Source organism: Rutidosis leptorrhynchoides, chromosome 9, assembly GCF_046630445.1.
Source record: "Rutidosis leptorrhynchoides isolate AG116_Rl617_1_P2 chromosome 9, CSIRO_AGI_Rlap_v1, whole genome shotgun sequence".
NCBI lineage: Eukaryota > Viridiplantae > Streptophyta > Magnoliopsida > Asterales > Asteraceae > Rutidosis > Rutidosis leptorrhynchoides.
This window is the reverse complement of record NC_092341.1, coordinates 118832331-118904419: the sequence shown is the minus strand read 5'-3', so window position 1 is coordinate 118904419 and position 72089 is coordinate 118832331. Positions and strand designations below refer to the sequence as shown.

The 72089-nt window shown below is 34.7% G+C and overlaps 2 protein-coding genes across 2 annotated transcripts; one reads left to right on the top strand and one right to left on the bottom strand.

Moving 5' to 3' along the window:
• Window positions 1-23978: 23978 nt before the first annotated feature.
• Window positions 23979-63692, top strand: LOC139869412 (beta-galactosidase 16). The gene is made up of 18 exons (XM_071857731.1): window positions 23979-24244; window positions 29701-29796; window positions 37054-37166; window positions 37256-37322; window positions 37572-37664; window positions 37785-37922; window positions 38007-38101; window positions 38411-38519; window positions 38596-38799; window positions 38885-39046; window positions 60765-60946; window positions 61029-61120; window positions 61338-61447; window positions 61533-61625; window positions 61704-61805; window positions 62363-62508; window positions 62745-63069; window positions 63431-63692. The coding sequence occupies exons 1-18, from the start codon at window positions 24068-24070 to the stop codon at window positions 63539-63541; spliced, it is 2415 nt and encodes an 804-aa protein (XP_071713832.1). The 5' UTR covers window positions 23979-24067; the 3' UTR covers window positions 63542-63692.
• A 691-nt stretch (window positions 63693-64383) lies between these two features.
• LOC139866800 (IAA-amino acid hydrolase ILR1-like 6) lies at window positions 64384-69355 on the bottom strand. Its single transcript, XM_071855088.1, has 4 exons — window positions 68874-69355; window positions 68327-68452; window positions 65193-65609; window positions 64384-64851 (listed from the first exon to the last, which is right to left on the bottom strand). Exons 1-4 carry the CDS (start codon window positions 69294-69296, stop codon window positions 64486-64488), a joined length of 1332 nt encoding a protein of 443 aa, XP_071711189.1. The 5' UTR covers window positions 69297-69355; the 3' UTR covers window positions 64384-64485.
• Between the last annotated feature and the right edge of the window lie 2734 nt (window positions 69356-72089).

The following is a 72089-nucleotide window of genomic DNA, read 5'->3' as shown; positions in this document are numbered from 1 at the left end:
GATACACGGAACTAAACCATTATTTATACTACTACACGATTGCCCGTTAGTGTGTAACAATCTTTAATCAGTATTTTTCCATACTATTTCATACAACAATTCATATACTACGTTTTGCACATCAGTGGTCATACAATGTTAAGCAAAGAAAACTTGTCCTCAAGTATTCTATTGAATGACAAAATTGCCAAAACACGCTCGACGTGAAGAAGTGGACAAAAGGTCACTATTTCAAGTTGCACGGTCGAACCACATCAGACCGCAGGATCAATAGCAGAAATTCTCCACGGCCTACCCTACGGGCGATCGCAGTTCGACCGTACGGGTACTGGCGGGATTTTTATCCTTGTTCTAGCCTCATTCCCTATTTTATTAAAAATCTTTTTTATTTCCCTATCCTCCACGGCTCAAGATCTCCAACCGCACACCGACAAATTTGCTCCTTCTCATCCTTAATCTTCTATCTCGGTAAGATTAATCTATTATTTTTGCTCATTCAATTGTGTGTGTATGATGAATTTTTCAAACATTGTTTGAAGAAACTCTAATTCGAAAATCCTACTCAAAATTGATGCCAATAATCAATTGTGTTCTTGAAAAACTTCTAAAAGCCTTTGAAATCATGATTAACAATGCATCAATTTAAGATTGAGAATTCTAGGGTTCATCATACAACTAGATTAGATTTTCATAAGTTCATTGTTCACATGATCCAAACACATTTCACTAATGAAGAGTAATAATGTAGAAATTGGTAACATCAAAACACTTGTGTTGATGAAAATCAAATTTACAAAACACAAATCCATGTGAACATTATGAAAACCACTAATAATCTAAAGTGAAAACGTATTGCCACCAAAAGAGGGTGAGAATGTGAAGAACGTCAACATCAAAACACTAGGTATTGATGATAACCAAGTTTGAAAATCATTATCGTATATGAATATTCTGAAAACATGTGTTCATATATTTGCGAATGCATTCTTACCAAAATAATGTGAAGAAAGTTAACGCTTGAACACACTTGTGCTTATGTTAGCTAAGTTTGCAAAAGCTTTGATTACACAATTGAGTTATTTGTACGTTCACTTTGATTAACATAAAGTGTTACTGCATAGGAAATGGCAAGGACCAAAGATGCGAAATCAAGAGGAAAGAAAGCGTATGATCCTCCAAAAATGCTAAATGCCAAGATCAAATACAGCGTACAATTCCTTAGCGATGGGAAGATTGCTGAAGGAAGAAAAGTTGCTTATGCTCAACTAACTGATCTTATGACGACTTTCTCCGCACTTATGTGGGAGTCTTTTCTTACTCTTGATGGAACAATCTATCCTACCCTCATCCGGGAATTCTACGCCAATTTTACCTTCGAGAATGGGATAATCCCCTTCTAACTCCTCAACAAAAATTACTGCTTCTCCCTCAAGGACTTCGGTGAAATAATGGCAGTTCCATCAGTGGGTGAAGAATTCTACAGCCCGGTATCACGACATAAGCAATCTTCCAAACTTTCTCTCAACTGCAGAGGAAGTAATTGATCTGTTGTGTAAAGAAGAAGTCCCACGAGAGGAAATTTTCCTAAAGGGTGTGTTAGGAAGACATCTAAAATCTAAGTACGATACATGGAGTAGTGTTATTAGTTTAAACGTGTATTGCAAAGGTGGAAATCATTCCAACATTCATGCCACTCAGCTTGCTTTGCTATGGTGTCTAGAAAAGAAGAAACCTGTCAACATTGCATTTCTCATGGCCTCAAGAATGAGCAATCTCCTCACCAAAACAACTCGAGGACTCCCCTATGGAATGCGTCTCAATAAAATGTTCGAGCACCTTAAAATCACTCACCCTAATTCTCATCGACCCACTCTTGATCCCATTAAGAGGTTGAGAATGTCAAAAACACCATCTACGAAAAAGAGGAAAAATGATGATGAAGCAGGTCTGAGTGAGTCACGCAAGCGGGCAATTGAAATCTCGGACAGTGATGAAGAAGCAATGGCTGATCCCATAAGAAACTTGGATTTTGATGGAAAGCTTGATCACATTTATAAAAATCAAATCAAGAGAACGAAGAAGCAATCCAAGATGAATAAGCTATTGAAGGGGATGTTAAGGTCACTCACATGCGGACCAAGTGTAAATGTTGATGATGAAAGTGATTGAGAAATTTGATTTGTGTTAAAAACACGTGTTAAATTGTGTTTGTATTTCGTACTACTTATTTGAACATTATTTTGAATGTGTGCTATTTCGTCTTTAAAATCTGCCCACAGACCCTACACGGTCGAATCACGGTCGACCGTGATATGAGCTGCAGGGTCTCTGACTTTTTCTTTGATGTTTTTCATTAAATATGGAACAACTTCCAATGACTGATATCTCTTTTCTTACATGAATAAATACAATCATAATTAATTGTAGTTGGAAATCCTTGGATGAATCAATCACCCAAGATGATGAAAATTCATTCATATCTCCATTCCTTTTAAAGGAAGATCACCAAAGAATTTCATGCACCCAAAGCAATGAGTTCCTCTAAACCATTCCTATTCTCCAACTTTAAGCATCACTAAAATCTCTTCAATAAAATCTCTAATGACATGAAGAAAACACCTTGTAATGACTCAAGACTCATCCAAGAAGAATGTGAAGTATTCTTCTATGACTATTCTACTACTCAAAAGGAGTTTATTAAAGTAGGATGTGAGTCATTTCTCATGCTTGAGACTCATGTCTTTCCCTCACTTGTCAAAGAATTCTACTCAAACTTTGAATTCACCTTTAATCACATAGTGAAATTCAAGATGTTTGATCAAAAATATCTCTTGACACTCAAACAAATCGGGAATATCCTCAAAGTGCCATCTAGAGGAGTTGAATTCTATACCACCCAAAATTGTATACAACTCCTACCTCGCTTCATTCCACGAAGGGCACTCACTTCACTCTTTCTCAATTCAAATCTCAAACTAAGTACACTTTTTCAAGAGGGCCTTCTTGATAGTGACATTCGGATTGAATATGAGACATGGAAGGAAATCATTCGCCACAACATCTTCTTTCTCAAAGATGATGATAATCACATATCTATGACTGAATTAGGAATTATGTGGTGTCTAAAGCAGTCAATACCGATCAACATTGCCTTTCTAATGGCTTCCTGAATGAATGATCTGAAGCAAGATCCATCTCAACCACTTCCCTATGGGGCACATATCACACATATCTTCAAGTATCTTGATCTACTTGTCAACTACTCCTCTTCGTGTGGTACTAGTAATCCACACAAGGCGATGTCCTCGACAACCTGAAATCATGCAAATGAAGCACGTGGCATGTGTCATAGTCATGATTTCTTTCTATCTCTTATCGGATTCCTTGCATGTTTTTTTCTTATGTTATCTTGAATAAGAGCATTTGCTCTATGTGTGCTTCTTTGTTTGTTCCCGCCATGTTTGGTACTTGTGTGTGCACTTTTATTTAGGAATGAATAAAATTTATGTGTTGTGTGTTTTGATATAGTGTGGTTGTAATTTTCCACTGTGTACGGTTCAAGGGGGAGCATTTGTTTTGGCGAGCTTATTTCCAGTGGGAGCTAACCTTTTTGCTTCGACAAAAGGGGGAGAAAGTTGGATAAGTGATGTTAACACTTGCGTGCATTTATAGATAAATGTCCATCATCACTTATGTGTTTGTCATCATCAAAAAGGGGGAGAATGTGGGATTATGTTTAATGACTATACTAATCTTAACCCATAACAATAAGTGTTTTGATGACTAACGAACTTCCGCTTAAATGGTATCAATTCCCCCAAGCCCGTGATTAGTTGCCAAGCAACCCGGGTTTAATTTCAAGGGGGGAGGTTTTCTCTCCTAATTCCTGCGATTAGTTGCCGAGCAACCCGGGGTCCGCGATTAGTTGCTGAGCAACCCGGACTGTGGAGTTTCCTCCTAGTGTGTGTGGGTGCAAATGATGAGTGTCGTTGAAATAAATGATACGCTGATGCAAAATCGCCGTTCAAAAAAAACAATAAGTGTTTTAATGATGACATATGCACATAACTAAAGGTGATGGTAGACATCTTGACATAAATATACAACTTCACTAATCCACACTTACTCTAGCAAAAGACCAAAACCAAATAAAGGTTAAAATAAAAACTGAGCTACACGGTTAGGACCACGGTCGACCACAGGTCAGATCGTGGAATCTTGCACCCAGATTTATGAAATCAGGGTTGCACAGTCGACTCCACGGCCGACCGTGGATCGATCGTAAAAGCTTCTGTCCCAAATTTCGTCGATTTTAGTTCGACTACTTCAGGGCATCTATAATTCATGAAACCTGTTCAAACATGCTTAGAAAGTTGCCTCCTTCATACCCAAAGGAGTTTTGGTCACTAGAACACTAATCTTGATTAATCACGCCTAATGACACCTTAATGACGATTAAGCCTTGATTAAGGATAACACATAAGTGTTTTAGGAAAACATGTACATCTAAAATGTATCTAAACATTCTTAGCATGGTCACCAAGTCCCAACCAAGAATTGCTCATTCCTTGTACATGTAGTGACCCGAACTTTTCCATGTTTATATATATTAATTGAGATTGATATTTACATGATTAAATGTTTCCAACATGTTAAGCAATCAAACTTGTTAAGACTTGATTAATTGAAATATGTTTCATATAGACAATTGACCACCCAAGTTGACCGGTGATTCACGAACGTTAAAACTTGTAAAAACTATATGATGACATATATATGGATATATATATAGTTAACATGATACTATGATAAGTAAACATATCATTAAGTATATTAACAATGAACTACATATGTAAAAACAAGACTACTAACTTAATGATTTTTAAACGAGACATATATGTAACGATTATCGTTGTAAAGACATTTAATGTATATATATCATATTAAGAGATATTCATACATGATAATATCATGATAATATAATAATTTAAAATCTCATTTGATATTATAAACATTGGGTTAACAACATTTAACAAGATCGTTAACCTAAAGGTTTCAAAACAACACTTACATGTAACGACTAACGATGACTTAACGACTCAGTTAAAATGTATATACATGTAGTGTTTTAATATGTATTTATACACTTTTGAAAGACTTCAATACACTTATCAAAATACTTGTACTTAACAAAAATGCTTACAATTACATCCTCGTTCAGTTTCATCAACAATTCTACTCGTATGCACCCGTATTCGTACTCGTACAATACACAGCTTTTAGATGTATGTACTATTGGTATATACACTCCAATGATCAGCTCTTAGCAGCCCATGTGAGTCACCTAACACATGTGGGAACCATCATTTGGCAACTAGCATGAAATATCTCATAAAATTACAAAAATATGAGTAATCATTCATGACTTATTTACATGAAAACAAAATTACATATCCTTTATATCTAATCCATACACCAACGACCAAAAACACCTACAAACACTTTCATTCTTCAATTTTCTTCATCTAATTAATCTCTCTCAAGTTCTATTTTCAAGTTCTAAGTGTTCTTCATAAATTCTACAAGTTCTAGTTACATAAAATCAAGAATACTTTCAAGTTTGCTAGCTCACTTTCAATCTTGTAAGGTGATCATCCAACCTCAAGAAATCTTTGTTTTTTACAGTAGGTTATCATTCTAATACAAGGTAATAATCATATTCAAACTTTGGTTCAATTTCTATAACTATAACAATCTTATTTCAAGTGATGATCTTACTTGAACTTGTTTTCGTGTCATGATTCTGCTTCAAGAACTTCGAGCCATCCAAGGATCCGTTGAAGCTAGATCTATTTTTCTCTTTTCCAGTAGGTTTATCCAAGGAACTTAAGGTAGTAATGATATTCATAACATCATTCGATTCATACATATAAAGCTATCTTATTCGAAGGTTTAAACTTGTAATCACTAGAACATAGTTTAGTTAATTCTAAACTTGTTCGCAAACAAAAGTTAATCCTTCTAACTTGACTTTTAAAATTAACTAAACACATGTTCTATATCTATATGATATGCTAACTTAATGATTTAAAACCTGGAAACACGAAAAACACCGTAAAACCGGATTTACACCGTCGTAGTAACACCGCGGGCTGTTTTGGGTTAGTTAATTAAAAACTATGATAAACTTTGATTTAAAATTTGTTATTCTGAGAAAATGATTTTTATTATGAACATGAAACTATATCCAAAAATTATGGTTAAACTCAAAGTGGAAGTATGTTTTCTAAAATGGTCATCTAGACGTCGTTCTTTCGACTGAAATGACTACCTTTACAAAAACGACTTGTAACTTATTTTTCCGACTATAAACCTATACTTTTTCTGTTTAGATTCATAAAATAGAGTTCAATATGAAACCATAGCAATTTGATTCACTCAAAACGGATTTAAAATGAAGAAGTTATGGGTAAAACAAGATTGGATAATTTTTCTCATTTTAGCTACGTGAAAATTGGTAACAAATCTATTCCAACCATAACTTAATCAACTCGTATTGTATATTATGTAATCTTGAGATACCATAGACACGTATACAATGTTTCGACCTATCATGTCGACACATCTATATATATTTCGGAACAACCATAGACACTCTATATGTGAATGTTGGAGTTAGCTATACAGGGTTGAGGTTGATTCCAAAATATATATAGTTTGAGTTGTGATCAATACTGAGATACGTATACACTGGGTCGTGGATTGATTCAAGATAATATTTATCGATTTATTTCTGTACATCTAACTGTGGACAACTAGTTGTAGGTTATTAACGAGGACAGCTGACTTAATAAACTTAAAACATCAAAATATATTAAAAGTGTTGTAAATATATTTTGAACCAACTTTGATATATATGTATATATTGTTATAGGTTCGTGAATCAACCAGTGGCCAAGTCTTACTTCCCGACGAAGTAAAAATCTGTGAAAGTGAGTTATAGTCCCACTTTTAAAATCTAATATTTTTGGGATGAGAATACATGCAGGTTTTATAAATGATTTACAAAATAGACACAAGTACGTGAAACTACATTCTATGGTTGAATTATCGAAATCGAATATGCCCCTTTTTATTAAGTCTGGTAATCTAAGAATTAGGGAACAGACACCCTAATTGACGCGAATCCTAAAGATAGATCTATTGGGCCTAACAAACCCCATCCAAAGTACCGGATGCTTTAGTACTTCGGAATTTATATCATATCCGAAGGGTGTCCCGGAATGATGGGGATATTCTTATATATGCATCTTGTTAATGTCGGTTACCAGGTGTTCACCATATGAATGATTTTTATCTCTATGTATGGGATGTGTATTGAAATATGAAATCTTGTGGTCTATTATTATGATTTGATATATATAGGTTAAACCTATAACTCACCAACATTTTTGTTGACGTTTTAAGCATGTTTATTCTCAGGTGATTATTAAGAGCTTCCGCTGTCCCATACTTAAATAAGGACGAGATTTGGAGTCCATGCTTGTATGATATTGTGTAAAAACTGCATTCAAGAAACTTATTTTGTTGTAACATATTTGTATTGTAAACCATTATGTAATGGTCGTGTGTAAACAGGATATTTTAGATTATCATTATTTGATAATCTACGTAAAGCTTTTTAAACCTTTATTGATGAAATAAAGGTTATGGTTTGTTTTAAAATGAATGCAGTCTTTGAAAAATGTCTCATATAGAGGTCAAAACCTCGCAACGAAATCAATTAATATGGAACGTTTTTAATCAATAAGAACGGGACATTTCAGTTGGTATCCGAGCGTTGGTCTTAGAGAACCAGAATTTTGCATTAGTGTGTCTTATCGAGTTTGTTAGGATGCATTAGTGAGTCTGGACTTCGACCGTGTTTACTTGAAAAATGATTGCTTAACAAATTTTGTTGGAAACTATATATTTTTAACATGTGAATATTATGTGATATATTAATCTCTTAACGCGTTTGATATTATGTGATAGATGTCTACCTCTAGAACAAGTCCCATTGACTCACCTAATAATAATGAAGAGTCAAATGTAAATTGGAATGATTCGTGGACTGATTCACAAGTTCCCGAAGAGGAACCGGAAGAAGAGTCGGAACCAGAAGAAGAATCGGAACCGGAAGAAGAATCAGAACCGGATGAAGAAATAGAACCGGTGGGGGAAATAATAAAATGGTTAAGTAAAAGAAAATCCTCAACCAACCGACCAAGGTTAATTATGGTCAATGGTGTTTCCGCTAAGGAAGCAAAATATTGGGAAGATTACCAATTCTCCGATGAATCGGATTCTGACGAGAATTCCGATGATGTTATAGAAATTACCCCAACTGAATTTAAAAAGGCAAAAGAAAATAATAAGGGAAAGGGCATAAAAATAGAGAAATCTAATTCCAACCCCGATGAACTTTATATGTATCGTCAACCCCCGAAGTCCTTAAGTTGTAACAATGACCCGGGAACCTCTAAACCACCAGGTTTTTCTAAACCAATGTGGAAAATAACGGCTCGTATTAGGGGAACATCATATATCCCTAGAAACTTGGCAAAACGAACCAAAACCGAAGAAGAAGAAACAAGCGAGTCGGAATAAGATAGTTGTATTCGTGTGGTGTAATATATGTAATATAGTGTGCTTATGCTTTATGATATATGTAAAAATTGCTTGTATTAATAAGTATTTTTTTTTATGAATCTAACTCTTGTCTATTTTACAGTATAAAAACACAAAATGGATAGACAACCCAATATTTTAAGAGACCTACCCGGAGACATGATTGATGAAATCTTGTCTAAAGTCGGTCAGAATTCTTCAGCACAACTATTTAAGGCGAGATCAGTTTGTAAGACATTCGAAGAACGTTCCAAGAATGCCTTGGTTTATAAAAGGCTTTCGTTCGAAAGATGGGGGATATCACATTGGGAAATCCATAAGTTACGATGTGTTTACTTTGACGCATATATTGCGGGGAACCCAAATGCTATTTTACGCAATGGGTTAAGAAATTATTTTGACTCAATATATCCGAATATTGGACTTCGTGATTTAGAAAAAGCGGCTAACATGCAACATAAAGAAGCATGTTATGCTTACGGATTAGTAATGTTCGCCTCTCACCAAAGTGAGAACAAGAACATCGGCCTACAACTATTAAACAAAACGTTCCCACAAGTGACGGAGTCGGTAATTGGGGTAAGAAATGAGGTTTTTAGATTGTTACGGGACTGTTGGACATTACGTAACCCTCGTCCCTTTGACGACGTTACAACACGCTGTCTTATCAACGGCCATAACGGTTATGTTCCACAAGACCAAGGATGGGAAGTAGTCCTAGTAAAACCAGAATGCATGACTTGTTTTTGGACGTATGAATTACGTGTCTTTATTGCCTTTGCTGAATGACTTGTGTACTAGCTAGAATTATCTTCACAACTATCTTGTATCAAAGTTATTGTGTGCTATATTTCATGCTTTATGTAAAATAAGCGGTATTGTAAGTTTGTAAAATATTGTATAAAAGTTTGAACGCGAAATATTATTATAATCAGTTTTTCATATAGAATTGTAGTAGTTGAATTGTATATTAGCTACTAAGTATGAACTTAACGGGTAGGTACTACCCGAATTTAAACTTATAAAACGCTAATATGAAGAAAAAGCTTTTATAAATGAGTTCATATTATGCTACGAAATACTATTAACTACTCTTAATATTCTGTATGATTAACTTGTTCCATTTGACTATTTTGAAGGAAATGGCACCGACTACTCGACACACCGTGAATATGAATGAAGAGGAATTCCGTACTTTTCTAGCTTCAAACATAGCCGCAGTACAGGCTGCGCTACATACCAACAATAACCTTGGATCTAGCAGTACAGGAAATCGTGTAGGATGCACCTACAAAGAATTCACTGCCTGCAAACCTTTGGAATTTAATGGAACCGAAGGACCGATCGGATTGAAACGGTGGACCGAGAAGGTCGAATCGGTGTTTGCCATAAGTAAGTGTACTGAAGAGGACAAAGTAAAGTACGCTACGCATACCTTCACAGGTTCTGCGTTAACATAGTGGAATACCTATCTAGAGCAAGTGGGACAAGACGATGCGTACGCACTACCGTGGTCAGCATTCAAGCACTTGATGAACGAGAAGTACCGTCCCAGAACCGAGGTAAATAAGCTCAAGACAGAACTTAGAGGGTTACGAACCCAAGGATTTGATATTACCACGTACGAAAGACGATTCACAGAATTGTGCCTATTGTGTCCGGGAGCATTCGAAGATGAGGAAGAGAAGATCGACGCGTTTGTGAAAGGATTACCGGAAAGAATCCTAGAAGATATAAGTTCACACGAGCCCGCCTCCATACAACAGGCATGTAGAATGGCTCACAAACTAGTGAACCAGATTGAAGAAAGAATTAAAGAACAGACTGCTGAAGAGGCCAATGTGAAGCAAGTCAAAAGAAAGTGGGAGGAAAACGGTGATAAGAATCACCAATACAACAACAACAGCAATTACAACAATAATCGCAACAATTATCCCAACAATCGCAACATCAATCGCAACTACAACAAACGGCCCAACAACAACAACAACAACAACAACAGCAACTACAACAATCATCCCAACAACAATAATAACCGCAACAACAACAACAATCAGAAGCAGCTATGCCAAAGGTGTGAAAAGTATCACTCGGGGTTCTGCACCAAATTTTGCAACAAGTGTAAAAGAAATGGTCATAGCGCGGCGAAGTGCGAGGTCTACGGACCAGGGGTTAATAGAACGAAAGGAACAAATGGTGTCGGAACGAGTAATGGCGGAGCAAGTAGTGTCGGAGCAAGTTATGCCAATGTAGTTTGTTATAAATGTGGAAAACCGGGCCACATTATTAGAAATTGCCCGAACCAGGAGAACACGAATGGACAAGGCCGCGGAGGAGTTTTCAATATTAATGCGGCAGAGGCACAGGAAGACCCGGAGCTTGTTACGGGTACGTTTCTTATTGACAATAAATCTGCTTACGTTTTATTTGATTCGGGTGCGGATAGAAGCTATATGAGTAGAGATTTTTGTGCTAAATTAAGTTTTCCATTGACGCCTTTGGATAGTAAATTTTTACTCGAATTAGCAAATGGTAAATTAATTTCAGCAGATAATATATGTCAGAATCGAGAAATTAAACTGGTTAGTGAAACATTTAAGATTGACTTGATACCAGTAGAGTTAGGGAGTTTTGATGTGATAATCGGTATGGACTGGTTGAAAGAAGTGAAAGCAGAGATCGTTTGTTACAAAAATGCAATTCGCATTATACGAGAAAAAGGAAAACCCTTAATGGTGTACGGAGAAAAGGGCAACACGAAGCTACATCTTATTAGTAATTTGAAGGCACAAAAACTAATAAGAAAAGGTTGCTATGCTGTTCTAGCACACGTCGAGAAAGTACAAACTGAAGAAAAGAGCATCAATAATGTTCCTGTCGCAAAAGAATTTCCCGATGTATTTCCGAAAGAATTACCGGGATTACCCCCACATCGATCCGTTGAATTTCAAATAGATCTTGTACCAGGAGCTGCACCAATAGCTCGTGCTCCTTACAGACTCGCACCCAGCGAGATGAAAGAACTGCAAAGCCAATTACAAGAACTTTTAGAGCGTGGTTTCATTCGACCAAGCACATCACCGTGGGGAGCTCCTGTTTTGTTTGTCAAGAAGAAAGATGGTACATTCAGGTTGTGTATCGACTACCGAGAGTTGAACAAACTTACCATCAAGAACCGCTACCCACTACCGAGAATCGACGACTTATTTGATCAACTACAAGGCTCGACTGTTTATTCAAATATTGACTTACGTTCCGGGTATCATCAAATGCGGGTGAAAGAAGATGATATTCCAAAGACTGCTTTCAGAACACGTTACGGTCATTACGAGTTTATGGTCATGCCATTTGGTTTAACTAATGCACCAGCTGTGTTCATGGACCTTATGAACCGAGTGTGTGGACCATACCTTGACAAGTTTGTCATTGTTTTCATTGATGACATACTTATTTACTCAAAGAATGACCAAGAACACGGTGAACATTTGAGAAAGGTGTTAGAAGTATTGAGGAAGGAAGAATTGTACGCTAAATTTTCACAGTGTGCATTTTGGTTAGAAGAAGTTCAATTCCTCGGTCACATAGTGAACAAAGAAGGTATTAAGGTGGATCCGGCAAAGATAGAAACTGTTGAAAAGTGGGAAACCCCGAAAACTCCGAAACACATACGCCAATTTTTAGGACTAGCTGGTTACTATAGAAGGTTCATCCAAGACTTTTCCAGAATAGCAAAACCCTTGACTGCATTAACGCATAAAGGGAAGAAATTTGAATGGAATGATGAACAAGAGAAAGCGTTTCAGTTATTGAAGAAAAAGCTAACTACGGCACCTATATTGTCATTGCCTGAAGGGAATGATGATTTTGTGATTTATTGTGACGCATCAAAGCAAGGTCTCGGTTGTGTATTAATGCAACGAACGAAGGTGATTGCTTATGCATCTAGACAATTGAAGATTCACGAGCAAAATTATACGACGCATGATTTGGAATTAGGCGCGGTTGTTTTTGCATTAAAGACTTGGAGGCACTACTTATATGGGGTCAAAAGTATTATATATACCGACCACAAAAGTCTTCAACACATATTTAATCAGAAACAACTGAATATGAGGCAGCGTAGGTGGATTGAATTATTGAATGATTACGACTTTGAGATTCGTTACCACCCGGGGAAGGCAAATGTGGTAGCCGATGCCTTGAGCAGGAAGGACAGAGAACCCATTCGAGTAAAATCTATGAATATAATGATTCATAATAACCTTACTACTCAAATAAGGGAGGCGCAACAAGGAGTTTTAAAAGAGGGAAATTTAAAGGATGAAATACCCAAAGGATCGGAGAAGCATCTTAATATTCGGGAAGACGGAACCCGGTATAGGGCTGAAAGGATTTGGGTACCAAAATTTGAAGATATGAGAGAAATGGTACTTAGAGAAGCTCATAAAACCAGATACTCAATACATCCTGGAACGGGGAAGATGTACAAGGATCTCAAGAAACATTTTTGGTGGCCGGGTATGAAAGCCGATGTTGCTAAATACGTAGGAGAATGTTTGACATGTTCTAAGGTCAAAGCTGAGCATCAGAAACCATCAGGTCTACTTCAACAACCCGAAATCCCAGAATGGAAATGGGAAAACATTACCATGGATTTCATCACTAAATTGCCAAGGACTGCAAGTGGTTTTGATACTATTTGGGTAATAGTGGATCGTCTCACCAAATCAGCACACTTCCTGCCAATAAGAGAAGATGACAAGATGGAGAAGTTAGCACGACTGTATTTGAAGGAAGTCGTCTCCAGACATGGAATACCAATCTCTATTATCTCTGATAGGGATGGCAGATTTATTTCAAGATTCTGGCAGACATTACAGCAAGCATTAGGAACTCGTCTAGACATGAGTACTGCCTATCATCCACAAACTGATGGGCAGAGCAAAAGGACGATACAAACGCTTGAAGACATGCTACGAGCATGTGTTATTGATTTCGGAAACAGTTGGGATCGACATCTACCGTTAGCAGAATTTTCCTACAACAACAGCTACCATTCAAGCATTGAGATGGCGCTGTTTGAAGCACTTTATGGTAGAAAGTGCAGGTCTTCGATTTGTTGGAGTGAAGTGGGGGATAGACAGATTACGGGTCCGGAGATTATACAAGAAACTACCGAGAAGATCATCCAAATTCAACAACGGTTGAAAACCGCCCAAAGTCGACAAAAGAGCTACGCTGACATTAAAAGAAAAGATATAGAATTTGAAATTGGAGAGATGGTCATGCTTAAAGTTGCACCTTGGAAAGGCGTTGTTCGATTTGGTAAATGAGGGAAATTAAATCCAAGGTATATTGGACCATTCAAGATTATTGATCGTGTCGGACCAGTAGCTTACCGACTTGAGTTACCTCAACAACTCGTGGCTGTACATAACACTTTCCACGTCTCGAATTTGAAGAAATGTTTTGCTAAAAAGATCTCACTATTCCGTTAGATGAAATCCAAATCAACAAAAAACTTCAATTCATCGAAGAACCCGTCGAAATAATGGATCGTGAGGTTAAAAGACTTAAGCAAAACAAGATACCAATTGTTAAGGTTCGATGGAATGCTTGTAGAGGACCCGAGTTCACCTGGGAGTGTGAAGATCAGATGAAGAAGAAATACCCGCATCTATTTCCAGAAGATTCGTCAACACCTTCAACAGCTTAAAATTTCGGGACGAAATTTATTTAACGGGTAGGTAGTGTAGTGACCCGAACTTTTCCATGTTTATATATATTAATTGAGATTGATATTTACATGATTAAATGTTTCCAACATGTTAAGCAATCAAACTTGTTAAGACTTGATTAATTGAAATATGTTTCATATAGACAATTGACCACCCAAGTTGACCGGTGATTCACGAACGTTAAAACTTGTAAAAACTATATGATGACATATATATGGATATATATATAGTTAACATGATACTATGATAAGTAAACATATCATTAAGTATATTAACAATGAACTACATATGTAAAAACAAGACTACTAACTTAATGATTTTTAAACGAGACATATATGTAACGATTATCGTTGTAAAGACATTTAATATATATATATCATATTAAGAGATATTCATACATGATAATATCATGATAATATAATAATTTAAAATCTCATTTGATATTATAAACATTGGGTTAACAACATTTAACAAGATCGTTAACCTAAAGGTTTCAAAACAACACTTACATGTAACGACTAACGATGACTTAACGACTCAGTTAAAATGTATATACATGTAGTGTTTTAATATGTATTTATACACTTTTGAAAGACTTCAATACACTTATCAAAATACTTGTACTTAACAAAAATGCTTACAATTACATCCTCGTTCAGTTTCATCAACAATTCTACTCGTATGCACCCGTATTCGTACTCGTACAATACACAGCTTTTAGATGTATGTACTATTGGTATATACACTCCAATGATCAGCTCTTAGCAGCCCATGTGAGTCACCTAACACATGTGGGAACCATCATTTGGCAACTAGCATGAAATATCTCATAAAATTACAAAAATATGAGTAATCATTCATGACTTATTTACATGAAAACAAAATTACATATCCTTTATATCTAATCCATACACCAACGACCAAAAATACCTACAAACACTTTCATTCTTCAATTTTATTCATCTAATTAATCTCTCTCAAGTTCTATCTTCAAGTTCTAAGTGTTCTTCATAAATTCTACAAGTTCTAGTTACATAAAATCAAGAATACTTTCAAGTTTGCTAGCTCACTTTCAATCTTGTAAGGTGATCATCCAACCTCAAGAAATCTTTGTTTCTTACAGTAGGTTATCATTCTAATACAAGGTAATAATCATATTCAAACTTTGGTTCAGTTTCTATAACTATAACAATCTTATTTCAAGTGATGATCTTACTTGAACTTGTTTTCGTGTCATGATTCTGCTTCAAGAACTTCGAGCCATCCAAGGATCCGTTGAAGCTAGATCCATTTTTCTCTTTTCCAGTAGGTTTATCCAAGGAACTTAAGGTAGTAATGATATTCATAACATCATTCGATTCATACATATAAAGCTATCTTATTCGAAGGTTTAAACTTGTAATCACTAGAACATAGTTTAGTTAATTCTAAACTTGTTCGCAAACAAAAGTTAATCCTTCTAACTTGACTTTTAAAATTAACTAAACACATGTTCTATATCTATATGATATGCTAACTTAATGATTTAAAACCTGAAAACACGAAAAACACCGTAAAACCGGATTTACACCGTCGTAGTAACACCGCGGGCTGTTTTGGGTTAGTTAATTAAAAACTATGATAAACTTTGATTTAAAAGTTGTTATTCTGAGAAAATGATTTTTATTATGAACATGAAACTATATCCAAAAATTATGGTTAAACTCAAAGTGGAAGTATGTTTTCTAAAATGGTCATCTAGACGTCGTTCTTTCGACTGAAATGACTACCTTTACAAAAACGACTTGTAACTTATTTTTCCGACTATAAACCTATACTTTTTCTATTTAGATTCATAAAATAGAGTTCAATATGAAACCATAGCAATTTGATTCACTCAAAACGGATTTAAAATGAAGAAGTTATGGGTAAAACAAGATTGGATAATTTTTCTCATTTTAGCTACGTGAAAATTGGTAACAAATCTATTCCAACCATAACTTAATCAACTCGTATTGTATATTATGTAATCTTGAGATACCATAGACACGTATACAATGTTTCGACCTATCATGTCGACACATCTATATATATTTCGGAACAACCATAGACACTCTATATGTGAATGTTGGAGTTAGCTATACAGGGTTGAGGTTGATTCCAAAATATATGTAGTTTGAGTTGTGATCAATACTGAGATACGTATACACTGGGTCGTGGATTGATTCAAGATAATATTTATCGATTTATTTCTGTACATCTAACTGTGGACAACTAGTTGTAGGTTACTAACGAGGACAGCTGACTTAATAAACTTAAAACATCAAAATATATTAAAAGTGTTGTAAATATATTTTGAACATACTTTGATATATATGTATATATTGTTATAGGTTCGTGAATCAACCAGTGGCCAAGTCTTACTTCCCGACGAAGTAAAAATCTGTGAAAGTGAGTTATAGTCCCACTTTTAAAATCTAATATTTTTGGGATGAGAATACATGCAGGTTTTATAAATAATTTACAAAATAGACACAAGTACGTGAAACTACATTCTATGGTTGAATTATCGAAATCGAATATGCCCCTTTTTATTAAGTCTGGTAATCTAAGAATTAGGGAACAGACACCCTAATTGACGCGAATCCTAAAGATAGATCTATTGGGCCTAACAAACCCCATCCAAAGTACCGGATGCTTTAGTACTTCGGAATTTATATCATATCCGAAGGGTGTCCCGGAATGATGGGGATATTCTTATATATGCATCTTGTTAATGTCGGTTACCAGGTGTTCACCATATGAATGATTTTTATCTCTATGTATGGGATGTGTATTGAAATATGAAATCTTGTGGTCTATTATTATGATTTGATATATATAGGTTAAACCTATAACTCACCAACATTTTTGTTGACGTTTTAAGCATGTTTATTCTCAGGTGATTATTAAGAGCTTCCGCTGTCGCATACTTAAATAAGGACGAGATTTGGAGTCCATGCTTGTATGATATTGTGTAAAAACTGCATTCAAGAAACTTATTTTGTTGTAACATATTTGTATTGTAAACCATTATGTAATGGTCGTGTGTAAACAGGATATTTTAGATTATCATTATTTGATAATCTACGTAAAGCTTTTTAAACCTTTATTGATGAAATAAAGGTTATGGTTTGTTTTAAAATGAATGCAGTCTTTGAAAAACGTCTCATATAGAGGTCAAAACCTCGCAACGAAATCAATTAATATGGAACGTTTTAAATCAATAAGAACGGGACATTTCAGTACATGTGTTGGATATTAATGTATACTTATACATTAATCTTGCAAATGCCACTTTGCAAGTAAAACTTACATAGCCTTAGCTTAATGCTATGTTATCACTATATGTTTAATTTTAAATTATTTAGTGATCTCTTGCTAGTCATTACATGAATATTATTTGACTATTTACTGCTAATACATGTGTATTATTTGACTATGTGCTAAGTGCTAAATGCTAAGTAGTTATTTAATATGTGTATGTATGAATCATGTCTTGCTATGTGTTACAAGTTAGATTTCACCAACTAGTATTTGAACTACTTCATTATATGCTTGTGCTACTTGGATAATGCTTAAAATGTCATAATCTAGTGATCTTAAGAGACAATGAATAATTAACACACATATGTTTGCTTAAGTCTAAAATTAAGTTTATAACTTGATTTAACTTGATGTCTTGCAACATGCTTAATTGTTATTACTTGCTTAAATTGTCAAGACATCATTAACATACTTAATTAATTACAAACAAGTTCAAATTTGAATACTAGCATGCTTTGTGATTAAAGTGGGTTTGTGTCATCAATGACATGTTGACCAACCAATAGAGATTTATCAAATGTGTTAATTACAAATAAAAGATTATGACAAAACTGAGATTGCCTCAAAGGATTATTATGACTTGTATCCAAGAATGTTAGAATTTCCACTTTGAGCATGACAAGTCACTATCAAGGTAATACATCCAAGGTAAAGGGACATTTAATGCATATAGTACTTGTATAGGATGTTGAGTATCTTTTGCAGGTGTTAAATGAAGTAAAGTGTCTAAAGAGTGATGTCCAAAACTGATTCAAACGGCTATACAACGGATACATATTTTAGACTGCACCGCGTGCGGTCGACCCACGGTCGTCCGTGGTCCAAGCCGCAGGGACGGCTGACTTGTTTATCTCTCTATATAAATAGCAAGGCTTGGAGAACTTTGAAGACTTGGATCTCTTGCATGGTACAACTCAAAATCATCAGAGAATCACAAGAACATAACACTTCTACATATGTTTGTGATTAGCAAGAGAAGTTTTATAATCTCATAGATTTTAAAAGGGGTTTTTGTAAACTTGATTTCAAATTCTTATCTTTGTGAGTTTACATAGTGTTGTAATAATCCTAGAATTGTCTTAGGATTTTCATCACTAGAAAAGGGTGAGTCTTTGTACTTTTAATTAGAAGCATATGCTAGCTTAGCTATCTTCTTCCTTAAAGGGGATTAGGGAGTTGATTAATCTCATTGAAGATTAATACTTGTCCAAGGTGAAGACAAGTTAATCTAAGTTGGAGGTAATCTTTCAAAGGGATAGAAGGATTAGGTTTTTATGTCTAAGGAGAAGTACAAGGCTTGTAAATCGGATCTCCAGCGGATTTGGAGAAAGGTGCTTAGTGAAGCAAAATCCCGATTAGTGAATCGGGGAGTGGATTAAGGTGGATTAGTTAACATCCACCCGAACCACTATAAATCCTTGTGTTTATGTTCTTTATTTTACATTCCGCACTATTACAAACATAAACACACCACACAATGGTTTGAGTTGATTAATGTGATCAAAAATTGTTCAAATCTTATTAATCATCGAAAAAGTTTTAAAATTGTATTAAGTAATTATTCACCCCCTCTAGTTACTTACACAAACCTTCACTAGCCAAAATGAAAAGAAAAGGAGATAATGGGTCACCCAGTCGTACTCCCTTTTCAAGATTAAACTCCTTAGTCGGTGACCCGTTGACGAGTAGAGAAATTGAGGCCGTTTTGAGACATGAATGAATCCATGTAACCCATTTTGATCCAAAGCCCATTAACAGCATTATACCAAATAATAAGCGCATTTTAATGAATCAAAAGCCTTTGAAAAATCTTCTTTGAAAATGAAAGACTTTGATTCCCGCCTCATTAAATCACAAACTGCTTCATTTAAAATTAAAACCCCATCCAAGATTGACTTGGTTTTCATAAAAGCTGTTTGATTATACCCAACAAGCTCCGGTACAACTTCACGAAGATGGTTAGAAACTAATTTTGATATGATTTTATAATAACTCCCGATTAAGCTTATTGGTCTATAATCCCCTAGTCCTGTAGAGTCCGGTTTCTTTGGGATTAACGATATAAAAGAAGCATTACACCCGAACGAAATTTCTCCCCTGTCCTAAAAAAATTGAACTGCTTTCGACAAATCCTCTATGATAATACTCCAAAAAAATTTAAAGAATTTGTACGGAAAACCGTTCGGTCCCGGAGCTTTAGAGTTATCGCAATCCACAATAGCGTCCCAAATTTCTTTTTCACTAAAATGTTTTTCGAGATTGCTCGCTTGCTCGGGTAAAAGTCGGTACTGAACAGAGAAGTTATATTGAAAACCGACTTAGGAGTATTATTCGAAAAAAGACCTTTAAAAAAACCATGTGCCTTTGATTTGATGGCTTCTTGATCCTCTTCCCAAATTCCGTTGATGTAGAGCCCGTGAATATTATTTTTACAATTAGGTCTCATGAAAAACAAGTGAAAAATTTTGGTGTTTTCCTCCCCCTCCGAGGCCCATTAAAACCTCGACTTCTGCTTCATCATGTTTAATTTTTGAGCTTCTTTTTTAAACCATAGACCACGAATATCCATCCACCGAGTTCTCTCAGCCTCCGACAAGTCACTCGTTTCAGCATTTAGTTCCAAATTCGCTGCCATTTTCTTACATTCTTCGATCTTTGAGTTAAGTTTCCCAAACAAATTTTTAATCCAATTCTTAAGTGACAGTCTGACGGCTTTTAATTTCTTACAGAAGATTAAATCAGCTCTATTATACTCGATTGGAATGTTCCATGCTTCGCGAATGATGCTTCCCGCTTCCGGATGATCTAACCACTCATCGAAAATTTTATGGGTTTTGGGCCAAAATCAACCCACTTATTTTTCATTACCAGAGGACAATGATCAGTATCTTTTCGGTCTAGAGCTGTAACGAAAACATCTCCCCATCTGTTCAAGAAGTGCTCGGTGACTAAGAAGCGATCCAGTTTACTAAATTTCATACCCATATCGCAAATTCTTGTGAATTTTTTGCCAACTAATGGAACCTTGATAAGTTTTAATTATCAATGAACTCATTGAATATAGCCGCCCTTATTGAATCAAAAACACAGTTCTGCCTTTCGAATTCATCCCTGGCATCATTAAAGTCACCACAAAACACCCAATCTTCGTTATCAAACTCTCCAGACTTTTCCAGAAAGGGTTAAAGTCATAAATAGGCCATATACTTTCATTTTTGTCCCAATGTAGGCTATATACTCCGAAAAATACCAATGTAGGCTATATACTTTCATAAAGTGTACTAATATGAACGAACAAAACTTATTAACCGGATAAAAAACTAAACGATGACGTGGCATCCTATGTGGAGAATGACTTTGGTGATACATCGGAACAAAACAAAAAGTATATAGCCTACATCGGAACAAAATTGAAAGTATATAGCCTATATTGGAACAAAACTGAAAGTATATGACCTATTTGTAGCCATATAAAATGCAAAAAAAATGTTAAATAATTAACTTTACCGGTTCAGCAGGTAACTTGTAAAATTTGTGTGCATCGATACAACTTTTAAGAGTATATAACCTACATTGGTATTTTTTGGGGTATATTGCCTACATTGGGACAATAATGAAAGTATATGACCTATTTATGGCTTTAACCCTTCCCAGAAAACCTTTTTCTTGGCATCTTTATGCGGCACATACATGTTTACTATGATTGTGTCATCTCTCCATCGACCTCTTATTGCCAGAAAAAAATTCACCTTCCACCTCTTCACTTACAGGTTCCCAAATCATTAACAAACCACTCGATCAACCCTCAACCGGTTTATGAATAAACCTAAAGTTTGAGTAACCCCAAATCTGTTCGACCCAGTTTTCATTAGCCTCTAAGCTTTTCGATTCGTGAATAGCTACAATTTCAGGGTTTTCATTAACTCTAATCCTTCGAAACCAATCACCTTTTCCATTCTGCTTGAAGCCTCGAACATTAATTGACATTATCTTCATCTAGAACAATAAGAAAACCAAATAGAAACACGAGAGGGGCTTTGAAGTTGCCGTATCCGCAACTGCTCGTATCCCAATCTTACTTCCTAAAATCGGATTCATCGAGTGATATTGGAATTGATCAAAAACTTTAAATTTTAAGCAATGTGAATTAATTTCAAGTCAAATCAAATATCAAATCAAATAAATTTATAAAATAGAATTGGTATTTCAATTTCGTCAGCTTCTATGAAACTATCTAACCAAATTCATTATTGCCTTTCTTAAAATAGGATTTAAACATCACATGCACTTACTAATAATACACTCGCCAGTTAAAATTGAACTATTAACGAATGCTTACGCCTCACCATTTCCATTTTAAACGCTTTGATGATCAAATAAATGAAAATGGTACTTTTAAGCAGGTAAAATAACTTTCCAAATTACTAAGATTTGTCTAATAAGAGTATCAAAGTACTACCAATTGACTTTTTAACAAATAATATGAGTGTCCTAAAAGTCATTCAAATTTGGATTTACTTTATCCGTCCCATATTAATCATTCTATCTATGTTAATTTTAGAAGTCTTTTTTTTTAACTTTAATTTGACTTTAATTGCTGTGTGTTATATAACACAAATGAAGAAGGTTATACGGATAAAAATATATATTGAAAATCATTTGATATAAATTTTATCTAATAATATTTAATATAAAAAAATATAATTAAAGTAGAAATCGAAAGAAAAATTTCTAAAGTTAAAACATGATTATTAATAGGGGAGAAACGAGTATTATGTCAAGACATACCTTGAATGTCACACCAACCTCTTATTATGAAAATAAAAGTTAGATAACCGAATTTCAATATACTAAAATCCTTAAATTCACACGAAACAAAATAAACTTATTCAATGCGACAAAAGATCGTTCTAAAGAGACATACAAGTCACGTGCACACATTGTTCTCGGCCTCACGTGAACCTATTATATCACATATGTTGCAAGAAAAATAAATTTACTTAATTTTTAACTCATTATTGAAAATGTGGTTATAAAAACACAAAGATTGTTTGACAATAAATTTCAAACTAAGGTGGTTACCTACTTTATTTATTTAGTTATATTCAATCAATTTTATTATAGCTAACAATTATAACTATAATTAATTTACTTTATTTGAACATCACAAGTCTATAGTTTCTATTATATTGCTAAAATGATAATGTCATTATTAGGCTAATTCATTTGTTAAGAAAAAATCAAAAAAAAAGAAAAAAATCTAAACATAGTGGGTGATGTCATTAATCTAAATAATTTTAAATTAAAATTAAATCTTATTAATTAATTATTATTATTAAATCTTATTAATAATTATTTTAATTATTAAAATTAAATAATTTTAAATAATTTTAATTAATTATTTTGAATTGAGTACGAGAAGATATAAAAGTTAAGCAGAAGGAAACTAATTCTACATTTATATTTTGATTTACATTTTTAAAATAAAATGACAACCAATATTATCTCTTATGATTAGATGTTGATTGTTAAATATGAATTTTAGGTGTTTGATGAAATGTTTAGCTGACGAGTTTCTTAGTCGGACTATGTGGTTCCACGGGTCATAAAACTAAATAACTTTAGCATTTACGTTCACTTAATACCTATTATTAACCTGTTTCGTTTAAATAAACCCGTGGTTCCACGGGTCATTTCACTAGTTTATCAAGTACGGAGTAAATAACGTCTTGATATTTTACAAGAACTCTTATATTCAAACCTTACTGGCTTTTATGCACTTTAAGTTGTCCTTAGAAACTTACAAATGTAAAAATATCAGCCCTGTACAATAGATACTTAGTAAACTTTTGTTCCTTTATCTATTTTTTTTTTTTATAGATTTTTTATTTAAAAGCAGACTTTCTATAGAAGTGGAAGGCAAAAGCCTAATACAATTATACAAATAAGATAGGAACTTTTAATCCCAACTGCACCTCTACAAGGTATTTATAGATAATATTTTTACAAATTATAAATTATAAATTATTGAAGATATACGGAGTATAAAATAGTGGTCACACATAAAATATGGTCAACATCCACCAACCTATAAAAACCAAGTTTGCCGTGCAATGCAACAAATATGTTGTTTCTTTTCTTTAACAACTCCGCCGTGTCTTTCTATTTCACAAAATAAATGTCATAATAATTCTAACTTAACTTCATTCTAATTCTAATGTAAAAAAGGTCATTCACTAATTTCTCACCAATATACACACTCCACTTTCTCCTATCTATCTCACCAAAATTATTTGTGAGACTTAAAGAAATAAATGGTGTGGTTTGTATGTTGGATTATACTACTAGCGGCGGTTGGTGGTGGCCGGAATAATGCGGTGGTGGTGGTGGGGGGAGTAAACGTCACTTATGATGGGCGTTCACTTATGATTGATGGACAACGTCGAATTTTGATTTCTGGTTCAATTCATTATCCTCGAAGCACCCCAGATGTACGTAACTATTATCTTCAAATCTCGTTTAGTACCTTCATTCATAGCTTGCTTGTGTTCTTCATTCATTCACTTGCCATGACTATATCACTCTGTGCATATCAACATTATTATTTTGGATTTTTTCATATGATTATCCACTTTATGTTATAAGGCCTCTGCTACATTTTAATAGTTCACCATAAAAAATACACAGTTTATAAAATCTCATAATTATATTTTACTTTTTTTTTTTACTTTACAATTTAACCTTTACTTTTTATTATGTATATGCAAAAGTCATGACAGGAATATTACCCTATTACAAAAATGAACCATTAACTTGAGACAAATCAAAAGAAATAGTAAAATAAATATTATGAGACAAAGAAGAGAGTAACCATTAATCAATAATCTAAAGAGCTTTATATATTATTATATTAAATCTCTTAATTATTGATAAAAAAAAATGTGTGTAGCGTAGAATTCCAAAACTTAATTTTCAGCAGTTATAATTTACATTTTGACTTACCGAAGAAGTAACTTTTATTCGCCAATACACTCTCAAATTTGGCCCGAATCATGGTATTTAATTTAGTGACATACAACTGACATTAAACACGCGAATGTTTACATGACACTGAGTTGTCAATGATGTATGATCAAACCAAAATTGTTCGGTTTGAATTCAAGTAAATTAAAAGGAGAATTTAACCTTTGAAAGGGGTTCATTCGGTTAAATAGGATATGGATGTGGTGGTGTTGTTTTTTGCCGAGCCTCCAAGGTAAGCTACAAAAGAAATTAGTATGTGCGAGTTGATCAGTAGATTGATTAGCCTTCGAATGAGGCCTGGGGGTGCTATTTATAGATTGATAATTGAAGGTTATGCATGATAACCATTATAATAGCACCCACGATCTGTAACTGCCACTAGAACCTTCTACTCATGCCTACAACCTACTTCACGTTCTCCACGTTCCTGAAATGTAGGGATATAGTCCAGTTCAGCAATACCAAGTCAACCCTGTGAGGACGTCACGCTACCAATCGTGTGAGGTTGACTTGAAAGCACGCGTTTAACCGTTTAGCTGGGCATCACGTTGTTTCACGTGATACATCATTAGGTTCCCGGCAAGCTCGTGTGCTATTCTCAATGCGTTGCACGTGACGCGACATGGCGTGGCGTGACGTACGTCATTAATGTACACATTTTTTATTTTTATAAAAAATATTATACAATTCACATTTCAACATGACGTTTTTCAAACGTATAAAAAATGTCATAGTGAAATCTAATTTAAGACGTAACGTTACCTTAAATTTGAACATATTTGTGCTTCTCTATCTTTACATTGCAAAGTGATGAAACTTTTTTTCTTCCACTTTTATATATAAAAAAAGCAAGAATATATCCTATGTATAACTTAAAAACTATATTATCTATGTATAACTCGACTACTTACATGATTAGTAATTTGTACATTCGCTTAAATCCTTCTAAGTTCTAACATTCATATTTCTTTGCCTTTTGCAAATAAAATACCCCCAGTTAGTACCATCATTATTTCTACAATTCTTTTTTTTTTTTTTTAATCCATCAAACTCTTATCTTATTACAAAGTTACAAACGTAACGTCTGTTATTGGCATATGCTTTATTGTGTTTCTATTACTATTATTAATAAATTACTAATAAATAAATGTTTAATTATATTAGGAAACGATATTATGTATATTGTATTTACGGTTAATATTGATAGAATAACATAGCTTAAAAGAGAGCTTATGAGTTAAAGTCACCATCGACACTGAAAATGTTTGATAAACTCAACATAATAAAAAGTATTGCTTGTATATTCTAACTTCATAGATATCAATTAGGTATACCATTGTCGCCCGATAACATATTATGTGTGCCACAATAATTCACAATTCAGTGTCATCAATTATTATCGTGATACCATTAAGAATCTCGTAATTAATTAATTAACTAATTTTAATATTTACAAAAGACAAACATATATGATTTGGAAATAAGAGTATAAGTTGAGATCACATGATTCTTATTCAATACGGAGTATATCATAATTAACATTAACATATCTAAACGTATTTGATCAAAAACACTCTCGGGAAATATAAATACTCACGTTTATCGGGCAACATGAAGGGAATTCGAATTTGCTGGCATAGCCCAACGGTTTCCTCCATTTACTTTGTGTCATGGGATAAGGAGAGGTCATGGGTTCAATCCTTAGAGATAACATGATTTTCTTTAAAATAGTTAAACACCAATAATGGTGGTATATATTGACCATATAGGGAGACTTTACCAGATTTGTTCACGGACTTCTTCCCAGGAACACTGCTCGAATGGATGTGTTCCCGGGTACCGTCGATCGGGTTCGGGTTTTCGCCTGAACGTGTGTGATACGTGCAAATGATGTTGGTGATTTTAGTGTCATCCAACATACATTTTAGTGAATTGGAATTTACTTGAATGCAAGGGTTATGTAGCTATACTTAACAACGGGTTTGGAGAGTGTGAGATACACGTCAGTAAGAGTTGGCTACTAAGCGTCGCGCAAAATGCAGGGTCAAGGGGGCTCAGGGGCGGTTTTATTTAGGGGCAAGCGGGGGCAGCCGCGCCCAGTGGATTTGCAATTTTCAGTGTAAAAATTTTGGATTTTTCGACTTTGCCCCGGTGGATTTTTTTTTTCGCCCTAAAACCTTCAGATTTTGCCCCAAAACCTTCAGATTTTGCCCAAAAACTTTCAAATTTTACCTCAAAACCTTCAAATTTTGCGCACAAACCTTCAAATTTTGCCCCAAAACTTTCATAATTTGCCTAAAAACCTCCATTTTTTGCCCCAAAACCTCCATATTTTTCCCAAAAAACTTGCTACGGTTTTAAATTTTTTTTTTGCCCCCAGTGAAAAAAATCCTGGTACCGCCACTGAGGGGGCTGCGCCCCCTTGCGAGGTCCGAGGGGTCATCCAACAGCTTTTCCTGCTCAAATGAAATGTTACAACCTTTCATGCAATAACTATCAATAAACTGCTTTATTAAAAACGTTTTTTGGCATTTCTCTGCATTCATTCAAACAAATACAGAAAACACACGGATTCTCTATACGTGATATTGATTTCTTCTTGCCTGGAAACAAAATTGTTCTGTCTTATCCCAATTAGGATTTTGTGTTAACCCGAGGCTTGTGAGGGGCGAAATACTTAATTAGGAAAGTGTTTCACGATTCAAGAACCAATCCGATTATCTGTCTTCATACCCATTTTCTACAAATGATGAAGGTCGTTGAAATAAATGATCTAAAAATGTTTAAAAAATTTGCGTTCAAAAAAAACATGAAGGGAAATCATTCTCCGTTTATTATATGTAAAAATGTATCTGAATAAATATGTAGGTTTCCTAGTACATTTGAAAATCTTGTGTAGTATGTGTAAAAAACATATGTGTTTAACTTTTAATTCAAGGTTTAACTGTCTACCGACCAACCTAACAACACATATACATATATGATACTCCGTTTATGTAAAATGAATTTGAAAATAAATGAGTATAAGTTAAGTATATTATACATAGTTTGGTGTTAAACATTTTGAAGAAACAGTATTATTTTTTATTTATTATTATTTTTTCATTCACCGTAAATAGTGGGGAAAATGTCCAAAATGCTAATCAACAACGTTTTCCTGTCATGTGTTGTTGTGGTCGCACTGAATTTGCCAACTGTCCCGGGTACAGCACCACGATCTTTACAATGTTCTTCATGATGTGTTCATGTATATTTTATGGAATGATATTTACATCACTTTCATGAGTCGGGAAGTGATGTTTTCAATATTTATCAGTTATAATAACAATAATAATATTATTTTTTTAAAGTAAAATAGTTTAGTATTATAAAAATATATACCAAATGGTATGGGTATATTGGGTTCACTGGTTAACAAATTTGGTATATACTAGTGAAACGACCCGTGAAATTACGAGTTTGTTTAAACAAAATAATTTAATAATATATTTTAGGTATTAAGTGAATGTAAATACTAAAGTCATTTACCAAAGGGCCATTGGCCTAGCGGTATCGAGGTGTCTCCTTCAACCTATAGGTTGGGGGTTCGAGTCCCGGGGTGGGCATGTATATATTCGTGTTTAAATTCGTGTATGGGTGTGTGTCTGTTTGCCTTTCAAAAAAAAAATAATAATAATAATACTAAAGTTATTTAGTTTAATGACCCGTGAAACTATGGATTCCGACTAAGAAACTTCTCGTTGTTTTTATAAACATATTGATGTACATAACTTGGTCAGAATATATGAACTACATTACAACCTTTTATTGAGACATGCATTTCGCATACCTATGTAACGTAATTAATCCTGTAAAGAGAACTCAAATTTAAATAATATTAATATAACAATTATAATTATAATAAATAAATAAATGATAATAATAAAATTTGCTTAAAAATAAGTATTTATATTTTTAATAATAATTATTAGTAATAACAAATGCCTCTTAAATTTTTTTTAAACATAAAAATACAATTATTATATAAAGGTTGTACAATATGTTCAAAGTTTTTGTATGTGTTCATAGGGTGCTTTGTAAAAAATTGTGCAATTTGTTTCAAAATTTGTACATTTGACTATGAGAGTGTTTTATAATAAGATTGTACATAATGCTTCAAATATTGTACATATGTTCTCGAGTTTGTTTTACCATAAGGTTGTATAGAATGCTTCAAATATTGTACACATGTTCGTGAAGTATTTTATCATAAAGTTGTAAATAATGTTTTATATATTATTTAATTAACATATTAATATTTTTATTAAATACAACTAATTATTTTAAAAACATGAACCACCAAGTGGTATAAGTATATTGGGCTCACTGGTTTAACAAATGAAATTGATTAATTTGATGATACATCTAGTAATAATATTTTCAAATTATGTAAGCCCACTCCATTGATAACACGGACCACCAAGTGGATCCGCCACTCCTTTTATATAGGTTACGTACAACACAAAATCTATTACAATGTACAAATATATAACTGAGAACAGAACATAGAAAACCCAATATAATGTATAAGACAATAACCGCTAATTAAACAATGGATATCTACATATTTTATTTTATTTAGTCGTACAATAAATATGAAGTGAAATAATTACTTTATACTCTGCACTTGCACATTAGTGACTACAAATTTTGGTGACTTTAATGAAATGTTTAAGATAATGAGTGGCCCTCTTTCTATATTATCTTTGTATAAAACTTAACCTTCAACTTCTTAAAATAAATAATAAACAAAATCCAATAGTATATATACACTCTATATAAGTATAGTTTTTGCCATTATATATATATATAATAGAAACAATAAATCAAGCTCTATATAGTTTTGTCAAATATCTATTAACTAATGTAGTCCAACTTTTTGTAGATGTGGCCATCTTTGATAGCTAAAGCCAAGCAAGGTGGTCTAGATGCGATACAAACCTATGTGTTTTGGAACGTCCATGAGCCACAACCTGGCCAGGTCTCTCTCAAGCATCGAATAGCTAGCTTAACCGTCACGCATTATTAGAGTCATCTCATTGATTTATAATTCAAACATAATAAATTTATTGATTGAGCTTTGCAGGAAGATTAGACCTTGAAACTCGCTCTCTCCCACGATGCTCTCGCCTCTTCATCTTTCTCATCTGGTAACCCTAATTTGAACTACTGCAATCTTTTGTTTTAATCTTTTCTGTTTCGTGTATTCCTCTTTTGTTTTATTATCTTCCTCCTGCACTCACCATGTCTCACATCCCCTGTTCCCCTTTCACCCCTAATTCCTCAAAAAACCTAAACCACCCGAAAGCTTATTTTGTTACTGGCAACCAACACATCAAGTACCGCCCAATCAACGAGGGTGTTTGGGTCAAAGTGGACAGTAATAAGAATCAATCACCACCCAAAAACCCTAACCCTAAAAACATCAACCTGCAAAAACCATCCCACCAGGCTCGATCTATACCACAGGCTAACCCATATTCCACTAAATTGAACACTTCCTACAATCAGATCTATAATAATTTCAAACAAAGAGAGTCTGCAATTAACCTCGTCAAACGTTTCGGATCTTCTAACTCAGATTCACACAAATCCGCAACAAAGAACAAGCCAACACCGATTGATTCACCTAGAATTACATCCTATCTCTTCCATAACTTTCCTGAAAATTGGTGTTCTATTGACTTCTGGGATGTTTTCAAAAAGTACGGTAATATTCACGAGGTTTACATACCCAAGAAGACACTAAAAAGCGGAAGAAAATTCGGTTTCGTTAGGTTCTTAGATGTACCGGAATTTCATAAGGAGTCCCTTGCTAGGAGACTTAGCCTCATCGTAGCAGGAGACAACCTTCTTAAAGTCTACAAAGCACATGATATAGTAGAGAAGAAGCAAGCTGCACAAAATAACAACTCGACTTCTAGCCATACAAACAAGGTTAATGCAGCCTTCTCTTCACATGTGGATGAAAGGAAATTCAAAGACGTGATCCTCAACAAACCGGCATCAAACAACTCTACCCCAACGATCAAGGTAAATTCTAACGATGAACTTATTCAAATCCTCGGTCAAGCGGTAATTGCTAAGGTCAAAGACCTTGAATACCTCGAATATTTTAGTGAAATTTGCGAAAGTGAAAATCTTAGTGGGTTCACTATCAAATATTTAGGCGGACATGATTTAATGCTTATTTTTGAGGAATCCGATCCGGCCCTTGATTTGATTAACAACTCGGACCACCCACTATGGAAATGGCTTGAGGACATTAACCCCTGGGACCCCGAAGTCTATAAAACCTCTGGTAGACTCGCTTATGTTAACATACTTGGGGTTCCTATTACGTGTTGGCTTGAGTCTACTTTCATAGACATTGCAAAAAATTGGGGTGAGGTGATTGAAACATTTAATTGCTCTATAACTAATGAAAACAATCAAGACCTCTCTCATGGCTCGGTTATTATCAAAACTAATAATTTTGCACCTATAAACGGCCAAGCATCTGTTAATCCGGGTGACATCAATCAAGCTAGAGTTTATATCTCCGAAGTCCAAAACTTTTCCATGTTTAACCCTTTTGGTGATATCGATAACACTTCTAATTGGGATGACGAAAGTCTCTCGGATGGTCATATCTCGGATGAAGAATCTCACTTAGATTGTGAAAATCGGGTTGAAGGTAACGATGAAAAGATCACTGATAGCAATTGTCACATACCCGTCCAACCAAATGTGACTAATTCACCCATAAAACAAACTGCAACCAATTCCTCCAAACGTTTGGATACTTTACTTTTCGATAATAACTCTTGTAATCGAACTCATCAACCATCCAATACTTCGGGTTATAACAACTGCAACGATACCTCCTGTACTCCTACACCTAACCTATCCAGTTCCAACATCGAAGCCACAAATTGTAACTCAGAAAAAATACCTGACTCACCACAGAATAGTTCACCACCCCCCATACCCGATTTTAACACTCCTAAAATTAATACCAAAAGTCCAACTCCCTCCAACGATGACTCAGCGCAAAAACCCATTGAGAATAATACACCAAAAACACAAAGTAATGATTCTGTGGTATCGACATCCCATAAGAATTCCCAGCCCACCACCGATGACCCTAGCCCAATGGATTCAAGGCCCAACTCAGACACAATTGAACCGAATACCCCTTACTGTAATTCAACAAACCTTGAACTTAATTCACCAATTTGTGAAACCTTGGAAAATGACAAAATCCTCGGCTCTGATCAGCAAAATAATATCGATACCTCACCTCAAAACTTCCAATCTAAATCACCATTACACTTTATGCCCGCCCCAAACGACACGCGTCAATCAAACTCCGATCCTTTCAACCTTGAACCTTTAATTGTTAAAGAAAATACAATCAATAAAAAGAGGAAAATCAACAATACCACCGCCTACCCTATCCCTATCCCAAAAAACACACCGCACATTCCCGATATAAAAAGGCCTAGATCTAATATGCTCTATTTCAAACACCTTGCAAGAAGTGGCCAAAAACTCAGAATTACACAATTAGCTAAACGATGCAAACCCTCATCTAATGGTGGTGGTAACACATCCGGTTATTCGAAGGGGTCTCACATGGACATGGTACGTAACAAAAAGAATAACAAGACATGCTCCACCACTAGCAACAGTATGGACACAAACGAAGTAGGGAAGCGTATCGGGATCCGTCGTAATAAGCAATAAATCCAATTTCCGCCGCATTGTTATTTGTAAGTTTTTTATCATGTGTACGATTTCTCTAAATATTCGGGGTATTGGGCAAACGGGTAAAATAAGCTGGCTTAAACGTATTTGTAATAAAGAAAAACCAACAATATTAGGTTTACAAGAAACTAAATGTGGACAAACGCATGATAACACCATTGAATCATTCTGGGGTAATTCCGATTTTAAATTCGTCCAAAAGGACTCGGTTGGTGCTTCCGGAGGTATCTTAACTATTTGGGATACCAATATCCTCTCTGTTAACTATGCTATCGAAGGCGAATTCTTTTTAGCAATAAGAGGGTCATGGGCGGGATATGACTCTGAAATTGCTTTCATTAATGTTTATGGCCCTCATATCAACTCGAAAAAACAAAGACTCTGGAAAGAACTCTCATCCCTCACAAACTCTCTTACGATACCATACATTGTCTTCGGTGACTTCAACGAAGTAAGAAACAAAACGGAACGTATGAATACTGAATATAATCAACTTTGGGCGGATAACTTTAATAATTTCATTAACAACTCAGGACTAATTGATCTCCCCTTAGGCGGTAAAAGATTCACACGAATATGCGAAAAAACAATGAAATTTAGTAAGCTAGACCGATTTCTTGTCTCTGACGGTATCTTTACTATCTGGCCCAACACATCATCCAAAACCCTTGATCGTGACCTCTCTGACCATTGCCCTATCATCCTAAGAAATAATCACATCGATTCTGGTCCGAAGCCCATACGTGTGTTTGACACATGGCTCGACCTAAAAGATGCAGACACTGTTATAGAAAGAGCTTGGTCGATCCCAACTAACGGAAATAGACCTGATTGCATTTTCCGTAATAAACTTAAGAACGTCAAAATGGAACTTAAAAAACATAGTAACCAACTCGATAACATAGATACACAAATCCGAGATCACTTAACCGAATGTAATAACTGGGAACATACCGCCGAAACCAGACCATTATCCGAAACAGAAAAGCAAAAATGGCTTGATGAAAAAATGCAACATATCGTAAAAGAAAAGAAGAAAATTAATATGCTTAAACAAAAATCCAGAATTAAATGGGCATTAGAGGGTGATGAAAATTCAAAGTATTTTCACAATTATATTAAAAGAAGAACGAGCAAAAATAATATCCATGGTTTGTCAATTAACGGTAGATGGTCCGAAGATCCTAATCAAATAAAACAAGAAGCATACTCATACTTCAATAACGTTTTCCAATCCAAACACCTCTGTCACGAATGCCCTTTTGACAATGTTTCACATCTCGACCACATCACCACGATGGATAACCAACTCTTAGAAGCCAAATTTAACGAAAATGAAGTATGGGAAGCCATATGCAACTGCGACAGCTCCAAAGCCCCTGGCCCGGATGGTTTTAATATGAAATTCTTTAAAAAACACTGGAAATTGATAAAACAAGACCTCATGAATGCCCTTGATTGGTTCTGGGTCAACTCAGAAATCTCCAATGGCTGCAATGCATCTTTCTTCACTTTAATCCCGAAAAAACCTAATCCAATCGGTTTAAACGAATATCGCCCAATCTGCCTAATAGGTAGCTACTATAAAATCCTCACCAAAATACTTTCCAACCGCCTTGCCAAGGTCATCCAAAAAGTTATTGGTACTGAACAAACCGCATTCCTCAAAGGAAGAAATATTCTTGATAGTGTCTTAATTGCAAATGAATTAATCGACGAATTAAAGCGTAAAAAACGTAAGGGACTAATCTTTAAAGTAGACTTTGAAAAGGCATTCGATTGCATTGAATGGGACTTTCTATTTAAAACCATGCAATCCATGGGCTTCGGTTTAAAATGGATTAGCTTCATTCGTGCATGTCTTTCTTCTTCATCTATCTCCGTACTAATCAATGGTTCGCCCACTAAAGAATTCACGCCCGGAAGGGGAATTCGACAAGGTGACCCCATATCACCGTTTCTATTCATTATTGTCGCTGAAGGTCTTAACATACTTGTAAAAAGAGCATTAGCTAATGATCTTCTACAAGGAGTAAAAATTGGGCATGATAACCTCATCATTACACATCTCCAATATGCGGACGACACAATCTTCTTCGGCGAATGGAATAAAAGAAGCGCCAAATTTATCTCCAAAATCCTAAAATGTTTTGAAAATATATCGGGACTCAAAGTTAATTTCCGCAAAAGCAAGCTCTATGGTATCGGCACATCTACGGCCGAAACAGAGCAAATGGCTAGTTACATTAACTGCTCAGCGGGTTCTACTCCATTTACTTATCTTGGCCTACCTATTGGGGTCCCCACTTCCCACGCCTCCTCTTGGCAACCAATCATCGAAAAATTTGACAGAAGACTAACGGATTGGGCTGCCAAATCAATTTCTTTCGGGGGCCGCCTTACGATCATCAAATCCATTCTAAGTAGTATCCCATTATATTACTTCTCCCTATTTCATGCACCTTCCGCTACCCTTAAGGTCCTCGAATCTAAAAGACGGAAATTCTTTTGGGGTGGTTCTTCAAATGATAATAAAATTAACTGGATTAAATGGGATCAAATAATTTTACCATATGAAAGTGGAGGTTTAAACGTGGGTTCTTTGTTTGCTAAAAACATAGCACTTTTGTGTAAATGGTGGTGGCGCTTTAAAAATGAAGATAATGCACTATGGGTAAAAATAATCAAAAGTATATATGGGCCGGGGGGGGGGGTTAGATTCTAACATTTTATGCAGGAACATTTCAGGTCGTACCATTTGGAAAGAGATTATTAAAGCAGGAAAAGTCGCAGACAACTTAGGAACATCTTTCACTTCCTCAATCTCAAAACGCATTGGCAATGGTACATCGATTAGCTTTTGGCATGACATATGGATCGGATCAGAGAATTTAAAATCAGTATTCCATAGACTCTACATGTTAGAATCTCATAAAGAAGCAACTGTTGCCGATAGAATTCTAAACGTTCATTCCAATTCGATTAGAAATTGGGATTGGTCTCGGGCTCCTAGTGGTCGTGCAACGAACGAACTTACGGAACTCAATAATCTATTATCTACAGTAAGCACCTCAGATCGCCCTGATTCATGGAAATTTTCCCTTGACGCATCCGGCATTTTCACTACATCAACGATGTCAAACCTAATCAATACACTAAAATATGGCATCAATTCAAGAAATCTTTCATTACCCCGCAACAAATACGTCCCACAAAAGGTCTTCATATTCTCATGGAGGGTCATCCAATTAAAAATCCCGGTCAGGTATGAACTAGATAAGAAAGGGACTGACCTTCACACCATCTTATGTCCACTATGCGACCAACATATCGAAACCGTTGACCATGCGTTGATAAATTGTCAAAAAGTGGCTTCAATTTGGATGCAATTACTCGGCTGGTGGAATCAAAATAGCTATACAATTTCTAATATCAATGAGGCCATCATCTCCGACCAGGGCTTCTCGCATAACTCCACTGGGCAATCCTTATGGCAAGCTACTAAATGGATTACGTGCTACATCTTATGGAAACATAGAAATTTAAAAGTTTTTTCAGGAAAAATCTGGAATCCTGCAATGATAATTTCCGAGATCCAAACTCAAAGTTTTAGTTGGATCTCAAACCGTTCGAGAAAAAAAACATCAATCGCATGGCATCAATGGCTCCTCAACCCATCTTTCTACGTGGCACCTCCTCCAAATCGATCGGGTGTCGGTTAATACGGCATTTTAATAATCAGATAGTGATCGTTTGTCTTATTTGGCCTATGTGGGTTAGATTAAATGGGCAGGTTGTTCGTCATCTTTGTCGCCGCTTGATCGGCACGGCTGTCTCTTCCTGCCCCGCTTGTGTTTCACAAGTTCATCCCTCATCAGGTTATTTAGCCTACGGCACTTCCGATTAACTTTTTATGTTTTAAATCCAATCTTTTTCCGATTGTTTCGACTGTTAACATCATTGTATAGAAGAGTATAGGGACATGTATTGTATTGTTATAATCTGGTTAATAATAATAATACTTTTGCTTTTCAAAAAAAAAATAATTCAAACATAAAAAAATGGGCCCCAATGTTAAATATTTTAATACATTTAAAAAATAATAATACTAACGAGTTATCAATAGAATTTTGGGCCCTTCTAAACATTCGATAAATGAATTTTTGTGATTTGATTTTCTAAAAAATATTTTTTCTGTCCCAAAAATAACAGTTTTATTATGACTTTCTGTTTTTCAAACTTTGACTTCAAATATTTATATCAGTATTATATGATATTTAATGAAAGTAATACCATGCAACACTCATTTAAACCTAGTCCATTCATATATGTTTTATCAAATATTATATAACAAAAATAAATTTTATTTAAAGTCAAAGTTATGAGAAAACAAGAGTTTTAAAAGTCAAAACCTTACAGTTATTTTGTGACGAATAGAGTATATAAGTAATGTATAATGTATAATGTATATATTTAACAAACTTTGCAGTATGATTTTAGTGGAAGAAATGACATAGTAAGTTTCATCAAGCAAGTCCAACAACAAGGACTTTATGTAAGTCTTCGAATTGGACCCTTCATTGAAGCCGAATGGGGATATGGGTACGTAACTAAATTTAGGACCGTTGACTGCTGACTTAGCTCTTGTGTAAAATACTTATCGTTCATTACGATTTGATTATGCTTTTCAGAGGCTTACCATTTTGGTTACATGATGTTCCTGGCATTGTTTATCGATCCAACAACGAACCATTCAAGGTAACCACACTTTTGATCATGATCAAAGTCAACCTTCTTAATTTATAATCGAAACATATCGTAAAACTTTTAGTTAATGTAACTATCTTAAGTTGTCGCATCTAAACTATGTTACTATTGTGTAACAATACGAATATTAAGATTTGAATATTGTGCGTTACTTTATATCGTATCAGCATTTTTACAGAATTGCTACTTTTGACTTGAAATAGTCAAACTTTGTAATTTGCTCTGTTTGTACTCCTGTAGTTTTATATGCAAAACTTCACAACCAAAATAGTCAACATGATGAAGGAAGAGAAATTGTTTGCTTCACAAGGAGGTCCAATTATTCTATCTCAGGTTTGAAAGTTTATATATCTATCTCATTTTTATAAAATTATTAGACATAAATACATACACTAATGTGAACTATTCGAATTGATAACTTCTTGATATTGAAAAAAAATGTATACATGGTAGATAGAAAACGAGTATCAAAATGTCGAAGGAGCTTTTCATAGGGACGGATATGTCAACTGGACTGCACAAATGGCGCTGGGCCAAAACACGGGTGAACCATGGGTGATGTGCAAGCAAGATGACGCCCCTGATCCCGTGGTTTGTCTTTTATATTACTATTTTTCTATACAAGTCTCTCCGTTATACGTTAACTTTATAAGTTCAAACATATACATCCCGCAGATCAACACATGTAATGGGATGAAATGTGCCGAAACATGGAAAGGACCAAACTCTCCAAATAAGCCTTCTCTTTGGACCGAAAACTGGCCTTCTTTGTAAGTACAAATTACTTCCCGAAAACCTCTTATAACATAGCTTATAACCCAATATCTATAGTAACAGAAAAATGCTACATGTACCTGAAAATTTATGTCTAAAATGTGCATAAACATTTGATTAGTGTATGTGGTAGAACTAGAGCCTGTTTACTTTCCACTTAATCATCTGTTTCTATAAGCATATGAAAACAGCATTTAATACAAAATAAAAGTAAACAGACGCCTTAGTCATATCTGTAAGCCTATAATATAGACATATTTTAACCTTACTCAGATGAATAATAACTTTTCTATTTACATTGGAAGCTTACAAGGATACGGAGAAGATCCATACTTGAGGTCTGCCCAAGATATTGCCTTTCAAACAACACTATTCATCGTAAAGATGAATGGAAGCTATATAAATTACTATATGGTAACATACAATGATTATAAAATGTATACATCGATTTATTAGCGTTTGTAGTTTGCTAAAAACATTTTTATGACAGTATCATGGAGGAACAAATTTTGGACGCTCACCTGCAGCATTTATTATAACATCTTATTACGATCAAGCTCCTCTTGATGAATATGGCTTACTCAATCAACCAAAATACGGTCACTTAAAGGATATGCATGCAGCAATAAGGCTATGTTCGCAAGCGTTACTCTATGGAGAGTTAACAATTGAAACACTAGGACAAGATCAAACCGTAAGAACGTGCCTTTTTTACTATAGTTTTCACATTATTGTATGATTCTTCAACATTAACTAACTATATAACTTCGGTCGTATAGGCGTATGTGTACAATGGAAGTTCAGTCGAATGTGCTGCGTTTCTTATTAATAACAGTAGTCGAGAAAGTGTTGTTGTCTTTCAAGGTTCTTCGTACACTTTGCCATCAAAGTCGATTAGCATCTTACCGGATTGCAAAACTGTTGTCTATAATACTAACACGGTATGTTCCTCAAATTCTGATAATATCACACCCCCAGTTAGGACCTGGGCGAAATGTGACTTAATATCAAAATATACCAACATATTATAATAACGAGAACAATACTAAATGAGAAAGTTAAACTTTATGGAGTACGCAGCGGAAAATGAAATGTCGTTACAAAGGAGTAAAGTAAATGTTTAAATGCAGTAGTAATAAATGCGATAATCTCTTGATCCTATGTCCAAGTAGCATCACATAAGCAGTAGATAAGTAAGCTTGAATCAAACAGCACCTGAGACAAAACATGCTAAACAACAACAACAACAACAACAACAACAACAACAACAACAACAACAATACCCAATTCCACTAGAGTGGAGTATGGGGGAGGTTAGATGTAGACAGTCCTTTCCTCTACCCTAAAGTAAAAGGGAAGTCATTCCTCCACCCACGGATACCTATCGGTCCCCAGGTAGAGGAAGTCGTCCCTCCCTATTCTGTAGAGCAGAGAGGCTGCTTCCTAGGGACCTCCGACTATAAAGAACCATGAATTCCAATATGTGCAGTAAAAGTATACAAGTAAAGTAGATAAAAAAGAAACTTTACCATGAATAAAGTATATATCAATACGATATGTATAGGTAAATAAAGCATGTAACAAAATAATGTAATATAACATATAATTAAAATATGTGCGTGTCAAATATGCAAGTATAACCAGTCATGTAAGTACAATAAGTATACGAAAACATGTTGGTAAGAAGCATGTAGGTATACTATGCAGTATAAAATAGATGGTATACAATGTAAACATAGACAAATAAGCATACAATGATAGCATAAAAGCATGTGATATGTAAGTATGTATAAATTAATTGCTATATAATGTAATACAAACATGTAACCATATAGTGCAATAAATCCTCTGAAAATGCTACAATAAGTATAGATATATAATATAACCGTAAAACAGGTACAGCCAATACGATAAGGCACACAAGCAAGTAGGCAGGAAATATAATATAAATATATAAAAAAAATAAACAAAATGTAAAGCCTAGTCGTCTATTCTAATTCTACTCCTCCACAAATTCCTATCAGAAGTCGTCTATTCTAAAGTGTCAACCAAAAGGTTGAGTGAAGTTCATAGGTTTAACAAAAGTTTGACCGTTGTTTTAGACCACAGGATTTAGTTTGTAAAGTTGATCTCCCGCAGGATCAAAAAGTTATGCCAAAGCGTGATATTTAGACTAAACGTTCAAGTTTGCCCCATGACAAGTTGCGTCTGTCCTTGTCGGTTTAATTTCATTATAAAGTAATACAAAGACTTAGTCAAATGTATCGGGGACGTTACTCCCGATAGGCCTACCCCCAATAATTAAGCATGCAGCAGCAATTAAAAATATCACTGTAGGGACTTAGTCGGACATAGCCGGGTATAGGATAGTTTAACATTTTGGTACTTGTGTCTAAATTGTAAAAAGTAAAAACAGCATGTGTCTCACCCCAAGTAAAGTAAGTAAGTTTGCTAGCAATAAAGAGGGGCTATGAATTCACCTTAAATAGCAATTGAAGTATTCCACGCAAGAAGGAAAGTAAAGCAAGTAAGTGATCTGGATATCAACCTAGAGGTATAACGTTTGATTAGTTAATGTCTAACTGACATAAAGTATGTTTATTAATATAGCAACTATATTGACAGTGACAGTTTTCGAGAAAAGTTCCTATTTTTCAAAAGTTTCTATTTTTGGAAACTTACTATTTATGGAAAGCTTTCACTTATAGTAAGCTTCTAGTTTAAGAATGTTCGGGTTATAATTCTTAACAAAGATGTTGTACAATCTCGCCCAAACTTCGTTGCTAACATGCAAGTCACTTGAATGATCTATTGTTACCGAGTGGCCCAGGATCTCTTGACCAGAATCTAAGTCTTGGCATTCGAGATCCACAAGCGTCCCATAATGGTATCAAGGATCACCCTAGGCCACAAGTAGCGGTGATGTTTGTAGTCTTTGTACGCTATCTTTAATTATAACCTTCACGTTAGGTGCGTATATACATATATATTCATTAATTCGATTTTAATTATAATTCCTATATATTAATTCATAAAAATACTTTTATAATTTTTAGTAATATATATTACTAATTATAACATGTTATTTATTTTATTTTTAATTGCATATAATTTATAACATTATTTACATGTTTTGGTAAAAAATAAAATAATAAACCGAAGTAAAAAGTAAAAAGTAAAAAGTAAAAGGTAAAAAGTAAGAAAAGAATACTTACTAGTAGTAATTCTTCAAAGAGAGAATGAGAAAAATTTTGGTGTGAGTTTGAATGAGAAATGAGGGGTATTTATACTTGAAATAATTAGGTAAAAAGAATAAAATAATTAAAAGAAAAAGAAATATTTTAATTTTTAATGGGATTTTAAAATTCAAAAGTATTAAATGTTAGGTCATGGGATAATGCACAAAATAAAATAATAAAAGTAGTTTTTCCATTATAATTTTTAATTAAAAAGTATTTTATTTATTTTTTTTTTTAAATTCATTTATTTTAAGGATTTTTTTTATATAAATAAACAAATTGATTTAGTGCTTTTCCAAGAATATTTGTAAATATTTTTTTTATTTTTATTTAATTAATAAATACAAATTTTGCATAAAAATAATAAATAATTCGGTATTTTGTATTTTTAATAATAATTATGATTTTAATTATTAAACTATAGTTTTAGTAAGTTTGTAAATATTATTACATTTACATATAATTGGATTTATTATATAGTTAAATATATAATACAGTAACTAAATAATAAAAGTGATACAAAGTTTATATACTTAGTTAAATTATGTCAAATTATATAAATTAATAATATATTATTTATTTAAGCGTACATTGTTGACTAAAAATTACTATTCGGTCAATATTTAATTGTATATAACAACCCTTAATACATATAGTCAGGTAGATAACCCTAGGGTTAATTCAGTAAATTTAGAATTTGAAAAGTGAGGGTTGTTATAGTACCTCCTCGTTAATAAAAACTTCGTCCCGAAGTTTTAGGTAGACTTCTCGGATGCATCAGCGGTTGAGAAGAGATGGGGATATTTCTGTTTCATTTGGTCTTCACGTTCCCAGTTATACTCGGGGCCACGTCGTGAATTTCAATGGATCTTAACAATAGGTATGGTGCTTTGTTTTAAGCGTTTAGCAGATTGGTCCATGACTTCTACGGGTTCCTCTATGAAGTGCATTTTATCATCAATGTGAATGTCATCCAAAGGAATAACGAGAGTGTCATCAGCAATACACCGTTTAAGATTTGAGACATGAAACAAATCATGTACTTGACTGAGTTCGGTTTGTAGTTCTAATCGATATGCCACGGGACCAATTCTTTCAGTGATTGTGAAAGGTCCAACATATCGTGGACTGAGTTTACTTCGTTTACCGAAACGGACAACACCTTTCCAAGGGGATACTTTCAACATGACTTTATCTCCAACTTGGTATTCGATGTCCTTTTGTTTCTTATCGGCATAACTCTTCTGTCGGCTACGGGCAGTTTCTAAACGTTGCTTGATTTGAACGATCTTTTTGGTAGTTTCGTGAATAATTTCAGGACCAGTTAAATGTCTGTCCTCAAGTTCATCCCAACACAGAGGGGATCTACACTTCCGTCCATATAGAGCTTCAAAAGGTGCATCTTTAATGCTAGAGTGATAACTGTTGTTATAAGAAAATTCAACCAAAGGCAGATGTCTATCCCAGCCTTTGCCGAAGTCGATAACACAAGCGCGAAGCATATCTTCCAATGTTTGAATGGTTCGTTCACCTTGACCATCGGTTTGCGGATGACAAGCAGTACTCATGTCGAGTTGAGTTCCAAGAGCAGTTTGTAAGGATTTCCAGAATCTGGAAGTGAATCTACTGTCGCGATCGGATATGATTGATATAGGAACACCATGACGAGAGACAATTTATTTGATATACGGTTGTAACAATCTCTCCATCTTGTCGGTCTCCTTGATCGGTAAGAAATGAGCAGATTTAGTAAGACGATCTACTATGACCCATATAGTATCATTTCCACTAGAAGTCTTGGAAAATTTAGTAATAAAGTCCATAGCGATACATTTTCACTTCCACTGCGGAATATCGGGTTGTGTCAACAGACCAGAAGGCTTTTGATGTTCACCCTTGACTTTCAAACAAGTGAGACACTTACTAACATAAGTAGCAATGTCGGTTTTTATGTTAGGCCACCAGTAGAATTCCTTCACATCGTGGTACATCTTACTGGAACCTAGATGAATAGAATACCTAGTCTTATGCGCTTCATCCAAGACTAGTTCACAGAGATTACCGAAGCGAGGAACCCAAATTCTGTTGCCAAAGTACCGTGTACCATTAGCTTTCACTTGGAGTTGGTTCTCGAAACCGATAGGTCCTTTACCTTCGATAAGTGTTGGTTTAATAGCTCCCAGTTGAGCTTCGCAAATTCGTGATATAAGATTTGATTTGATTTTTAGGTTTAAGGCACGAACACATTTAACATCGTCTTTTCGACTAAGGGCATTGGCAACTACATTTGCCTTGCCAGGATGATATTCCATCTTACAGTCATAATCGTTCAATAACTCGAGCCATCGACTTTTCCTCATATTCAGCTGTTTTTGATCAAAGATGTGTCGAAGACTTTTATGGTCAGTGTACACCGTAAGCTGGGTACCATATAGATAATGTCTCCATATCTTTAATGCAAATACCACGCCACCTAACTCAAAGTCGTGTGTGGTATAGTTCTCCTCGTGTTTCTTCAACTGTCTAGATGCGTAGGCAATAACCTTTTCACGTTACATTAAAACACAACCAAAGCCTTGCTTTGAGGCATCGCAGTAAAAAACAAAATCGTCAGTACCTTCGGGTAAAGATAGAATCGGGGCTGTGGTCAACTTCTCCTTCAGAATCTTGAAAGCAGATTCCTGTTCTTTGGACCACTCAAATTTCTTCCCTTTTTGTGTTAGCTTCGTAAGAGGTTTAGTAAGAAGTGAAAAATCCTTTATAAATCTCCGATAGTAACCGGCAAGTCCCAAAAATTGGCGAATATGCTTCGCAGTCTTTGGTATCTCCCAGTTCTGAATAGTAGTGATTTTAGCAGGATCAACATGTATTCCTCTACCTTCTTCATAAACTCATCAACTTTCTCGTTCCTCGCCTTTTGCTTCTCATAAAGATACTCAAGGTTATCATAGAGGTTGGTAACGCGGCTGTTGACTGCGTTGTTATCGTACCCCTTTAGAGTAAGCTGCTTATTGACTCGATTTCTTTCCATATCCAACCAGAAATCAACATTCTCCTTGAGATGAGCAAGTGATTGCTTTCCCCAACGGGTGTTACGTTCTTCCTCATACTTCACCAACTTTATCTCTTTCTTTAACTCCGCGTTTACCTCCAAGAGTTTCTTAATTTCATGATCCTTCTTGTAGTGACCCGAACTTTTCCATGTTTATATATATTAATTGAGATTGATATTTACATGATTAAATGTTTCCAACATGTTAAGCAATCAAACTTGTTAAGACTTGATTAATTGAAATATGTTTCATATAGACAATTGACCACCCAAGTTGACCGGTGATTCACGAACGTTAAAACTTGTAAAAAAAAACTATATGATGACATATATATGGTTATATATATAGTTAACATGATATTATGATAAGTAAACATATCATTAATTATATTAACAATGAACTACATATGTAAAAACAAGACTACTAACTTAATGATTTTGAAACGAGACATATATGTAACGTTTATCGTTGTAACGACATTTAATGTATATATATCATATTAAGAGATATTCGTACATCATAATATCATGATAATATAATAATTTAAAATCTCTTTTGATATTATAAACATTGGGTTAACAACATTTAACAAGATCGTTAACCTAAAGGTTTCAAAACAACACTTACATGTAACGACTAACGATGACTTAACGACTCAGTTAAAATGTATATACATGTAGTGTTTTAATATGTATTTATACACTTTTGAAAGACTTCAATACACTTATCAAAATACTTCTACTTAACAAAAATGCTTACAATTACATTCTCGTTCAGTTTCATCAACAATTCTACTCGTATGCACCCGTATTCGTACTCGTACAATACACAGCTTTTAGATGTATGTACTATTGGTATATACACTCCAATGATCAGCTCTTAGCAGCCCATGTGAGTCACCTAACACATGTGGGAACCATCATTTGGCAACTAGCATGAAATATCTCATAAGATTACAAAAATATGAGTAATCATTCATGACTTATTTACATGAAAACAAAATTACATATCCTTTATATCTAATCCATACACCAACGACCAAAAACACCTACAAACACTTTCATTCTTCAATTTTCTTCATCTAATTGAACTCTCTCAAGTTCTATCTTCAAGTTCTAAGTGTTCTTCATAAATTCCAAAAGTTCTAGTTTCATAAAATCAAGAATACTTTCAAGTTTGCTAGCTCACTTCCAATCTTGTAAGGTGATCATCCAACCTCAAGAAATCTTTGTTTCTTACAGTAGGTTATCATTCTAATACAAGGTAATAATCATATTCAAACTTTGGTTCAATTTCTATAACTATAACAATCTTATTTCAAGTGATGATCTTACTTGAACTTGTTTTCGTGTCATGATTTTGCTTCAAGAACTTTGAGCCATCCAAGGATCCATTGAAGCTAGATCCATTTTTCTCTTTTCCAGTAGGTTCATCCAAGGAACTTCAGGTAGTAATGATGTTCATAACATCATTCGATTCATACATATAAAGCTATCTTATTCGAAGGTTTAAACTTGTAATCACTAGAACATAGTTTAGTTAATTCTAAACTTGTTCGCAAACAAAAGTTAATCCTTCTAACTTGACTTTTAAAATCAACTAAACACATGTTCTATATCTATATGATATGCTAACTTAATGATTTAAAACCTGGAAACACGAAAAACACCGTAAAACCGGATTTACGCCGTCGTAGTAACACCGCGGGCTGTTTTGGGTTAGTTAATTAAAAACTATGATAAACTTTGATTTTAAAGTTGTTATTCTGAGAAAATGATTTTTATTATGAACATGAAACTATATCCAAAAATTATGATTAAACTCAAAGTGGAAGTATGTTTTCTAAAATGGTCATCTAGACGTCGTTCTTTCGACTGAAATGACTACCTTTACAAAAACGACTTGTAACTTATCTTTCCGACTATAAAACTATACTTTTCTGTTTAGATTCATAAAATATAGTTCAATATGAAACCATAGCAATTTGATTCACTCAAAACGGATTTAAAATGAAGAAGTTATGGGTAAAACAAGATTGGATAATTTTTCTCATTTTAGCTACGTGAAAATTGGTAACAAATCTATTCCAACCATAACTTAATCAACTTGTATTGTATATTATGTAATCTTGAGATACCATAGACATGTATACAATGTTTCGACCTATCATGTCGACACATCTATATATATTTCGGAACAACCATAGACACTCTATATGTGAATGTTGGAGTTAGCTATACAGGGTTGAGGTTGATTCCAAAATATATATAGTTTGAGTTGTGATCAATACTGAGATACGTATACACTGGGTCGTGGATTGATTCAAGATAATATTTATCGATTTATTTCTGTACATCTAACTGTGGACAACTAGTTGTAGGTTACTAACGAGGACAGCTGACTTAATAAACTTAAAACATCAAAATATATTAAAAGTGTTGTAAATATATTTTGAACATACTTTGATATATATGTATATATTGTTATAGGTTCGTGAATCAACCAGTGGCCAAGTCTTACTTCCCGACGAAGTAAAAATCTGTGAAAGTGAGTTATAGTCCCACTTTTAAAATCTAATATTTTTGGGATGAGAATACATGCAGGTTTTATAAATGATTTACAAAATAGACACAAGTACGTGAAACTACATTCTATGGTTGAATTATCGAAATCGAATATGCCCCTTTTTATTAAGTCTGGTAATCTAAGAATTAGGGAACAGACACCCTAATTGACGCGAATCCTAAAGATAGATCTATTGGGCCTAACAAACCCCATCCAAAGTACCGGATGCTTTAGTACTTCGAAATTTATATCATATCCGAAGGGTGTCCCGGAATGATGGGGATATTCTTATATATGCATCTTGTTATTGTCGGTTACCAGGTGTTCACCATATGAATGATTTTTATCTCTATGTATGGGATGTGTATTGAAATATGAAATCTTGTGGTCTATTGTTACGATTTGATATATATAGGTTAAACCTATAACTCACCAACATTTTTGTTGACGTTTTAAGCATGTTTATTCTCAGGTGATTATTAAGAGCTTCCGCTGTCGCATACTTAAATAAGGACAAGATTTGGAGTCCATGTTTGTATGATATTGTGTAAAAACTGCATTCAAGAAACTGATTTCGATGTAACATATTTGTATTGTAAACCATTATGTAATGGTCGTGTGTAAACAGGATATTTTAGATTATCATTATTTGATAATCTACGTAAAGCTTTTTAAACCTTTATTTATGAAATAAAGGTTATGGTTTGTTTTAAAAATGAATGCAGTCTTTGAAAAACGTCTCATATAGAGGTCAAAACCTCGCAACGAAATCAATTAATATGGAACGTTTTTAATCAATAAGAACGGGACATTTCAGTTGGTATCCGAGCGTTGGTCTTAGAGAACCAGAAAATTTGCATTAGTGTGTCTTATCGAGTTTGTTAGGATGCATTAGTGAGTCTGGACTTCGACCGTGTTTTCTTTAAAAATGATTGCTTAACATTTTTGTTGGAAACTATATATTTTTAACATATGAATATTATGTGATATATTAATCTCTTAACGTGTTTGATATTATGTGATAGATGTCTACCTCTAGAACAAGTCCCATTGACTCACCTAATAATAATGAAGAGTCAAATGTAAATTGGAATGATTTGTGGACTGATTCACAAGTTCCCGAAGAGGAACCGGAAGAAGAGTCGGAACCGGAAGAAGAATCGGAACCGGAAGAAGAATCGGAACCGGATGAAGAAATAGAACCGGTGGGGGAAATAATAAAACGGTTAAGTAAAAGAAAATCCTCAACCAACCGACCAAAGTTAATTATGGTCAATGGTGTTTCCGCCAAGGAAGCAAAATATTGGGAGGATTACCAATTCTCCGATGAATCGGATTCCGACGACAATTCCGATGATGTTATAGAAATTACCCCAACTGAATTTAAAAAGGCAAAAGAAAATAATAAGGGAAAGGGCATAAAAATAGAGAAATCTAATTCCAACCCCGATGAACTTTATATGTATCGTCAACCCCCAAAGTCCTTAAGTTGTAACAATGACCCGGGAACCTCTAAACCACCAGGTTTTTCTAAACTAATGTGGACAACGACGGCTCGTATTAGGGGAACATCATATATCCCTAGAAACTTGGCAAAACGAACCAAAACCGAAGAAGAAGAAACGAGCGAGTCGGAATAAGATAGTTGTATTCGTGTGGTGTAATATATGTAATATAGTGTTCTTATGCTTTATGATATATGTAAAAATTGCTTGTATTAATAAGTATTTTTTTTTATGAATCTAACTCTTGTCTATTTTACAGTTTAAAAACACAAAATGGATAGACAACCCAATATTTTAAGAGACCTACCCGGAGACATGATTGATGAAATCTTGTCTAGAGTCGGCCAGAATTCTTCGGCACAACTATTTAAGGCGAGATCAGTTTGTAAGACATTCGAAGAACGTTCCAAGAATGTCTTGGTTTATAAGAGACTTTCGTTTGAAAGATGGGGGATATCACATTGGGAAACCCATAAGTTACGATGTGTTTACTTTGACGCATATATTGCGGGGAACCCAAATGCTATTTTACGCAACGGGTTAAGAAATTATTTTGACTCAATATATCCGAATATTGGACTTCGTGATTTAGAAAAAGCGGCTAACATGCAACATAAAGAAGCATGTTATGCTTACGGATTAGTAATGTTCGCTTCTCACCAAAGTGAGAACAAGAACATCGGGCTACAACTATTAAACAAAACGTTTCCACAAGTGACGGAGTCGGTAATTGGGGTAAGAAATGAGGTTTTTAGATTATTACGGGACTGTTGGACATTACGTAACCCTCGTCCCTTTGATGACGTTACAACACGCTGTCTTATCAACGGCCATAACGGTTATGTTGCACAAGACCAAGGATGGGAAGTAGTCCTAGTAAAACCAGAATGCATGACTTGTTTCTGGACGTATGAATTACGTGTCTTTATTGCCTTTGCTGAACGACTTGTGTACTAGCTAGAATTGTCTTCACAACTATCTTGTATCAAAGTTATTGTGTGCTATATTTCATGCTTTATGTAAAATAAGCGGTATTGTAAGTTTGTAAAATATTGTATAAAAGTTGAACGCGAAATATTATTATAATCAGTTTTTCATATAGAATTGTAGTAGTTGAATTGTATATTAGCTACTAAGTATGAACTTAACGGGTAGGTACTACCCGAATTTAAACTTATAAAACGCTAATATGAAGAAAAAGCTTTTATAAATGAGTTCATATTATGCTACGAAATACTATTAACTACTCTTAATATTCTGTATGATTAACTTGTTCCATTTAACTATTTTGAAGGAAATGGCACCGACTACTCGACACACCGTGAATATGAATGAAGAGGAATTCCGTACTTTTCTAGCTTCAAACATAGCCGCAGTACAGGCTGCGCTACATACCAACAATAACCTTGGATCTAGCAGTACAGGAAATCGTGTAGGATGCACCTACAAAGAATTCACTGCCTGCAAACCTTTGGAATTTGATGGAACCGAAGGACCGATCGGATTGAAACGGTGGACCGAGAAGGTTGAATCGGTGTTTGCCATAAGTAAGTGTACTGAAGAGGACAAAGTGAAGTACGCTACGCATACCTTCACAGGTTCTGCGTTAACATGGTGGAATACCTATCTAGAGCAAGTGGGACAAGATGATGCGTACGCACTACCGTGGTCAGCATTCAAGCACTTGATGAACGAGAAGTACCGTCCCAGAACCGAGGTCAATAAGCTCAAGACAGAACTTAGAGGGTTACGAACCCAAGGATTTGATATTACCACGTACGAAAGACGATTCACAGAATTGTGCCTATTGTGTCCGGGAGCATTCGAAGATGAGGAAGAGAAGATCGACGCGTTTGTGAAAGGATTACCGGAAAGAATCCAAGAAGATATAAGTTCACACGAGCCCGCCTCCATACAACAGGCATGTAGAATGGCTCACAAACTAGTGAACCAGATTGAAGAAAGAATTAAAGAACAGACTGCTGAAGAGGCCAATGTGAAGCAAGTCAAAAGAAAGTGGGAGGAAAACGGTGATAAGAATCACCAATACAACAACAACAGCAATTACAACAATAATCGCAACAATTATCCCAACAATCGCAACATCAATCGCAACTACAACAAACGGCCCAACAACAACAACAACAACAACAACAACAACAACAACAACAACAACAACAACAACAACAACAACAGCAACTACAACAATCATCCCAACAACAATAATAACCGCAACAACAACAACAATCAGAAGCAACTATGCCAAAGGTGTGAAAAGAATCACTCGGGGTTCTGCACCAAATTTTGCAACAAGTGTAAAAGAAATGGTCATAGCGCGGCGAAGTGTGAGGTCTACGGACCAGGGGTTAATAGAGCGAAAGGAACAAATGATGTCGGAACGAGTAATGGCGGAGCAAGTAGTGTCGGAGCAAGTTATGCCAATGTAGTTTGTTATAAATGTGGAAAACCAGGCCACATTATTAGAAATTGCCCGAACCAGGAGAACACGAATGGACAAGGCCGTGGAAGAGTTTTCAATATTAATGCGGTAGAGGCACAGGAAGACCCGGAGCTTGTTACGGGTACGTTTCTTATTGACAATAAATCTGCTTACGTTTTATTTGATTCGGGTGCGGATAGAAGCTATATGAGTAGAGATTTTTGTGCTAAATTAAGTTGTCCATTGACGCCTTTGGATAGTAAATTTTTACTCGAATTAGCAAATGGTAAATTAATTTCAGCAGATAATATATGTCGGAATCGAGAAATTAAACTGGTTAGCGAAACATTTAAGATTGATTTGATACCAGTAGAGTTAGGGAGTTTTGATGTGATAATCGGTATGGACTGGTTGAAAGAAGTGAAAGCGGAGATCGTTTGTTACAAAAATGCAATTCGCATTATACGAGAAAAAGGAAAACCCTTAATGGTGTACGGAGAAAAGGGCAACACGAAGCTACATCTTATTAGTAATTTGAAGGCACAAAAACTAATAAGAAAAGGTTGCTATGCTGTTCTAGCACACGTCGAGAAAGTACAAACTGAAGAAAAGAGCATCAATGATGTTCCCATTGCAAAAGAATTTCCCGATGTATTTCCGAAAGAATTACCGGGATTACCCCCACATCGATCCGTTGAATTTCAAATAGATCTTGTACCAGGAGCTGCACCAATAGCTCGTGCTCCTTACAGACTCGCACCCAGCGAGATGAAAGAACTGCAAAGCCAATTACAAGAACTTTTAGAGCGTGGTTTCATTCGACCAAGCACATCACCGTGGGGAGCTCCTGTTTTGTTTGTCAAGAAGAAAGATGGTACATTCAGGTTGTGTATCGACTACCGAGAGTTGAACAAACTTACCATCAAGAACCGCTACCCACTACCGAGAATCGACGACTTATTTGATCAACTACAAGGCTCGTCTGTTTATTCAAAGATTGACTTACGTTCCGGGTATCATCAAATGCGGGTGAAAGAAGATGATATTCCAAAGACTGCTTTCAGAACACGTTACGGTCATTACGAGTTTATGGTCATGCCGTTTGGTTTAACTAATGCACCAGCTGTGTTCATGGACCTTATGAACCGAGTGTGTGGACCATACCTTGACAAGTTTGTCATTGTTTTCATTGATGACATACTTATTTACTCAAAGAATGACCAAGAACACGGTGAACATTTGAGAAAGGTGTTAGAAGTATTGAGGAAGGAAGAATTGTACGCTAAGTTTTCAAAGTGTGCATTTTGGTTGGAAGAAGTTCAATTCCTCGGTCACATAGTGAACAAAGAAGGTATTAAGGTGGATCCGACAAAGATAGAAACTGTTGAAAAGTGGGAAACCCCGAAAACTCCGAAACACATACGCCAGTTTTTAGGACTAGCTGGTTACTACAGAAGGTTCATCCAAGACTTTTCCAGAATAGCAAAACCCTTGACTGCATTAACGCATAAAGGGAAGAAATTTGAATGGAATGATGAACAAGAGAAAGCGTTTCAGTTATTGAAGAAAAAGCTAACTACGGCACCTATATTGTCATTGCCTGAAGGGAATGATGATTTTGTGATTTATTGTGATGCATCAAAGCAAGGTCTCGGTTGTGTATTAATGCAACGAACGAAGGTGATTGCTTATGCGTCTAGACAATTGAAGATTCACGAACAAAATTATACGACGCATGATTTGGAATTAGGCGCGGTTGTTTTTGCATTAAAGACTTGGAGGCACTACTTATATGGGGTCAAAAGTATTATATATACCGACCACAAAAGTCTTCAACACATATTTAATCAGAAACAACTGAATATGAGGCAGCGTAGGTGGATTGAATTATTGAATGATTACGACTTTGAGATTCGTTACCACCCGGGGAAGGCAAATGTGGTAGCCGATGCCTTGAGCAGGAAGGACAGAGAACCCATTCGAGTAAAATCTATGAATATAATGATTCATAATAACATTACTACTCAAATAAAGGAGGCGCAACAAGGAGTTTTAAAAGAGGGAAATTTAAAGGATGAAATACCCAAAGGATCGGAGAAGCATCTTAATATTCGGGAAGACGGAACCCGGTATAGGGCTGAAAGGATTTGGGTACCAAAATTTGGAGATATGAGAGAAATGGTACTTAGAGAAGCTCATAAAACCAGATACTCAATACATCCTGGAACGGGGAAGATGTACAAGGATCTCAAGAAACATTTTTGGTGGCCGGGTATGAAAGCCGATGTTGCTAAATACGTAGGAGAATGTTTGACGTGTTCTAAGGTCAAAGCTGAGCATCAGAAACCATCAGGTCTACTTCAACAACCCGAAATCCCAGAATGGAAATGGGAAAACATTACCATGGATTTCATCACTAAATTGCCAAGGACTGCAAGTGGTTTTGATACTATTTGGGTAATAGTTGATCGTCTCACCAAATCAGCACACTTCCTACCAATAAGAGAAGATGACAAGATGGAGAAGTTAGCACGACTGTATTTGAAGGAAGTCGTCTCCAGACATGGAATACCAATCTCTATTATCTCTGATAGGGATGGCAGATTTATTTCAAGATTCTGGCAGACATTACAGCAAGCATTAGGAACTCGTCTAGACATGAGTACTGCCTATCATCCACAAACTGATGGGCAGAGCGAAAGGACGATACAAACGCTTGAAGACATGCTACGAGCATGTGTTATTGATTTCGGAAACAGTTGGGATCGACATCTACCGTTAGCAGAATTTTCCTACAACAACAGCTACCATTCAAGCATTGAGATGGCGCCGTTTGAAGCACTTTATGGTAGAAAGTGCAGGTCTCCGATTTGTTGGAGTGAGGTGGGGGATAGACAGATTACGGGTCCGGAGATTATACAAGAAACTACCGAGAAGATCATCCAAATTCAACAACGGTTGAAAACCGCCCAAAGTCGACAAAAGAGCTACGCTGACATTAAAAGAAAAGATATAGAATTTGAAATTTGAGAGATGGTCATGCTTAAAGTTGCACCTTGGAAAGGCGTTGTTCGATTTGGTAAACGAGGGAAATTAAATCCAAGGTATATTGGACCATTCAAGATTATTGATCGTGTCGGACCAGTAGCTTACCGACTAGAGTTACCTCAACAACTCGCGGCTGTACATAACACTTTCCACGTCTCGAATTTAAAGAAATGTTTTGCTAAAGAAGATCTCACTATTCCGTTAGATGAAATCCAAATCAACGAAAAACTTCAATTCATCGAAGAACCCGTCGAAATAATGGATCGTGAGGTTAAAAGACTTAAGCAAAACAAGATACCAATTGTTAAGGTTCGATGGAATGCTCGTAGAGGACCCGAGTTCACCTGGGAGCGTGAAGATCAGATGAAGAAGAAATACCCGCATCTATTTCCAGAAGATTCGTCAACACCTTCAACAGCTTAAAATTTCGGGACGAAATTTATTTAACGGGTAGGTACTGTAGTGACCCGAACTTTTCCATGTTTATATATATTAATTGAGATTGATATTTACATGATTAAATGTTTCCAACATGTTAAGCAATCAAACTTGTTAAGACTTGATTAATTGAAATATGTTTCATATAGACAATTGACCACCCAAGTTGACCGGTGATTCACGAACGTTAAAACTTGTAAAAAAAAACTATATGATGACATATATATGGTTATATATATAGTTAACATGATATTATGATAAGTAAACATATCATTAATTATATTAACAATGAACTACATATGTAAAAACAAGACTACTAACTTAATGATTTTGAAACGAGACATATATGTAACGTTTATCGTTGTAACGACATTTAATGTATATATATCATATTAAGAGATATTCGTACATCATAATATCATGATAATATAATAATTTAAAATCTCTTTTGATATTATAAACATTGGGTTAACAACATTTAACAAGATCGTTAACCTAAAGGTTTCAAAACAACACTTACATGTAACGACTAACGATGACTTAACGACTCAGTTAAAATGTATATACATGTAGTGTTTTAATATGTATTTATACACTTTTGAAAGACTTCAATACACTTATCAAAATACTTCTACTTAACAAAAATGCTTACAATTACATTCTCGTTCAGTTTCATCAACAATTCTACTCGTATGCACCCGTATTCGTACTCGTACAATACACAGCTTTTAGATGTATGTACTATTGGTATATACACTCCAATGATCAGCTCTTAGCAGCCCATGTGAGTCACCTAACACATGTGGGAACCATCATTTGGCAACTAGCATGAAATATCTCATAAGATTACAAAAATATGAGTAATCATTCATGACTTATTTACATGAAAACAAAATTACATATCCTTTATATCTAATCCATACACCAACGACCAAAAACACCTACAAACACTTTCATTCTTCAATTTTCTTCATCTAATTGAACTCTCTCAAGTTCTATCTTCAAGTTCTAAGTGTTCTTCATAAATTCCAAAAGTTCTAGTTTCATAAAATCAAGAATACTTTCAAGTTTGCTAGCTCACTTCCAATCTTGTAAGGTGATCATCCAACCTCAAGAAATCTTTGTTTCTTACAGTAGGTTATCATTCTAATACAAGGTAATAATCATATTCAAACTTTGGTTCAATTTCTATAACTATAACAATCTTATTTCAAGTGATGATCTTACTTGAACTTGTTTTCGTGTCATGATTTTGCTTCAAGAACTTTGAGCCATCCAAGGATCCATTGAAGCTAGATCCATTTTTCTCTTTTCCAGTAGGTTCATCCAAGGAACTTCAGGTAGTAATGATGTTCATAACATCATTCGATTCATACATATAAAGCTATCTTATTCGAAGGTTTAAACTTGTAATCACTAGAACATAGTTTAGTTAATTCTAAACTTGTTCGCAAACAAAAGTTAATCCTTCTAACTTGACTTTTAAAATCAACTAAACACATGTTCTATATCTATATGATATGCTAACTTAATGATTTAAAACCTGGAAACACGAAAAACACCGTAAAACCGGATTTACGCCGTCGTAGTAACACCGCGGGCTGTTTTGGGTTAGTTAATTAAAAACTATGATAAACTTTGATTTTAAAGTTGTTATTCTGAGAAAATGATTTTTATTATGAACATGAAACTATATCCAAAAATTATGATTAAACTCAAAGTGGAAGTATGTTTTCTAAAATGGTCATCTAGACGTCGTTCTTTCGACTGAAATGACTACCTTTACAAAAACGACTTGTAACTTATCTTTCCGACTATAAAACTATACTTTTCTGTTTAGATTCATAAAATATAGTTCAATATGAAACCATAGCAATTTGATTCACTCAAAACGGATTTAAAATGAAGAAGTTATGGGTAAAACAAGATTGGATAATTTTTCTCATTTTAGCTACGTGAAAATTGGTAACAAATCTATTCCAACCATAACTTAATCAACTTGTATTGTATATTATGTAATCTTGAGATACCATAGACATGTATACAATGTTTCGACCTATCATGTCGACACATCTATATATATTTCGGAACAACCATAGACACTCTATATGTGAATGTTGGAGTTAGCTATACAGGGTTGAGGTTGATTCCAAAATATATATAGTTTGAGTTGTGATCAATACTGAGATACGTATACACTGGGTCGTGGATTGATTCAAGATAATATTTATCGATTTATTTCTGTACATCTAACTGTGGACAACTAGTTGTAGGTTACTAACGAGGACAGCTGACTTAATAAACTTAAAACATCAAAATATATTAAAAGTGTTGTAAATATATTTTGAACATACTTTGATATATATGTATATATTGTTATAGGTTCGTGAATCAACCAGTGGCCAAGTCTTACTTCCCGACGAAGTAAAAATCTGTGAAAGTGAGTTATAGTCCCACTTTTAAAATCTAATATTTTTGGGATGAGAATACATGCAGGTTTTATAAATGATTTACAAAATAGACACAAGTACGTGAAACTACATTCTATGGTTGAATTATCGAAATCGAATATGCCCCTTTTTATTAAGTCTGGTAATCTAAGAATTAGGGAACAGACACCCTAATTGACGCGAATCCTAAAGATAGATCTATTGGGCCTAACAAACCCCATCCAAAGTACCGGATGCTTTAGTACTTCGAAATTTATATCATATCCGAAGGGTGTCCCGGAATGATGGGGATATTCTTATATATGCATCTTGTTATTGTCGGTTACCAGGTGTTCACCATATGAATGATTTTTATCTCTATGTATGGGATGTGTATTGAAATATGAAATCTTGTGGTCTATTGTTACGATTTGATATATATAGGTTAAACCTATAACTCACCAACATTTTTGTTGACGTTTTAAGCATGTTTATTCTCAGGTGATTATTAAGAGCTTCCGCTGTCGCATACTTAAATAAGGACAAGATTTGGAGTCCATGTTTGTATGATATTGTGTAAAAACTGCATTCAAGAAACTGATTTCGATGTAACATATTTGTATTGTAAACCATTATGTAATGGTCGTGTGTAAACAGGATATTTTAGATTATCATTATTTGATAATCTACGTAAAGCTTTTTAAACCTTTATTTATGAAATAAAGGTTATGGTTTGTTTTAAAAATGAATGCAGTCTTTGAAAAACGTCTCATATAGAGGTCAAAACCTCGCAACGAAATCAATTAATATGGAACGTTTTTAATCAATAAGAACGGGACATTTCACTTCTCATCCATACGAACCTCCATTCTCGCCATGTGGCGAAGCAAACCTTCCACGTTTCTCTCGGTATATTTTCGCAGGCTCATGGCCTCATACTTAGAAGCATTATCATAAGAAGGAGATCGGACTCTTTTCCTTGACGGACCAGTTTCCTCAGGACGTTTCCCCTTGTCTTCAGTTTTCGGGGTTAGGTAGTGATCGGGAGAATTAGGTAAAGTATCTGGACTATAGTTTGGTGAACGCGGACCACCAAAGCCATAAGGTGGACTTTGGGATGGTCTTTCAGTGGAAGACCCTTTAGTATCTTCTTCGGTCGGCTTGAAAAGAGTCATTTTGTTCGTTTGATGAAAATTAGACATCCTAACATTAGGAAAGAGACTTTGATTAACATTTTAAGCCAAGATTATCAAAGCAAGGTTGTTAAGATTATAAGGTAATCCTAAGTGCTTTAAGTCTAAGGCAGAAAAGGTTATAGTTTCCTAGATTGCTAAGGCACCCTAGCTAACACATAAGACACACACAAAAATGCAATTCTGGTTCTCTATAACAGCCTGGTTATGCTCTGATACCAATCCGTGACAACAGATTGGGGATTTATTCCCAAACAGTGCGGTTCCTACGAATAGGGTGACCACTGAGCGTACCTCAGACTCTGATTTTACAGCCCGCGTCACCGCTGTTATTTGGCCAACCATAAAAGGATCGCAAGGAGTAAGAGCCAATGCTTCGTCACAAGTAACACTGTGGGAACCCCCTCTACGACTAACTCACCCAAAGTCGTTGCCGTTAACCGAACCCGAATGTTGGGAACGTTAACCGGACGTTGCTTTGGACGCAGTTAAACTAGCTCTGATACCAATCTATCACACCCCCAGTTAGGGCCTGGGCGAAATGTGACTTAATATCAAAATATACCAACATATTATAATAATGAGAACAATACTAAATGAGAAAGTTAAACTTTATGGAGTACGCAGTGGAAAATGAAATGTCGTTACAAAGGAGTAAAGTAAATGTTTAAATGCAGTAGTAATAAATGCGATAATCTCTTGATCCTATGTCCAAGTAGCATCACATAAGCAGTAGATAAGTAAGCTTGAATCAAACAGCACCTGAGACAAAACATGCTAAAGTGTCAACCAAAAGGTTGAGTGAAGTTCATAGGTTTAACAAAAGTTTGACCGTTGTTTTAGACCACAAGATTTAGTTTGTAAAGTTGATCTCCCGCAGGATCAAAAAGTTATGCCAAAGCGTGATATTTAGACTAAACGTTCAAGTTTGCCCCATGACAAGTTGTGTCTGTCCTTGTTGGTTTAATTTCATTATAAAGTAATACAAAGACTTAGTCAAATGTATCGGGGACGTTACTCCCGATAGGCCTACCCCCAATAATTAAGCATGCAGCAGCAATTAAAAATATCACTGTAGGGACTTAGTCGGACATAGCCGGGTATAGCATAGTTTAACAGTTTGGTACTTGTGTCTAAATTGTAAAAAGTAAAAACAGCATGTGTCTCACCCCAAGTAAAGTAAGTAAGTTTGCTAGTAATAAAGAGGGGCTATGAATTCACCTTAAATAGCAGTTGAAGTATTCCACGCAAGAAGGAAAGTAAAGCAAGTAAGTGATCTGGATATCAACCTAGAGGTATAACGTTTGATTAGTTAATGTCTAACTGACATAAAGTATGTTTATTAATATAGCAACTATATTGACAGTTATGATTTTCGAGAAAAGTTCCTATTTCTCAAAAGTTTCTATTTTTGGAAACTTACTATTTATGGAAAGCTTCCACTTATAGTAAGCTTCTAGTTTAAGAATGTTCGGGTTATAATTCTTAACAAAGATGTTGTACAATCTCGCCCAAACTTCGTTGCTAACATGCAAGTCACTCGAATGATCTATTGTTACCGAGTGGCCCAGGATCTCTTGACCAGAATCTAAGTCTTGGCATTCGAGATCCACAAGCGTCCCATAATGGTAACAAGGATCACCCTAGGCCACAAGTAGCGGTGATGTTTGTAGTCTTTGTACGCTATCTTTAATTATAACCTTCACGTTAGGTGCGTATATACATATATATTCATTAATTCGATTTTAATTATAATTCCTATATATTAATTCATAAAAATACTTTTATAATTTTTAGTAATATATATTACTAATTATAACATGTTATTTATTTTATTTTTAATTGCATATAATTTATAACATTATTTACATGTTTTGGTAAAAAATAAAATAATAAACCGAAGTAAAAAGTAAAAAGTAAAAAGTAAAAAGTAAAAAGTAAGAAAAGAATACTTACTAGTAGTAATTCTTCAAAGAGAGAATGAGAGAAATTTTGGTGTGAGTTTGAATGAGAAATGAGGGGTATTTATACTTGAAATAATTAGGTAAAAAGAATAAAATAATTAAAAGAAAAAGAAATATTTTGATTTTTAATGGGATTTTAAAATTTAAAAGTATTAAATGTTAGGTCATGGGATAATGCATAAAATAAAATAATAAAAGTAGTTTTTCCATTATAATTTTTAATTAAAAAGTATTTTATTTATTTATTTATTTATTTTTAAATTCATTTATTTTAAGGATTTTTTTTATATAAATAAACAAATTGATTTAGGGGTTTTCCAAGAATATTTGTCAATATTTTTTTATTTTTATTTAAATAATAAATACAAATTTTGCATAAAAAAATAAATAATTCGGTATTTTGTATTTTTAATAATAATTATGATTTTAATTATTAAACTATAGTTTTAGTAAGTTTGTAAATATTATTACATTTATATATAATTGGATTTATTATATAGTTAAATATATAATACATTAACTAAATAATAAAAGTGGTACAAAGTTTATATACTTAGTTAAATTATGTCAAATTATATAAATTAATAATATGTTATTTATTTAAGCGTACATTGTTGCTTAAAAATTACTATTCGGTCAATATTTAATTGTATATAACAACCCTTAATACATATAGTCAGGTAGATAACCCTAATGTTAATTCAGTAAATTTAGAAGTCGAAAAGTGAGGGTTGTTATAGATAAGCTGTTGTGTAATCTAGGATTAAGAATTTTTTATTTTTCAGGTAAGCACACAAGTTAGTAGAAGATCAATGCAGCCGGTGATGAAGTTTGACTCACTTCAACAATGGGCGACGTTTAGTGAAAGTGTCCCTCAATTTGATGAAACAACATTGAGGTCAAATACATTGTTAGAACACTCTAATACTACGAAAGACACATCTGATTATCTTTGGTACACAATGAGGTAATTAAAGTTTAGAAAAATACATTTTCATTTGTGAAACTAGAAGAAATATACAAAAAAGTTGATCATTGTGCACATATAGTGTCCAACAAGACTCTCCGGAAGCTCATAGTACGCTTAAAGTGAAGTCACTGGGACATGTTCTACGTGCATATGTTAACGGAGCTCTTGTGGGTATGAATCTTTGTGTATATATTGAGTTCATATCTATCTTGTAATCACATTAACCGGCTGATGATAACTGGTAACTTAACTGCTACTGACTGGTAACTGGTGATAACTGGTAACTAATAACTGATAATTGATACCTGACAGATGAATGATAGATAACTGATAGATAGCTTATAACTGATAGATGATGATAACTGACCAATGATCTTTGTGAGTTTAGGTTCTGGGCACGGATACCGTAAAACTCCAAACTTTACACTCGAAAACACCATTACTTTTTTATCCGGAATGAACAACATATCTTTCTTGAGTGTAATGGTTGGATTGCCAGTACGTTAAGTTCCCCATCCTCATTTAATCTCAACTTTTAGATATAAAATTCATTACTGATATGATTATGCTATGAGTTGTATAGGATTCAGGAGCATTTATGGAGCGTAGACGATATGGATTAAGCCAGGTACTTATTCAAGAACAGAATTTTACGAGCTATTCGTGGGGATATCAAGTAAGTAACAGAATAAACTTCACTTTGTGTTATTCTTTTCTGTATTTTTTTAGGAATTAATTAACAGATCAATTTTAGGTCGGCTTACTCGGGGAGAAGTTGTTGGTTTACACAGACGCCGGGTCAAGTAAAGTCTCATGGAGCCCGTATCAAAATGCTAGTACTCTAACATGGTACAAGGTGAGCCTTAGACCCTTTTTCTCACAAGGTCTTGAAATAATGAGTTTGAGTGGTCCCTACAAGAAATACTACCAACATATTACTTAAATGATATAGGGGTGGCATTTTGGGTCGGGTGGCTGGTTTGGGTTGTCGGATCGAGATAGCCCAACCTAAACAAGTTGTCTAGTTCGCGTTGAAAGTTCTTAACCCATACCCGACCCGACCCATATTATGTGTTTAGGTAAAGGCGTTGGTTGGCAGATTAATTTTGGGTTTTCAGATTAGTTACTGGTGGAAACTGTCAATTTCGAGGGTTAGGTTTCAGGTTGTTGGGTTGGACTTGTTAAAAATAAAACCTTCATAAGATTTTTTAGATAGGTTGGTCGACTTGTTAATTCGAATCATCATGACCCAAACCCGACTCAAGAATATAATCAGTTTGGCGGGTTGAGATTTCCACCCCTAATAGCAACACACATTGCTATCGAAAAATCTGACATAACTTACATATGATCGCATCGAATTGAGATATTTATATGTTCTTAAACTATCTGTTGTCGATCTGCCTTTCACAGACAACATTTGACATGCCAAATGGCAACGAACCGATTGCACTAAATCTTGGTTCAATGGGGAAAGGTGAAGCATGGGTCAATGGCCAAAGCATTGGAAGATATTGGGTCTCAATTACCACCCCTAAAGGCATTCCATCACAAACATGGTAAATTTTGAATTAATTCAATATTTGCTCTTGTATTTTTTTGGGTGATCATCCGTAGACCACCATTTTAGCCATATACCACTAAGTGTGATTAAAATGCATTGTACTATACAACGCTCTAAAACACATTTAGTGGTATATGACTGAAAATAATAGTGGTCTACGGATCACCACCGTTTTTAAAAGTGTTTATATAAATTATGTGACACACATAAGTTTTCACCTATGTTTGATAGGTACAATGTACCCCGGTCATTCCTTAAACCTACGTCAAACCTACTAGTTTTGTTTGAGGAAGAATACGGAAACCCTTTGAATATCTCAGTAGACACTATTTCGGTAAATCAAGTTTGTGGACGAGTGTCGGATTCACATCCTCAAAAACTAAGTTCACGAGATCGTTTTCAGTTGAGACCAAGGCCTCGAGTTCATCTACAGTGTCCTAAAAACCGAAAAATTTCAAGAATCGTTTTTGCAAGTCATGGTAACCCATCAGGTGACTGCGAAAGTTACTCGATTGGAAACTGTCATTCACCTAATTCACAACAAATCGTCGAAAAGGTATAAACATCTTTCAATATCAAAACCTTTATTTGTGTACAGGAGCGAAAATATGAAGGAACCAGGGCACCCGCCCTCAGTGGATTTGTAATTTATATTGTAATATATTTTGGATTTTTCGATTTTGCCCCAGTGATTTTTTCCCCAAAGTCTCAATCTTTTGCCCCCAAAACCTCCATATTTTGCCCCAAAACCTCCAATATTACCCATAAACTTTCATATTTTGCCCAAAAAAAGTTGCTTCATTTTTTAAAAAATCTTCACCCCTGGTGAAAAAATTCCTGCTTCCGCCACTAGTTGTGTACTACGTTGTTGAACGTATATAGTTTATGTATGTATGTTGGCATTTTTGGTGTTTCAGGCTTGTTTGGGGAAAAGGCAATGTTCGATTCCTCATACGACAGAGAATTTTGGAGACGACCCTTGTCCTGGGACGCCTAAGACACTTTTGGTGGACGCAAGATGTGAATAAGCTACAAATAGTTGATGATCTATTCTTTTGCATACAAAAGTATAAGTAAGAAATATGGTTTATACAAGATAACATTCTTAAATTCATTTATTGTAAGTAATATATGTTCATTTGAATGTACACTGGAATAAGCTTGAATACAACTATTATATCATACAATCATACAATAAGTTTACATTACGGGCTCAATTCAAATAAATTTACCATTTATTTTTGTATTTTTATTTTATTTAATAGAGTAAATTATACCAATACTTTATGTGGTTTACATAAATTAAATAAATTTTACTTATCTTTTGAAATGTACCGATGTAGTTTCTATGGAATCACACCAGTTGTCCTTATCTTTTGAAATTTACACCAATCGTTCAAGACTTATTTAAAAGTGGAAGTTGATAGTCCATGATTTACCATAAATGCCCATTGATCGCCCATCCTATTAACAAACTTTCTGAATTACTCATGGAGTATCAACGTACACTTTTAACTAAATCAGGGACGATCAATGCAATCTTTAAAAGATAAAGACGATTAACTTAATTTCTTTATAATTTAAAAGACATTACCCGTTTATACATGAGTGGCTAAAGTTGTGAATACAATGCAATGCATTTCCTAAGATAGTCTACATTTTTTTATATATCCATAAAATATGGATTACAATACAATTAGGGTGTGCATAAATTAGCATACGCAAGACAAATAACAAGAACTAGATCAAGATCAGATCAGATCAAAACACATAAATCCAAAACTAATTATATTAGCCTCAAATCAGTGCATTCATCACTACACTAATCAAGCAAAAACTCAGAAGCTCAAAAAAAGTGCATGGACAACAATTACTTAGCTAACATATGAAAGCATAATTTTACCATATACATATTTGCTTCTCAAAACTATAGATAGGCCGGTAAGCAAATAAACAAAGGAAATTGAGATCATCACGCGTGTTCGTTGAGATATCTTTCTGCAATGGAAGCATGAGTTGCAGCCCCAATCGGAAGTACATCTTCATCGATCATAAAATATGGAGAATGACCCGTGTGTGTTGAACCTAATGTCTCGTTCATTATCCCAATATAAAAGAACGCTGCGGGGACTACCTCTGAGTAAAACGAAAAGTCCTCTGCTCCCATCATTGGGGGCACCTCTGTAAAACCCGTTGGGCCCACCAGCTCAGTCGCAACCTTCTTCACGTGTTCGAACATTTTATTGTCATTTACTGTTGGTGGGTATATGGTTGATTTTTCCTTGAAGAAATCCACAGTTGCTGAGCATCTAAAAACGCTTGCTTGTTGTACGATTACCTGTTAACATCAATATATGCGTTTACTTATTTGTCGGATTTTAAAGAAGTTTGGTTTGAAGGTTCAAAAAGTCAGCTTTAATGCGCATATTGAAATGGGCGGATCGCGTTGGGTTGGTTCAGCCAAGTTTTTAAAAAAAAAATTAAAAAAGAAAAAAAAAGCTAATGTGTTCAAAATGACTAAAAAGTCAATTCTGTTTGACCCATTTGACCCGACCCATTTAAGCTAATTAATTTACTTATATAAAGATCAAAACAACTATGCAACACATTCATAAACAAATGGGTCAAAATTGCAAGATACATAGATAAAAGTTGTAAAGAATATATTAAACAACTTGCCTCTTCTATTCGTCGGATAAGGTGGTAGAAGCTCGTGTTTGAAAACGCTCTTAACGTTCCTTTTAAGACAACAAATTCGGGCATTATATGAGTAGCATGACCACCATCAAATGTGGTAACGGATACCACCTGCGAATCAAGTGGATTTGCTTCTCGCGAAACGATGCCTTGCAAGCTTATGACTGCAGCAGAAGCAGCCATAACTGGATTCCCATTTCCGGCCCGAATAACAGCCTTAAAGAAACCACAACCCGCCAAAAGAGGACCGGGTCTTGACCCGATCATCCCTGTTGGATGTTGATGTGATACATGAGCTGCGAAAATCGCTTCTACATTCTCGAGAGCTCCGTCCCCCATCATCCTTTTTGCTCCATTTCCAGCTTCTTCTGCTGGTTGAAAAATCAGTACAACGGTCCCCTGCCATATATGATAAGATAAATTAGAAATTATTTGAACTATGTACATTTCACATGTTATATACTTCCTTCATCTCAATTTAATTATCTTCGGACAAAAATTACGCAACTTTCATTTACCCTACAACTTTACTCCTAGATTATTACCTACCTTTTTGTCGTGCATACATAACGGTATAAAGGAATTTACATCTTTATTCTTATGTATTTTGGTTTTCACCGTTTCGCTTTAGATTCTTCGTTTTAAGCCGGTTTTCTTCGATTCTTCTTGCATTGCCTTAATTACTTACTATTTAGTGATGTCATTAAGGTGTATAACAATTTTTACCATTTAATAGTCGTCCTTTAAATTTACAAATAATCACTACATACAAGACTTTATGCACCTTAATAACTAAGCTTTAACGTTGTCGTTTGAAAAAGTCTTTAAAAAACTTGACTCTATACTCTCTAACTAATAGTCAAACATATGTTGACTTGTCCAACCATTCAAAAATTCCACGGTGTAATTAACTAAAACTCAAACCTTGACCCGTTGTGTTCCCGAGTCTAATTATAAAAGAAAAGAAAACAATTAAAGTGAAGTAGATAGAAATAAAATAAAGAAAGTGAGATCCTTTTAATTTAGAAGAAAATATTAGAAGAAAAATCACTACAAGAATCCATCTACTTCCTTTAGTTTTTTTCTTTATCAAAACTCGAAAATAGAAATTAATTTTAATTTTAATTTTAATTTATCACTTCTTTTCCTTCATCTTCAAGGTAAAACTTGATATCAAAACCAAAAAAAATTGTGTGTTTTCCTTTTTTACGTGGGTTAAGATTTTCATTCAAGTGGGATGGTTCTTTCGAGGGAACCAAACCGAAAATCATGGAACCGAACCGAGCCAAAATTATTTGATACGCTCCTCGATACGACTTTCTTCATTAATTTGGGAATCAGGACGGAACCGAACCGAATTAGTTTGGGACGAAACCGTACCATGCACAGGCCTAACATTGGCTCCCCCATAGAAGGTAAAACCTCAGGTAATCAAGCCCCCCGAGTGTGAGACCTGGTACCGGGTGAAGTGCGCATTATGCGCACTCTCTAGTCACACTCCATTTTTGAACAATTTGGCATAGTCAAGAATTGAACTCGGGTGGTGTGCTTCATTCGACAACTCGATGGCCACTCAGGCAAACATGCGTGGTTATACTAAGTTACTTTATGAAACAAAATCATTAAAAAATTATATCTTATAGGTAATGTATTTTATTACGACATTAATTAATTAATTAATATCCTTTAAACAGGAATCATTATTTAACTAGAGCATTTTCCATGCTTCTTATTTGTTTTTGTTTATAATAATAATAATAACTAGTCCGGATCCGGCCGGCGCGATGTGGCGAGGGCTTTCGGCATGCGTGTTCATATTTAACGTAATGTGTTAAGCGTCGTTGTAGAAGTCGTTGTATTTAGCGTTTTTTAAAAAGTGTCCGTTTCGAACGTAGTTAGTTTCATTTTGTTCATAAATTATTTTGAGTCTAACGATGCTGTCGAAAAAATTTAACTCGCGACGAACAGGAAGATACGGGCTGTCGAAGTGGTTGGGTGGAATTTTTTTATTCAAGTCGATTATAGTTAGGGGGGAAGTGAAAGATTTTGTTTGGGGGGGGGATGTCGTTTTCCCCCAATGGAATGACCATCTCCTTTAATATATTTCTAATTTATTTATAAAATTAATACATTAAATTATATTTTTTTAAACCAACACTTTTAAGAGTGATGACAATTAAATAACCGTAACATTAACCATTAATTAATATGCACAATTACTTACATAAATCTTTCGGGAGTTCATATTACTAATACTAATTTTTTATAGATCCACAAAATTTCCTAAACTACTCTTAATGATGTTATCTTGTTAGAAATCATTAAAATTAATTATAACTCATATAAAATAGCAACGAATGTTGGTAGATTTATAAATTTGAAATGGTAAATATCACCTCTCAAATCTTAACAACCTAAAAAATACGTTTAAAAAAAAATCCATAAAACTACTTGCTATTTGTTTTCATAAAAACCTACCACTACCAACAATTATTATGTCCCAAATAATCATTTAATTATATTTATATCCACAACGACTGAACTACAAGAAATGACTTAAATATCCATCAAAACTCAAGTACACACACTTATAGCAACAAGGTACAAGTAACAAGAACTCCCAAAGCCAAAAATTACTCGGTATTAGATAGTCACATGGTTAGTTTTATGTGCAGTGGTCCATAATCTTTTTATTATTTCAGATAAAAAGAACAACCTCATGTTGTACTTCCTATCTACTACAAGAGTACAAGACATAAAACCTTACGAATATCTCCTTGGATCATGAACAACCCTGTTCACATACTTATTTATCACTCACTTGCAAAAATAAAAAAAATAAAAAAAAAATTAAATAAATTGTCGCTTTTAAACACGCTTTCTTTCACGAAAATACTCGCTTTCTATCCTTTCAATTCAAGATTTTTGTCAACGGTTTCGTTTTTTAAGCACGGATATATCTTATAAGCACGCTTTAATATTACGCTTTAACAAGTATAATAATAAGATTAAAAGAAAAATAGAAGTGGAAGAGTGGCAAATTTTGTAGTAATTCAATGTAACAACAATAGCTAATTAATATTTTTAAATTTATTTTTAAAATATATGAATTTCACCTTGAGACGATGTTGGCGAGATTTCAATATTTTAGCAGCTCCAAGAAGCATAGTTACATGTGCATCATGACCACAAGCATGCATTTTACCATCAATTTTACTTTTATGCTTCCATTCAACTGCTTCCTATTATCAAATAATTATTGAAGTAAATAGTTATTCAAATAAATTTTTAAAAACAAAGAACCATAAAATAAGTTAAAAATAAAATGTTTTTAAAAATAAAATGTTACGAGTAACACCTATAAAAGTGGTAAATGTGTTGTACATTAATACTTGTAACTAGCAATCAATTTTAAGTTAGTATAACACTGTTATAAACATGGTCTAATTTTATAATGGTTATCATTAAAAAAGCTAAAAACACATTTGTTAAAACTTAAAAAAAAAAAAAAAAATTAATTACGGAGTATTACTTTTTTTGTTCTTTTTGTAAATAAATATGCCGGTAAAAACACTTTTGTTGAAAAATAAGATATATTTACCGAAAATAGAAATAACAATTTCTATTTTGGACAACATGTAAAAATTAAAATACGCAACATACTTGAATAGGCAAAGCATCCATATCAGCTCTAAGAGCAACAAACGGTGGTTCTCCGGTGCCGATAATTGCTCGGATTCCGGTAACAGCCATCGGAAACTTGAAACTAATTTCCATTTTCTTCAACTCATTTCTTACAAGTTTACTCGTTTCAAATTCTTCAAAAGCCAACTCAGGGTTTTCATGTATTTTTCTTCTCAACCCCTTCAACCACTGTACGTTTTCCGGCCGTTTTGCCGCCGTCATAATCTCCTCCGACCACGACGGTTGTGAGGAGGGGAGGATAATACGTGGGGTTGTGTTTTTTAAGGTATGGGTGGAATCTTGAGTTGAGAGTAACGTAGGTTGTCGGTAGGAGGTGTGGTCGGAGATGGAGGTGGCGGCGGTGAGGGTAAAAATGGAAATAAAGAAAAAAAGGTTGTTCATTTTGAGATGGAAATTGTGAAGGGTGGTTGCCGGAAAATATAGAAAGGGAGAGAGTAGTGGTTGGGGAATATTGAGCATGTGAGGATATTGAAAGTGAGATTAATACTATTTATTAATAATTAAATAAGTAGTATAATAAGTAGTTTTTAACACGTGGGATAATGTTTGGTCGTCTTGGAACTGGGAATAATGTACTTTGTTCGTATGCAGCTGACCAAATTCGGTTTTTGTTTTGACATTTTAAATGTTTTTGATGAGTCATTGTTTTTTCTTTATAAAAAAAGTATATTTACTTATTGAACCAAAGTGTAAGAAATTCAAAATGTAACAAAAGTGTGCAAGAAAAATATATTGAACGAACTCGGTATACTTCAAGTTCGTTTTGAAATCATAAAAACACGACAAAATCTATATCAGCAAAATTCAAAGATTTACCTTGGCTTGTGGGGGGAGATTTTAATGAGGTGCGTTCCATCCACGAGCGATTAAATAGTGATTTCAATAGAAGCTGGGCAGACCGTTTCAACCGGTTCATCGATAGCATGGGACTCATCGAAATTCCACTCGGAGGGAAAAAATTCACTCGTATTTGCGACAACGGACTAAAATTCAGTAAGCTTGACAGGTTCTTAATTTCGTGCAAACTTGCTGACCTCTGGCCGAACATCACTGCTATCACCCTTCCCAAACACTTGTCGGACCATTGCCCTATTCTCCTGCGAAACACAAACCGAGATTTTGGCCCAAAACCCATTCGGGTATTCAAAGAATGGCTAACCATGGAGGGGACTGAAGAAATTATCACGAGGGTGTGGCAGTCTCCGGTTACATCCAACAATCCTGACAGTGTATTTCGCGATAAAATGAAGAAGGTGAAAAAAGAATTAAAAGCTCATAGCTCTTCATTTAATGATCTCGATTCTCAAATCTTGCAACATTCCAAAGCCATCGAATCTTGGGAACAAGCAGCTGAAAGAAATCAACTAACAGAACACGAAAGGAGGACCTGGATGGAGGAGAAAAAACAACTTCTTTCGAAAAGCAAAACACGTACAAACATGTTGAAACAGAAGGCTCAAATCAAGTGGACTTTAGAAGGAGATGAAAACTCCAAATTCTTCCATAAATACATCAAAAGAAGAAACAACAAAAATGAAATCCGGGGGTTGATGATCGATGGATATTGGAATGAAGAACCGCAAGCAATCAAAAACGAGGTTTATAAGTATTTTTCCAATGTGTTCACCAAGATGGAAACAAATTCGAAGTGTGTAATTGACTTTGAAATAGGAAGAATCAGTAGGAACGACAACGTGTTACTAGAGGATAAGTTCACCGAGGAAGAAATTTGGGATGCTATAAAGAGCTGCGATAGCTCAAAAGCACCCGGACCGGATGGATTCACGATGAAATTCTTCAAACTCTTCTGGTGGCTGATACGAGATGATTTGTTGAAGGTTTTTGAACGGTTTTGGAATAACGCTAAGATATCAAGAGGATGCAACGCCACATTTATCACTTTAATCCCAAAGAACAACAACCCTATCGGACTTGGGGAATATCGACCTATAAGCTTGATTGGTAGTGTGTACAAGGTGTTATCAAAGGTCTTGTCAAAAACATTGGCAAAAATCATCCACAAAGTAATAGGCGTCGAACAAAGTGCATTCCTACAAGGCCGATACATCCTAGATGGTGTACTAATCGCAAACGAGACAATCGATGATCTCAAAAGAGAGAAGAAGAAAGGATTTCTTTTCAAAGTTGATTTCGAAAAGGCGTTTGATCGTATCAAATGGGATTACATCATCGAAATCATGAAATGTCTAGGGTTCGGAGACAAATGGGTTAAGTGGATTACGACTTGTCTTACTTCTGCTAGCATCTCAATCTTAGTCAATGGGTCGCTAACCAAAGAGTTTAAACCGGAGATGGGAGTCAGGCAAGGAGACCCGTTGTCACCATTCATTTTCATCATAGCTGCCGAAGGGCTAAACATTCTCATCAAGAAGGCAACCGAAAGTGGAGTTATTAAAGGAATAAAAGTTGGTAGAGAAAACATCACGGTTTCTCACCTCCAATACGCGGATGATATGTTACTCTTTGGTGATTGGAGTCGTAGTAACCTCTCAAACCTCATGAAATTATTATATTGTTTCGAAGAACTATCGGGACTCAAGGTAAATTTATCGAAGAGTCAACTTTTTGGTATCGGGGTTAACAAAGAAGAACTTGACCATATGGCAGCTCGTCTCAATTGTGCTGCTGGATCATTCCCACTAATTTATCTCGGAATTCCCGTGGGAATAAAAATGAAAAACACAAGTGCGTGGCTCCCGGTAGTTGAAAAATTCAAGAAAAGATTAGCGGATTGGAAATGTAAATCTATTTCCTACGGAGGTCGTTTGACTCTAGTGAAAGCGGTACTTAGTAGCCTTCCATTATACTTCTTCTCCATCTTCTGAGCTCCGGCTAGTGTGCTCAAGCTACTCGAATCCTTAAGGTGCAATTTCTTTTGGGGCGGGTCGGGTTCCGAAAGAAAACTTTCATGGGTGAAATGGGAAAAAGTTCTACTTCCATACGATACGGGCGGGTTGAATATCGGGTTGATGTCAAAGCTAAGGGGTATAAAATACTATTAAATTTTACAAGGAAATACTATTAAATATGATACAATTTTACACAAGATATTTATTTATTTATAGAATGGATATACTTAAACCTTGCTACAACACTTATAGGCAGTGTACCTAATCGTACAGTAGTGTAGTTTTTAGTAAGTCCGGTTCGTTC

Coding starts and splice junctions, on each gene's coding strand:
- LOC139869412 (XM_071857731.1), top strand. CDS start 24,068: ATGGTGTGGTTTGTATGTTGGATTATACTACTAGCGGCGGTTGGTGGT. Junction 29,797..37,053: donor ATGAGCCACAACCTGGCCAG/GTCTCTCTCAAG, acceptor CAAACTTTGCAG/TATGATTTTAGTGGAAGAAA. Junction 39,047..60,764: donor TTGTCTATAATACTAACACG/GTATGTTCCTCA, acceptor TTTATTTTTCAG/GTAAGCACACAAGTTAGTAG.
- LOC139866800 (XM_071855088.1), bottom strand. CDS start 69,296: ATGAACAACCTTTTTTTCTTTATTTCCATTTTTACCCTCACCGCCGCC. Junction 68,453..68,873: donor TGGATGCTTTGCCTATTCAA/GTATGTTGCGTA, acceptor ATTTGATAATAG/GAAGCAGTTGAATGGAAGCA. Junction 65,610..68,326: donor CTCGCCAACATCGTCTCAAG/GTGAAATTCATA, acceptor CATATATGGCAG/GGGACCGTTGTACTGATTTT.